The sequence below is a fragment of the Parasteatoda tepidariorum genome, chromosome 6, assembly GCF_043381705.1.
Source record: "Parasteatoda tepidariorum isolate YZ-2023 chromosome 6, CAS_Ptep_4.0, whole genome shotgun sequence".
Classification (NCBI taxonomy): domain Eukaryota; kingdom Metazoa; phylum Arthropoda; class Arachnida; order Araneae; family Theridiidae; genus Parasteatoda; species Parasteatoda tepidariorum.
Genome location: NC_092209.1, coordinates 3,958,911 through 4,015,029, shown reverse-complemented (window position 1 = coordinate 4,015,029; position 56,119 = coordinate 3,958,911). Strand labels below are relative to the sequence as shown.

Here is a 56,119-nt window from a genome sequence, read left to right as displayed (position 1 = left end):
AAAACTACTGATTCTATTGTGGTCACCCACCCGCACACTGACGGCAGCCAGTGATGCTTGACTTCGGTGATCTGATGGGAACCGTGTTTTAATGATCAGTCCACTGCGGGACGGTTGACCGATGACACCTGTTGAAGTTGAACACTTTGCAGTAGAACAGTCTTACGAGACCGATACCTTGCAATTTTGGTTCCTATGCAGGCAGTTCAAAAATGGTCACCCACCCGCTTACTATATCCGCTGCCAGTAATGCTTAACTTCGGTGCTCAACTGGAAACCGTGTCTCAACGCTCAGTCGATCGCGGATCAATACTACTTGCGACTATGAAATGGGGATTGTATTGTGAAATAATTTATTTTCATTTTGGTGTTTTAGAAACGTTTGTACGGCACTTGAAACTTCACGGTTTTCTCTATGCTCACCTGTAATCACTTTTACCTAAGATTAAAATTTTAAAATACCAATTGAGGAAAAACCTAATTTGCCATGAAAAGTTTCTTCGGTAGTAGAGCGTCCTCTTAAGTTTGATATAAAAACGCTATATAAACTCTTGTTACACTGAAGATTAGATTGAACAAAATTACGAAAAATCTAGCATGTTACGAATAAAGAGATAAAGAATACAAGTTACATCCAGATTAGAAAAATCGAACCCGCTACTTTTATAGGAATTGCATACATTTGCAGACTTGTGTGCTCTATGTAGGCTTATAAACCTTTGTCAAATAGAAGAACATATAGCGCAATACAAAGAACAATAGCACGAAGATACTTCCAGGGTAACAGTGGAATTTGAACCCGCTACCTCCAAGCTTTGCACAGTGTTTAGCGGGCGATAACGCTCGGCTCGTTTCAGGCTTTTTAAGGAAATGACAGTACATCTCAACTCAGGGTTTTAAACGTTTTGGAATATTGATATTTACAACTTCTATCGTGACGTGTAACCGTGATATTGTGTTGAATTTGAGCAAATCAAACGTGTTAGAAGTGTGTAACATGAAATTCAAACGCATTAAGTTTACTGAATTTTATATATAGTTGAAACTGTAGCAAAGCCTGATTTTAATGTTTTATAATTTGCGATAAGCATAACTCCTTTTAAAATCGAATCTCCTCTACGTTTCAATAGTACTGATTAGTTCTGCAACAAGACTCGAAAGGCATGTCCCGAGATTACATTAAAGTAGGACTATTTGCCTATGAATTAGTGAAGTCTGTCTCCCAGTCGATTCGCAACCGTCCATGGCATGCTCCACAACTGAATCACTATAAGAGTGTGATTGGTGATTCTGGTTTTCACAAAAACATTGGTGACGCCATATTTCAGATTATAAATCATAACTACGTACTTACAATAGAAATCTTTGAGGATCTGGATGAATCTAGCCATATACCTAAGTCAGATTTCACATCCATGGCTCTCGATGCTTTGCCTGACTATTTTCCCGAAGGTTACACCCCGAAGCATTTTTTGGGTTTTTGTTCTGTGCTGATAGGTGTAGTCTTGATTTTTCTGGAAGCTTATGGTTGCGACGGGGTTCTGAAAGCTGCTGCTGACGTGATACAGATTGTTCTCATTTATTTCATGCTGATCTCCGATTTTGATCTGGTTAGAGATTTGCCTGAGTTGATTAAAGTTTCGGAACATTGTTATCATAAATTAAGAGTCATCAAGAAAAAGTAGTGCCGTACCCTGCACAGAATTTTCGACGAGTAAAGACCTAAAGTGTCAATCTGAAAACAATGAATTGCATTACTGAACTAGATCAAAAGTGATTTTAGAACATAATGTTATTTAATGTACTATATCTTTAATATTTATACTGTTATAGCTCGTTTAATATGCAATATTGCTAGTGGTTTTTTAGCACAATTTTTATTTTCTTAGTTTGAAGTATTTTTAGTTTTATTTCGATTTGTTTATTTATTGAACAAATTAGCGTATGACTAAATTCGTATAAATTGAATATTGGCAGTAAAAGTTGGTTTGTATAATGCTCTTATATTTACAATGTTTCCTCTAGTTTGAAATTAAATAGTGCCTGTATTGTTATCAGCACAAACTTTATTGTTTTAGGGTGAAGCATGTTTGTTAATCTCTGAATTGTTTATTCTCTTAAACAATTCAGTGTATGATTTAACTTACACAAATTGGATATTGATGGTTAACGTTGCATATTTCGAGTAAAAGGCTTTTAATGTTTCTCATAGCTTAAAATTAAATATTACTTGTGGTTGCTAGCAAAAATTTTATTGTTTTAGTGTGAAACACGCATTTTTTTTATAGAAATTGTTAATGTAATAAACAAGTGACTTTGTCTAAATCTATATAAATAAGATATTGGCAGGTATTGTTACTTATTTTGAGTAAGGCTTTTAATGTTTACAATGTTTTTGATAGCTTAAAATTAAATACAACTTGCGGCTGTTAGTAAAAATGTTACTGTTTTAGTTTGAAACATGAATTGTTTTAAAGAAATTATTTATTTTATAAATAAGTGACTGTATTACTAAATTTATGTGAGTTACATATACGGAGTTAACGTTACTTATTTTGTATAATGCTCTTAATATTTACAACGATTTTGTGAGTTTAAAATTAAATACTGCTTGTTTTTAATGTTAAGACAACTTTTATTGCTGTAATGTGAAATATGCTAGTATCTTATTAAGTTTCAAATCAAATGATTGTATGACTAAATTCACACGAGTTGGACACTATGAGTTAAGAAATGTTTTTGCTTGTTTGAAACTAAATACTGCTTCCGGATATTCTTCGAATTGATTGTATTATTTTACTGTAAAAAATGCTTTTTAAAAATTAAATATTTAAATGTTTATTGAATTTTTTTGTGAAGTATCGTTTTTTAAAACTGTATTTATTGATACAAGTCTAGTATTTTACTGTGAATCTCAGCCAATAAATGTAAGGATCTATTAGAAGTTTTTAAATCGATACCTATTCAGAAATAGTTTGAGTATTTTCATTAAATACATAAAGCAATAATTCTTGATCTCTTGGAAGAATATAAAATTACAAATTAATTTTCTAAAAAATATAATTTTTTAGTTCGCATAGTTTCCGGAAATGAAACAGTTTTGCTGCTCTTCAAAAAAAAAAAACGCAAAAATAATATTTTTGGTTTCTTGAAATCGCAAATGTAGGTAACATGCACCCAAACCGTTTATTAAATTCTTTATTCAATATATAATTTAGACGTTAAGTTGGTATCGAGCATCAATGAATTATTATCGAAGTCGGAGTTTAAAGAGAATTTAAATAAATGGTAAAATGTAAGTTAGTTAAGATAATGAAGGCCGGGCTAGCTTGGTTGGTAGGGGGTTTGGGCACATATCCAAGAGACCGTGAGTTCAATCCACACCTTCCAAAGACCCCCAATGAAGTAAATGGTGATTGGTGTACACTAAATTTGTCGAGTCACAAACTCCTTCCCATAGTTCCCGTAATAAATCATACTCTGAAGGTACTGAATTAGAGATTGATCTTCCTCTGCTTCATGTCAAAAATTAGGATCTGTGAATGGATAAAATGTAGCCGTCCTATAAACGGGCTGTGACGTGTGTAGTTAGTCTTATTTCTTGGCCATAGATGTCGCCATTGAAAATCAAGAAACACACCCGCTGACTTAAATTCACTTGGTTTCTCTTAGCAGGCTTGCTAGTATTGGCAAGTGGCATTAAAAACAACAAATCCCAAAACGTTTCTTAAAAGTAATTTTAGGTCCCCTTATTAAAAAAAATAATTTTTTACATTGCAATTTTTTTATTACAAACTAATTTATATAAAAAGCTATGGGGAAGAATGGTTCTAAGTGAAAATTTTGAAGAAATGAAATTTCTCTAGTTAGTCTTATCACAGTTGATCTCTTTTTTTTCATAATAGCATAAATCATTAGTTTTTCCTTCGTTAAAACGGATTATAAAACCAAGCCAATTTGAAGAGAATGAGCCATGAGTTACAGATTTAATTTGATTGTTAGCTTTACACTTGTAGCTGACACATTTAGTTGTCTAAGCGTGGACAAGTTGTACCATCATTGTAAGCAGATTCTACCAGAGTGGACTACACAACAACGGTAATCAATGAAAAGCTTGATTTTGAAACAATTCTAGTTATTTTACTAGATTCAGTGGCATGATTTAGTATTAAACTCAGTGGCATGATTTAAGTATTAAAGGAGGTGTTCAGAATTCTTTATTTACATACTGAGTTTACATCTAAAGTTTATATCATTAGTTTACGTAAACGTCTAACGTTTATGTAAAATTACTTTGAGGTCAAAGTTCATTTGTACGTCATTGTTATATTTAAGAGGTACACATCACGTCAGCTGCTCAATCTGGGACCTCTAACTTAATTTATTGTAGAGAGTCACTACTAGTTGTATTTTGTATTGACACTCAAGGTTTAGTACACAGCAAAGTTTAATGTGTTAGAGGTAGGTATTTTATTTACATCACACTAGAGCTGCACAATGTAATGTCTTAAAGAAAAGGACTGTGTTCACTCGACATTAAATAAGGTTTCATCAGTAAGATTTTAAAAGATCTACCTTGAGGAGCAGTTACTAGCTGCTCCCTGTTTAACAAACACGTCATGATCTTGTCACTACTCTTAAAAGAATGCCAAGCATTAAATGTTTATCATTTGTTGATAATCTTCTCATCTGAATACTCTCATCAAAATATAATGAGACGAAACATTGTTTAAAATAGAAAAAAGAATTAAAGATATATCCACAGTTGCTGTAAAAATCAAATTTATACTCAAGGGAAAAGAATATTTTTGTTTCTCGGAGAAACTGACCACTCTGTATGATCGCAAAGAATCGCTACATTACGTAAAACAAAAATGGATAGCAGGTTGCATCAGTAATATACAAGATACCACTTCCATTTCCGTGTGGTATCTACCATCAAGCATTCTCTGTTGCATAGAGGTAGCGGGTTCGAAACCCACCCTAGAGCTACATGTATCTTCGTGCTGTCTTTCACTAAATTTTGTTAAAAACCATTTCCGTGAGGTATCTCCTATCAAGCGCTCTCTGTTGCATAGAGGTAGCAGGTTCGAATTCTACCGTAAAGCTGCATGTATCTTCGTGATATCTTTCTCTAAATTTTGTTTACTGTTTTGTTAACCACTATCATCGGTTTGATGAAGTATTAGAAGCCATACTATTGTAATTTAGTACACTAGCCTGCATATGCATGTGTAGCAATAAAAAATATATAAAACAACAGTGTAAGAGGCAGGGATAACCTGACCCCTAAAGCGTTGGAACCATGTTTGAGAGGTCATGAGTTTCCAACAGCCAGAGACTCCTTAAGTACAAAATAGGGACTGGTGTACGTTAATCTGTCTGGGTAACAAAATCCTCCAAATTCCCATAACTAATCAAAAGCTGGGGGTGCTGGATTGGAGATTGATCGTTCTCTGGTTCAGGTCAAAATTAAGATCTGGGGTGTAAATGTGTCCTATCTGTAAAACGGGTTGTCCCATATGTGATCGGAAAATTTAGTATTCTTGACTCTAGATTTTGCCACAGAATAGTCTTACCCTAAACCTCGTTTAGAAAAATACAGAGCTATAAGCTTGTGCAAAGAGCTCGTTACTTTATTCTATAACCTACACTCTATAATGTAAAATTCTTAGTCACTTATTTTGTTTCACATAAGAAAAATTTGAAGTAAGCGTTGTATTAGTTTTTCTGCTAAAATCCACTATAAAAACTCAATAGATATGGCGAGAGAAACATTTAAAATTGGTTTATTTGCTCACGAATTAGTACAACATATTGCAGAGTTCGAATGTCTCTATAATAATAAAACGCTGAACCATTACAAGAAAGTGACAAGTGATTCTGGTTTCGATAAGTGCATCGGTGAAGCTGTTTATCTTATTCTGGGTCAAAATGGCAATGTTATTTATAATTGCTATGAAGAAATGGACGAAACGATCCTGGAACTTGAGACAGAGTTTGCATTCAGAGCTCTTGACGCTGTACCTGCATATTTTCCCNAATCGATACATTGCTTAAAACAGAAATGGAGAGCAGGTTGTTGTTAATTTACGTCGCACTAGAGCTGCACAATGGGCTAGTGGCGACGGTCTGGGAAACATCCCGGAGGATGATCCGAGGACATGCCATCGCAATTTTGATCCTCTGCGGAGGGGATGGCACCCCCGCTTCGGTAGCCCGACGACCTGCGCGCGAAGTCGAGCACTTTACGGTAGCACAGTTTAACGAGGACCCATACCGCACACCCTCGGTCCCTACGCAGACTGATCCAAGTGGTCACCCACCCGCACACTGACCGCAGCCAGTGATGCTTGACTTCGGTGATCTGCTGGGAACCGTGTCTTAACGATCAGTCCACTGCGGGACGAAATGGATAGCAGGTTGCATCAGTAATATAAAAGATACCGCCTCCATTTCCGAGTGGTATCTCTCACCAACCGCTCTACTGCTGAGAGGTAGCGGGTTCGAATCCCACTGTAATACTGCATGTATCTTCGTGCTGTCTTTCTCTAAATTTTGTTCATCGGATTGACGAAGTCTTAGAAGCCATACTAATGTAATTTAGTACACTAGCCTGCATATGTATGTGTATCAATACAAAATATATTAAACAACAGTGTAAGAGGCAGGGATCACCTGGCCCCGAAAGCGTTGGACCCATGTCTGAGGTGTCATGAGATTCCAACGGTCTGAGACTCCTTAAGTACAAAATAGGTACTGGTGCACGTTAATCTGTCTGGGTAACAGTTCCCATAACTCATCAATAGCTGGGGGTGCTGGATTGGAGATTGATCATTCTCTGGTTCAGGTCAAAATTAAGATCTGTGGTGTAAATGCGTCCTTCCTGTAAAACGGGCTTTCTCGTATGTGATCGGAAAATTTAGTATTCCTGGCTCTAGATGGCTCCACAGAATGGCCTTAACCAATACCTCGTTCAGAAAATGCAGAGCTATAAGCTTGTGCAAAGAGCTCGTTACTTTATTCTATAACCTACACTCTATAATGTAAAATTCTTAGTCACTTATTTTGTTTCACATAAGAAAAATTTGAAGTAAGCGTTGTATTAGTTTTTCTGCTAAAATCCACTATAAAAACTCAATAGATATGGCGAGAGAAACATTTAAAATTGGTTTATTTGCTCACGAATTAGTACAACATATTGCAGAGTTCGAATGTCTCTATAATAATAAAACGTTGAACCATTACAAGAAAGTGACAAGTGATTCTGGTTTCGATAAGTGCATCGGTGAAGCTGTTTATCTTATTCTGGGTCAAAATGGCAATGTTATTTATAATTGCTATGAAGAAATGGACGACACGATCCTGGAACTAGAGACAGAGTTTGCATTCAGAGCTCTTGACGCTGTACCTGCATATTTTCCCGAAGGATATACACCTGGACATTGTTTGGGATATTGTGCTATGTTGATAGGAGTATCATTATTGTTTTTAGAAGTATATGAAACGGACACTGTGTTGGTCGTGGCTGCAGACATAATACAAAGTGTCCTTACTTATTTTACACTGATCTCTGATTTTGATATGCGTAAAGACTTGCCTGAATTGATAAGAGTCTCGAGACATTTTTGTCGAAAATTAAAACCCCGAAAAAAGAAATAAAGCAGTTTGAAAAACAATTTTTTTATTGACAAGTAAAAGCGCAAATGTTATATAATTGTAAGACAAAGGATAAATCCAATATATCTGATTGTTTTAATTTATTGTAAACTATACTATTTAAATTTTTTTCCAGTTTTTTTTTATTGAAATCTAAATATTGTTTTCTAGCATTCTTATCAGATATTTTACGCTTTGAATTTGAATTACATATTGTTTTTATTATTAAATATTCAAACTTACATCTTTTATTTCTTTTCTTATGTCTTGTTTTGTCTTAAGCCTAAAACTTAGATGTTCCATAGAGTTGGTAAAAATTCGATTGCAAGAAATCTATTATTTGTACTCAAAATTACGTGTACTCGTAATCACATCATAACATGCAATTTAGGCAAGTTTAAATCAAAATTATATGTAATTGTTGATGTTTATTTTTCATTATGGATTAATCTTAACTGTTTAATTGTTGTTCCGATTACAAGTAACTGATTACTTGTAATCGAAAATTACAAGTAACTGAAATTTTCGGAAATTACAATTGATTACAAGTAACTGATTACTTGTAATGTGTAACATTTTACCAAATTTCAAAACCAAAACCTCAGCTACAGAGTAGATTTGAGTAAATTTTGATAGCTAATAACCCATTATAGGTTACCATAATTATATCTTAAGATGAAATTGAGCTGAATTTTATTATTAGTCATATGTGTAATCTTTGATAATGTTTAATTCTTATCCTAATTTAACCTGATATGGCAGATAATTTAATTGTTATCATGATTGTAAGTACATGATTAATTGCAGTATGTAATATTTTTCCAAACTCTGCAGTATCTAAACATCGGCCATACAATAGAGTAGGGTAAAATTCATTTACAAACTATCAATTATATGTATTCATGATTACATAATAACATGTAGATAAGTTTTATTCAAAATTATACATAATCATTAAATAATGATTATTTCTAAGCTAGGTTTAGCCTGTAATCCTTGATTGTTTAATTGCATTCCTGATTACTTGTAATGCAATAAATATTGCAAAACTTTTCAATATCTAAACCTCAGCAAGAAAGTAGGCACGAGTAAACTTAAAAGACAAGTATTCAGAATTACATAAATCAATTATTAATCATAAAATGCAATTAAGATAATTTTTATTCAAAAATGTGTATAATCACAGATAATGATTATTTCTCATCATAGTGTATCCTGTAATGACGATTACAAGTGACTACAGGCAATAAATTACATTTTGTGAAACACTGCAATATTTGTGTGTAACCTTTACTTGAGCCATATATGCGAGAAATGAGTCAAGCGTTTTTTTTTAATAGATACTGTCAGAACTAGTTTGGAATAATTCTAACTTTTTAAGTCTAATTAAATATTGCAGGATAATGCTTTTTGTGAACTACAAGTCAGTTTACTCAAAATATTATCGAAAATAGTTTGCACACCGGGAATTTTTTTTAAAAATTGCGTGAAAACAATTACGGATCTGCTTTAATCTCGTATACTAAATTTAGCCCAACAAATGCATGAATATGAAAATCTGAAATACTTTAGTCCTTACTATTCCATTTATATACGAAACTAGATGCTAACAAGATGTTATAATACGATTATTATAAAATATATAATACAATTATTATGAATTATAAAATATTATAATACAATGATTGAAATTTACAAGTTAAAGTATAAATGCTGCAACATGTAAGAAAATAACTTGTTTCTGAGAAGGTAATTACGCTTTGAATTATTTTTTTCTTCCGTTTAGCTATAAGGGGTAAAACCAGGATTGAAAGTGCATACTGTTTGTCTAAGATAGGTACTCAGACAGTCTGCGGCAGTCTGGTGCTATGGAAACAAGAAGAGGGCATTTTAGGGAGGTAGCTTCGATGAAGAGGTTCCCTTTTCTCTCGCTGAAACCAGTCCCAGAGAGGGATCCCACACCGCTACTTAAAATAATCATACCTCGTTACCATAGTCACCGCCGCAGCTCCAGACGAATGTCTGGCAGAGTACATATTTTAGGCAAACAGTAGATGTTATCGTGAATAACCGAAATGCGTAATCACATAGTTGCTTTGGTAAGTGTCCGAAATATATACTAGGTCCAGTTAAGTGCCACTGCCTGTGATACTTTTGCCCGGTATGCCCTACATCAATGTTTTTTAAGGTCTAGCGCCACTGTCTAGTATGCATTAAACAGGGACTCCGAACACTGATGTTTCTCCTAATCTATCTTCAGCAGATATTAAAATATTTGATAAATATCACCGATTAAATTAATACCTCATCGGATCTAACAAATATTTCATACATTCACCAAAGCGACTATGTAATTGTTGACATTCACTGGTGAAAGTCGACATTCTCCTAATTTCGGTCATTCACTGTAACATATAATTGTCAAACCGAAAAGGAGAAAAAAATGGTAAGTAAACAATTTAATTTAATCTTGAATGTGGGAAAATAAGAGCATTTTATGAACTATATCGGTAGGACTGTTTTTTAACCCAAGAAAAATAAATAATGATAAATACATTATAGTTAAGAATAGTAAAAGCTTATAAACCCCTTCCTTCTCGCTTCCCGTGAAAATGACGTGGTGAGGTTTTGCCCTCTATTTCTCGCTCCCGTCATATTTCCGGGTTGAAGTGTTCAGTATAGTAACGTGCCAATAAGAATAAAACTAATTCATTTCTTTTGCCTGGAGAACATTTAATTTCTGATTTTACACAAAAGATGGCAGTACCAGGTAATTTTTAAGGTAATTGTAGATTGTCAGTTTATTTTGAACTTGATATCAGCACAAGATGTTTGGATGTCAGAAAAAAAATCGGCACTTTTATGACCGTTTTCTTCAGAATTAACCAATCGTTAAAGGGTTAAACTTTTCACATTAAGCATTTATAAAGCAAATAATTTAACTACCAGTCTATTCTTTTTTTCAGTCTTACTTTTCATCTTCTCATTGTTTCCGGAAAAATGAGTTACGTGGCTGTTTTTAGTTAAGGGCCGTTTTGTTGTGTACACTTATAGGTGAAGAGTGCGTCGCAACGAGTACTTGCGTCATGTCTTGGCATTCCTTGGCAACTGTGCTCATTTACTGCTGTGTATGTAATTTATGCTGTCAGTTCTGTGTCTTTATAATGTTCAAGTTTAACAAATCACCCGCCCCGTATGAGGTACGGTCAGTGATGTGTTTTTATTTGCCGAAAACCTCGTCTGCTGCCTACATTCACCGGCAGATTTCTGAAGTTTACGAACCTTCCTACTGTCATGTAGTCAGGAAATTTCGCTACTCCATGACAACGACTCTCTCCACAGCTCAGTCCCGAGCTTTATTGAACTCTTTTGGCTGGGAAGTTTTTGTCCAACCCTCAAAACTGCCCAGACCTATCAACACCTCCTAGAAGTAGAAAGGCCTCAGCACTAATCAATTTAGTAGTCCGATGTGACGAAGTTGACTGCGCAGTAGACGAAAAATAAAAAAGATGTCATTACTTTAGGGGTACTAAGCTGCGCAGTGGTTGAAAATACAAAATATGTCACTACGTTTGGACTACTAAGGGATATTTATAGTAACTCGTGCTGAGGCCTGCTCTTTCTAGAAGGTGTTGGACCTATCCCTAAGTGATTTCCATCCTTTCCTATGTTCCAAACATCATTTTGGCGGTTATCGGAGTTATTTGGCTGTTATTTTTGACAGTTTCTCTTGGTTATCGGATCAGGCTACAATTTACTTTGAAGAGGGTATTCTAAATCTAGTTGTAAAGTATGATAAGTGTTTAAGCAAACTTGGCAACTATTTTATTTTATTTTATAACCGTCGTTGAACAGACGACCCAATTTTATGGCTTTACGACTACTAATGTTCAACTTCGTAGCCTTGTAATTTTGAACCAAATCCAGAAGACAAGGGAAATCCTGGATCGAGTATTGGAAGAAATTTGCCTTCGTAGAGGACTTTTTGATGGAGCTAACCCGCATTTGCGTTACATGGAGAGGAAGACCACGAGACCTCCCACGGTTAGCCTGACGGCAAGGGGACTCTAACCCATGATTCATCTAAAACTGAGGATATTTCACGTCAGTACTGTGGTCGGTGAAAGCCGGATGCGGAATTCGTATAGACTGGGAATCGAGCCCGGTTCTGGAAGGCGAACTCTCTATCCCCTGAGCCATCGCGGCTCTTGGCAACTATTTTGTAAAAAAGAGAAAGGTCTGTAGAATCAAGAAATACATTTGCTTCAAGTAAATTTTCTTTAATTTGGTTATTATTTTCAAAAGGCTCTTACTTAAAAAACAGCCCTCGCATTACTTTAAAAATTAAATTTTCAAACAAGAAAGAGGCAATGTTCCGTTGTAATACTGCCTTTTATTTATGTTTCAACGATTCGTAGTTGTCCTGATGCGATAAGCGAATAGATTCTTGCAAAATTGGCATGTCGTCTTCTCTCAAAGCCCAGTCTTGTTTCTCTGTGGTGGCAAATAATATGAATATTGTGGTTGAGATGACTAATATGATAACTGTTATTCCAAAAACGATGTACCACTGTGCCAGAGTTTGCTGAAATGATATTGATAATGTTATTGGAAAACAATTAATCGCAAAAAGCACAAATTAAGATAGTGTTGAAAATTAATATACATTGAAACGGAAAAAAAGCAAGAACTGGGAAGAACATAAATTAAAGTTAGCTTATTTTGAGGAAAAGTAAAATATCTATGACAGTCAAGATTTTACAAAAGCTTTACATATACATAGATGCCAACTTGCTCAGGTCAGCGGATAAATATTTTCGTGTGGTAGTCTTTCAATATGTGATTCTTGTTTTAGTAAATTTGATTTATAGGACTTTTACTCACGACTACTTCTAAATAATTCAAAGGCTGATATAAAACACCACTTTGTGTCAGCTGAGACGTGTTGAGCATTTTAAAAAAGTTGGCAGAATTTACCGAAAATATGCACATTTTAGTTTCTAGTTTTCTGCCGTTTTTTAAAACATTTTGTCCAATCCGGAGCTGTAGGCATCTCTGCATATATATGTCACGGGCAATGTAAATAATTGGGCATTGTTTATAATTCCCCGTCAATTTAAAAAGTGCCCAAAAGGATATGACAAAATGATAAATTATGTTGCAATTATTACATTGCCCGGTTATTATGTATAATGCTAAAAGTCAAGTGGGCAATTTGTGTCACACACAGCCACAGGGTGTCTTGGGATATTCATCCACTTTTAGATGCACCTGGATAATTTTTTTTAAAATTTTTTCCCGCACACGCGCTGTATAAAGCAACTACTTCAATTACTCTTATCTGGCGCAGTTTTTATTATTTTTTTTTAAATTTTAAAGCAATAATTTCGGTATCAGTTTAAAATTGATTCAAACGCTTTGTTTAATTTTTTAAAATATTTAAGCTATAGCAAACGTGGCACTAGACCTAGTATATATTTCGGACATTTACCAAAGGTCTAGTCATACTAGGTCTGGTTAAGTGCCATTGCCCGGTATATCCTACACTGATGTTTTTTTAAGGTCAAGTGCCACTGCCCGGTATACATTTGCCCGGTATACCCTACACTGATGTTATTTTAAGGTAAGCTCTAAAACTNATTAAATTGATTTACTATATTGTTACCAACTCAGTAAGCTACCTTCTGCGGAGATTTAGAATATATTTCTCCAAGTGGTAGCAAATATAATGTATTAATATTTAAATAAATTACAATTAAAAAAATATGCATAATCCGACATATAAATAAATTGAATAGATATACAAAAGGGGAACTAGATAAGGTGGTCATAAGTTTAAATTCTGACAAAAGTTTTCGAAAAACACTTTTTGTTTTAAATTTTCTGTTTTAGTTCACTACCGCTGGAAAAAATATTTAATGAAAAGCCTTAAATGTTGGAGGGTATGTCCTAATCATAAAACGTCAAAAAATGAAACTAATCCGCATTTGCGTTACATGGAGAGGAAGACCCCTAAAACCTCCTATGTTTAGCCTAGCAGCAGTGTTCTAACCCATGTTCCGTCTACCACTGAGGATATTTTACATGAGCATTTTATTTTATTTTATAACCATCGTTGAACAGCCGACCCAATTTTTGGATTTACGTCTACTAATGTTCAACTACGTAGCCTTGTAATCTTGAACTCAATCCAGACGACAAGGGAACTCCTGGATCAAGTATTGGGAGAAATTTGCCTTCGTGGAGGACTTTTTGATGGAACTGACCCCCATTTGCGTTACATGAAGAGGAAGACTACGAAAACTTCCCACGGTTAGCCTGACAGCAAGGGGAGTCTAACCCATGATCCGTCTACCACTGAGGATATTTCACGTCAGCACTGTGGTCGGTGCAAGCCGGATGCGGAATTCGTATCGCCCAGCCATCTCCGGGCCTGAGTCACTACGGCTCCAATAAAGGAATTGATTTATTATAGGATATTGGAGGACTTTGTGACCCCATCAGATTTAAAGTGCACTAGTCGTCATTTAATACATAGGGATTCTTCCACTGGCGGAATTCAAACTCCTGCTCTCGCGAACACAGGCACAACTTCAAATTTAAACCGATTTCCGCTTTGATACATTTAAAATTTGTGTCACTCGTAAACTCTAGATATGCTAAGATATCATTTTTTGAACAGTCGGCGTCCTTGATCTATATTTCCTTTAATTCTACTTACCAGTCGAAACAGTTTACAAAATAAGTAGCCCTTTAATGACGCTGTTGTAATTCATATTTAAATTCTCAATTTTTTAGTTAATTTAATTTTAGCATTTTCTAGTTCATTAAGATTACAATTTGATATTTGAATTCTTCCTCTTATTATTTAAATCCTATTCATTAATACAACGTGACGCTAACTGACTTTTTTAATAGTTAATTGATTATAATAAGAGAATATATTATTATAAACTTCTAAAATTAAGATTAAGTATCAGAGAATTTTCAATAATTTCAGAATTTTCTTAAAATTCGCAGATCTTAATTATATTTGCAACATGCAAATGAAATCTTACTTTGTTTTCCGTTAAAGCTCCAACTACAATGGGTGTTATGAAGCCTGTAACACTGGATATCCCATTAGTCAGTCCCATCAAAGTACCTATAAAATTTAAACAAAAGAAGAAACAAATGATTATAAGTAGCAATTCCTAATGTGAAGAATTTCTTTTAATTGTTGTAACTATATTAAAATCATCACCATCTTATTTGAAGTAGTTAAAACAAATATAGTTACTGAAATGTGAAAAAAAGGAATTCATAAATAAAATATTTTGTTCTGTGTATTATTTTACTGTAATCAAACGAGATTAAAAACAAGTCGATAAAACTAGAAGAAGTAAGAGTAACAGTAAGTGTTAAGTGTTGCTGTAAGTATTAAAAGTATATATATTTTAAGTTAGATACATTTACACATATTACAATTACACTATTGAAACTATTAGTTCTATCTACGTCGCTTGTTGTTTTTTGACTCAGCGGGAAAAAAAAAGGAATTAATATCTCACTTGTCTAGAGAGAAATGCCGGATGAGCAAATTTGATATAAGTGCTACACTGTATTAAACTTTACTTAGTATTAACTCTATCAACCTTCTTTCAATTTATTTAATTCAGCGTAAAAATAATCTTTCACTTAATAACACAGTTTGACGAGTATATAAATATATGTCAAACAATTTAATTTTTATATAGTATATTCACTAAATAGCTTATAACTAATCCTGAAGTCTCAGTTTTGGCTTCATACGATAGAACTTAAATAATTTCCCTATACCTCACTTGTATAGGTATTCTCTTTGTAGTAAAATATAACGTTCCCATCTGACATTCACTCCCTCACTAAACAAATTAAAGATGGCGGCTAACGCTTACGTTGGAGGCAAACTTCGTAAATATATTAGTCGTTAACGGAACACTTTCTTTTAAAACATATTTTCCAAACTTTTTCCTATTTCCTTAGGAATTGGTTACTACTAAGCAAAATATTAAATTAAATGCTAAGGAATAGACTTATTTAGGTCCAATTATGTTTTCACTTCTAATTTTAAGAAATAAATATGAAAAATAAGCTTATTTTTACCTTTCTAGAGACTTTATTACAGAGTTCTGACGAATTTTTTTCAAAAAATATTTAGAAATTGATTGATGGTAAAGTACTGTACATAACGCATAACGGGCAAGACGCATAACGAACTAGAGCTGCATAACGGGCTATTAGCGATGGTTTGGGAGTCATCTCTGAGGATAATCCAGAGAAAATATACATACATCACATCCCGTTTTACAAAGAGGACTCATTCACACACCGTCCATCCTTCCGTTTCGTAATTTTTACCTGAAACACAGCACGATCAATCTCTGATTCAGTATCCTAGTTATTTGTCATGGGAGCGTAGTGGACTTAGTGACCCTAACAGATGTAGTATGCACTTGTTGCCATTTTATATACGGGGAGGGGTTTATCTCTCAGACATGTTCCCAATGCTCCTGTGAACCAGTCAGGCTATCCCAGCCGTATTGTTGACGGAAAATGGTATCAAATTAAGATACTTTATGTTTTTGCAATTACTATAATACCTTATTTTGTCAAAAACATAATGCACATATTTGTTGCAACTTCTTTCAATGCTTTAAGTTTTAAAGTGATAAGAAAATAACGTGAAATAGCATTTTGAAAATATTCGACCACCAATGAAAATTTTTAAGGACGAGAGTTCTCTTGGCTTATGGGTCAAAGAACTGCATTTCATATGCATAGTTACTTAACAAAAGATTGATTTATAATATGGACTTTATCTATCACCCACAGAAGAAAGGATTGAGATGATACGAACATTGTTAAACTTAAACATCTTTACCATACTGAACGGTTTATTAACCACGAAACCAATTGAGTGCTCATTTAATGAATCTTACCTGCGTATTCAGGAGACATGTCCAGGTGTGTAAGCATGTATCCACAACTGCAGAAACTTCCAAATATGACTGCCAGCATCAAGAAAGCAACGCACAGAGTGACGTTGCAGCCAGCTAAGCCAACTCCCACAAATAAAAGAGCAGGAACAAATCCGGCTGGAAAAAATAATCACTGTTAACGCATTCAAAGCAACTCTAACTACAGGGTGTCTCACAGCTTGGAGCATAGGTAGGGTATTTCCTAAGGATTGTCTATTGCCGGAAATCTCTTCGAAATCTTAATGAGTAAATTAGATTATAACAGCTACTTTCAGTCCTATTTAAATGCAGTTTTTCATAAGAAGTATTAGAAAGCATAAAATTAACATAAATATAAGATATTTAAATCAATAAATATATCTTTTCAAAGCGCAGAAATATACAGTCTATAAATGGCAGTGTTCCTAGAGGCATATGAGAACAGTTCCGGCCATGGCTTACTAGCATTTCACAATCCTTAAGATGTGTGCCCCTTCCCATTAATAGTATGTACGCGAAGTTTCTGCACGCTTTATATATCGCATAACTTTCTACAAATGGCATACGTTCAGTTATTGGATATGATTTCTAGCGCTTTTGACATAAAAAGTGTCTTAAAGGTGTTGCGTCAAAGCTTTGGGGAAAATATTCTATATCATAAAGATTGGGGGAATGCAAAGTAATCTGACCCGGTGATGGCGGCTCACCCTAATGGTTTTCTCAAATCGTTTCTTTTTCTTCTTCTTCTAGTGGCCTGCGCTGCTAACATCTCCTCTCCCTTACCGAGTGGTCGGTATACTGAGTTCAAAACAAACCTTGTGACCATCCCTCCAACTTTAATCATACAGTAAAACATTTTTTTGACAAAAACGTGATCTTGTTAATAATATTCACCAGAGGCAAGAGTGCGGTGGAGGGCATGGAATATGCCAAAGAGTGTTCCTCCATTTTTTGATCAATATTCATTTAATAATAAGTTTTTATATGTAGTAATTTTTTTTCCTTCTGTAATTTTAAAATACAAACTTTATTCAAACTACGAAAAAATATTTTGATTTGTACATTTTAATGTGAAAAGGGTTTTTTAATGTCTTGAAAATCGGTCTAAATTTTGATTAGACCGATGCTATTTTTTTCACGAATATTGGTTAAAAGGTTGAAGAAAAAAATATTTGATGCCTCTTTGTCACCTTAAGTCGGTTAAAAAGTGAAAATTCTCGGTGCAATACTTGCTGTTCTGCTGCAGACACGAAATACCAAATTTTAATTAAATANTTTTTTAGACAATTTGTTACAATAAGGTACAATTTATAACAATAATAATATTCTTTCCACTTACCCAGCCCAGCACAAAATTTTCGTGTGAAGTTAAGGGTCGCATATCCTTTTCTGACCACTAAATCACACACAAAACCGAGGACAAGGACAAAACCGGTCTCTAGAAAATATGGCATCGATGACAAGTAGCCATTCTGTGAAGTAAAAACATTTGAATGGTGAGTTATAGATTTTCATATAACTCACTGTATACACTATCTTAATTCTATAATACGCATTTTTACTACCATAATAATTTTCGCATTTAAGCATATTTTAAAATTTAATTAATCAATGTAATTAAAATTAATAAAAAGGTGACAGAGTCGTTATGACCCATTCGCAGTTGAGAGAACTTCGGTTCCCTCCCAGCATACTAAGGTGAAACGTAATTGAGCGCGTACATCAGAATCATTTTAGTCCTGTCCTCAGAAGAAAGAGGAATATTTTCTTCCTAGCATATCTCCTTGTTATTTTAATGGAAGAAAATGGATGCGAGTACCTTAAAGTCAAAAATCATAAAGATATTCCAGGCCATGACTTTAGATGCTCATACAGAATCTGACAGATCCAGTGATTTTTTTTCAGAGCTTTCAATTGCTCGAAATAAAATATTGCTCCATATTTCTTTATTCAAATGCAAAAAATTCACAAATTGAAAAAAATTTGAAAGAAAAATTTTGCACATTACTAATGTTTTGCATTATTAAATGCTTAAAATAAGTTTTTTTATCAATTTGTTTAATAGTTGTGTTATAATGATCAATTTGTTTAATAGTTGTGTTATAATGATGAATTATTTTGTGATTTGAGAGGAAGTTATTCAGTGATTTAAGAGGAAATATCGAAGTGTAATATTATGGCAAAAATATCGACAAAATAGTCGCGTTATGATAACCAATAACTTAGTTATGATAGATGCAACTTAGTTATTCAATATTGAAATGCGAAATTTTGGCAAAAAATGTCAGCAAAATAGTTGTGATAATTACACAGTGATGAGAAATGAAACTTACTTTTTCAGTATCAAAGTGCCATATTGGGATCAGAAAATATCGACAGAATAGTTGTGTTATAATAAACAATTACTCAGTGATTAGATATGAAAATAACTTTTTTATTATCGAAATGTGGCAGAAAATATCTGCAGAATAATTGGGTTATAGTAACCCATTGTTCAGTGATGTGAGATTAAACTTACTTTTTCAATATCGAAGTGTGACATTGTGGCAAAATAGTTGCGTCATGGTAACTCATTATTCAGTGATGAGAGAGGAAATTTGCTTTTTCAATGTCGTAATCTAATATTGTGGCAAAAAATGTCGTCGAAATATTTGTGTTACAGCAGAATACTCGATGAAGAGAGGTGAGACTTACCTTTTCAATATCAAAGTGCAATATTGTGGCAAAAAATGTCGGCAAGTCATTGAGAAGAGTATAGAAACTCCAATCCATCCCAATCTGGTTGATCGTAAGAGCCCAGAATGGAATTGAAGTCAGGACTTTACTCCATGGGAATGGAGGTAACTGCAGAACAATAAAAACGATTAATCCATTTTGCCGCAAAACAATTATTCCTTTTTAATGCCGCGAAGAATATCAATATTTTACTTTTAAATAAGATAATTCACAAAATTGATTTTCATAAGAAGAGTGAAAAATAAATTTTTTTTTCTATGAAAGTACAATTTAGAATAATATTTCTACAGCTTGACAAATTTTTAGAGCGTCAAATAATTTTCTGGTACGATTTGTTGGTTATGGTGGTTACTTACTTATCCTCTTCGTGCCAATCTGGCCAACGCCTCCTACAACTGAAAGCTTCCACACGGGTTTTTTATAGGTAGTCCGATCAGACCACTATGAAGGTAAACCGTTTTACGAAAAAGCTCTTTAATACAAAATCTAGCAAACATAAGAAAGTGGTAGCAAATATATGTCAAAAAATTTGTTTAATTTACGAATACGATAGATTTGTCTTATTTACTTGTATACCACTACAGATTCAGTTCTCAAATATGTATGATAGATTTCTCTCAAGTGCTTTTAAAATAAAATTTGGGCTCATGCGCACAACCGGTTCACTTTTTAAATAGTCTGCGCGAACTATTTATGAAAAACCGTGTGGAAGCTATCTTAGGAGGTGATGATCTGGCACATAAGAACTCGAGTCTTTTTCTCCACACACTCCTGTTTCTCGCCAGGCAACGCGTTTCTTCCCATCCAGTTAATCCTGCTCTTCTAGGATCTTCCTTGATGCTTCTTTGCCATGTAAGTCTCGGTTTCCCTCTTTTTCACGTTCCATCAGGAGCCCATGAGCTTGCAACATTTGCAGGATTATTTCTATCTGTTCTTAGTATATGGCAGATCCCACTCCACCTTAGTTTAAAAATTTCTTCATTAACAGATGGGACATTAGCTTTCGCTAAAAGGTGTTTATTTGGTATACTATTGGGCTAGAAGATTTTTAGTATTATTTTCAAGCATCTATTGTGAAAATTTTAAGTTTTTTTCTTTTTCTGATTACCGGGGACTCCAGCATTCGGCACCATACCGAAGGATGGAACGCACGGTAGCGTTATGGACACTCATTTTTGTTTTTTATTTTATATTTGAGGCTTGCCAAATGCCGCGAAGAATATCAATATCTTACTTTAAAATAAGTTAATTCAATAAATTGATTCTCTTAAAACAAATAAAAGAAAATTTTCCTCCTGAAACCACAATTTAGAATAATATTTCCATAGTTTGGCAACTTTTTAGAGCATTCTGGAAAAAGAAATTTCTTTGTTAAACATTATAGACACATGATAAAGTTCAAAAGAATATCATTAAAAGAGTAAAATAATATTTTCTTCTTTTAACAAATTTTCTTTTCAATTTACACAAATTTCCATTTTAATTAGTACAAATTATTTTCATGTACGATTTGTTGGTTATGGTGGTTAAGTTGTACTAAATTAAAGCCCACGAATTGAACAAAGAATTAACTATTTAAACATACATTTATTATTCCATCCTGGAAAATGACATTATCCGAGGATTGAGATACGATTCTGATTCGAATTCTGTGTTTTTCGACTGGGCTCTTAGATTTATCTTAACCGGCAGCATGTGAATCTTTAATCATAATTAACATTAACGTAATAAGACTTTATTGAAGAGTATTACTAAAAGTATTGAATACAGTACAGCAAACTGAGAATATTATGTTTCAAATTGCAAACAAATTAGACAACGAAAACCAAAGCATAATGGCTACGCGTATTTGATACCAATCTTGAACATATTATGTTAAATTTGAGATAATTTGATTAAATACATGGTTAACATAATTGATTTTATAAATCTTATGGAGTACCTTTACGTTTTGTGAAATTTTTTGATTTGATGCGATGTATTCTGACTCCTTACTTGTAATGCACGGATGTGTATGAGGAGTATCGGTGACTAAGGCCGACCACAGAATGAACCAAAGACAAGCAGCCAGACCTGAAAGAAGAATGTATTATTTTCAAATTTCGAACAGCAATTTATGAATTTCAAGTAAGTATTTCTCAATTCTGCAATATTATATGCTTTTATTTTTTAAAAGTATCATCGTGTAGAATGTTTTCGATTTTTTTAACCATCTTTCTTTAGACTATGAGTCCTGTAGCATTAGGGTTTGAAATTTCATAACGACAAGTATTCAAAGCATTGATTGCCAGACAAATGGCCCTGCGTCAGTCTTTATTTATTCTGTATAATAAATAATAGAAATGAGAGATGTATATAGAAAAAAATACAAACTCGCAAGTTTGAAAAACCTTTAAAATGCTTGGAAAAATCAGCAGCCTGAAGGTAAATTTAGCGTATAAATTATGCAGGGCGAAAAAAAAATTATTGATTATTTGAATTATCAAATGAAAGAAAAACGGAAGTAGACAGAAATATGCTGCTGTTGTGCTTTGCTTAGGAAACAAGTTACTTTTTCTCGGCAAGTTTCAAAATTTGTTACAAATTTCACCAACAGATGGCCCTTTAAACTTAGAAAACTAAATGATTTGTTGCGCAATATAAATTACTTCGCTTTTTTTTGTATGACACAAAACATTTGCGAATAAAATTATGGGAGGAAAGTATTGTAAAGAAAAATGAAAAAAAAAGTATTTAGGTGAATAAGAAATGAAATTTTTTTATTTTTTGCGTTATTTTTAACAAAACTAAAATATAATTCGGTAGAGAAAGAATTTCGTTACCAGTTACGTAAAATGATGATGGCCAGCCCCCGAGGAAGTCAGATTTGCATAAAACACCCGCAGTAGCCATTCCTGCAACGCTGCCCAGATTGATGCCACAGTAAATGGCGGATGACAGGAAGCTCTTTTCTGTGTCCGGCAACCAACGTCCAAGCATGGAATGAATGGAGGGGAACACCACTCCCTGAATATATTCAAAAATTATTAACAAATTAGATTTTTAATATAGTATTTGTAATAGAATTGCCATTCATTTAACCCCTTGGGGACGGATGATTCAGAAAAGCATTCGTACAAAATCAGAATCAGGATGTAATTAAATAAAAAACGGTAACTAAATGTAGTCGCTGCTAATTTGACAGACTTTCTTTGCTTTTACTTTAATTATTGTTTGTTTAATCATACATATAATCAACGTTAATTCAAAGTATAACTAAATAGTTTTATTTTGAACAAAGTAATGGTGAATTAAATAAATCAAACAATTATAACTCCGCCCACAAATAAACTGCTAAAGAAATACTTTGATTACCAGTTTTATCTTTTTACCCTGGTTGATACGGTTTTATGCTGGCACGTATTTGTGACAGTCGGCGAGAAAGGGTTAAAAGGTGTTCTTTGAAAATTATTTAAAAAAAATGGAGAAAACAAGAGTCACAGTTTGAATTACCTGACCCATTAATGATCGTCCATCCTTATTCTGATCTTTCCAACAGGTACCAGGGGCCTTATCCGGTCACAGAAATTTATTTTTATACATTCGCTGTTACTCATACAGGTTTGTGTGTTCATTTTAAGGCTCAACCAAAAAGTTCTTGCCAAATTGTAGAACAGATTAAGTAAGAGAATTAAATTCCAAATATATATCTAAGATTACGATCAGACTCAGATCCGCTACCTCCACGCTAAGGCGCCTCTAGCGGAGAGGCGACATCGCTTGGACAGGGAGTCCCACTCTCTAATTGTTTGATTGGTCACCTGGGGCTACTTGTGGGGAATGCTTTATCTTGATTAAAGGGCCGTTGTCTTGACTTGATACTAATTCCTGAGTTCCTTGGGCCGCTTGCGGCTCTCTTCCTCTCACTTAAATTTGTTTCCTTTGTCTGGTATGATGTATAAGAGAATGCAAATGTGATGAAAGACAATCCCCCATCAAGAAGTTTTAAGATCAAAGTATAAGACATATCTATGTACAGTTGAGATGATGAAGCGATGGAACTGTGAAATAAAAGCAAAATTGAAGTAAGTTGATTATATACATGTTTACAGAATTATTCACAGGGGCATCACATTTTGAAGGCTTGCGAAGGAAGCGTCATCAAAGTGAAATGAAGCAATTGACCTTATTGAGATATCTTCTCTCAGATTCCCAAATGTAAAAAAAGAATTAAAATTGGCATCATCACATTTTGACAAAAAAAGATCGTGCAATAAGTGGGCCAGAATGGCTTCATCAAGCTGAGCACCGTAAGGAAAAGGTTAGCTTCACAATGTGTTCGTCAAGTGGATCTATCTTGAGATCTCTAGGCAGGTCTCTATTTCTGATGAACCATTGAGCCAAGCTTATTATTTGTTTGGGCAGGTGCTGAGTTTGTCAACTAAAGATGGCGAAATTTTAACCCAAGCATGAGTTAATTTCGGTCTTATTTTGGGCAGGTACAATAATCTTTTTAGTTTAATCTCCATGTTGGAATGGTAGAGGATAGCTTGTTATTTTTTACTTGTCGCATGCATTATGACGTTTTGTACATGGTCTTTTCACATAAATTTTTTAATTCATGTAAGTCCAAGATATTTGGCCATGATGACGATGGGGATGGTCTCATCGAAGAATACAAGATGATTTTGAATAAGCAGCTGTTGGATTTCAGATACAAATATAAATACAAATATAATATGTATTTGTTCCATTGATGTATTATGGTAGACAGAACTATGATGTTTCCACAATCTAAATATTGTTAAATAATCACTTGTGTTATATTCTGTGGCTGGTTAAGAAAAAAACTATTATCCCTACATAGAGAGACTGTTTGCATCCAAGTAAGCGCCAAATGAATGCCAAGATCGCAGTATATCAGTTCTTGAAGGAACGACGTTGCACAGCCTTCTTTTTGCTTGCCTTTTTAAATCGTGTGAAATGAAAATGAATAAAAAGAAACTTATTGAATAAGAATGATTTTTTTGTTTCTTTTCCTTTAAATTAGAAAATTGCATTTTATTTAAATAATAGAAACTGATAAAAGAATAATAAATATTGTTTCTTGCAGACGATTTTCTAAATAAATTAAATAAAATTAAAAATTCTTTAACTCCTATTTGATGTGTTAAGGGCGTGTCAACATAAGACGCGCCATTTCTTACTGGTCCAATCAAATCCAATGCTCTTAGGCCGGGGTAGCCTGGTTGGTAAGGCACTGGGCCCATGTCGAAGTGATCGTGGGTTCGATCCCCCCGACCGAAGACTCCCCGTGTAGCAAATGGTGACAGATACACGTTAAATCTGTCTGGTCACGAAGTCCTCCGTGTTTACATAACAAATCTATACCTCTGGTGGTACTGGTAAAGGAGATCCCTTGTCTTCTGGATTGGGATCAACCTTACAAGGATACGGAGTTGAACATTGGGAGTCGTAAATCCAGAATTGGATCTGCAGTTCAACGACGGTATATATATATAATAAAATAATGTAATAAAAAGTAATAAAATAAAATCCAATGCTCTTGCAACTTCATGAAGTTGTTTCTTTTTCAAGAACGAATGTTCTCCTTATTTATCGAAATATGCCGTCAAGTCTTGGATTCCAGTTAAACTACAAAAATATAACTTTTTTTTTAATAATTCTGTGACATATAGTAAGAGATAGAAAGAATAAAACTTATGTCTGATGTGTTTAATTTTTAAAAGCTGTTATAGTGTTTTGAAAGCATATTTGCATAATTTGAAAACTAAATGAAAGGGAATTATATGCTGTCGCGGATTATTAACTAAATCTTATATTGCAATGGCCATTTTTTAATTTGTGACTGAGTATTACACCTTTTTCAGTTCTAATAAGAAAGACGATCGAATAGTCTTTTGAAAAAAAAAACCCTCAAATAATATAAACTTGAAGTAATCTTGCATTTAAAATTTTATCAGGGTTGTCTCGACCGGGAAAAAATAAATAAATGGTGATTTTTAGTGACAGTGTCATTTATCCAGAGCTCCTTAAAATATGTATGAAAAGATTCTCGACTTATGGTTCATCATTAGTACAGCTGATGTTACCATATTACTGTTGGCCTTATGAACCCAATACTATTAGATCCCGATTTAATTTCATTTAAATAATCTCAGGCCACCAAATCTAAAATTTAACAACGATCATTAAATTGATATGATATCTCATCGTCATTTTAAACCAAAAGATGATATTGTATCATTATTTTAAATAAATGAATAAAATATAAGTTTTAAACAAGTATTTCTTTAAACTTTATTATTTTATAACCGTCGTTGAACAGCCGATCTAATGTTCGAGTTCACGACTACTAATATTCAACTCCACAGCCTTGTAATTTTCAAGCCAATCCAGACGACAAGGGAACTCCTGGATAAAGTATTGTAAGAAATTTGCCTTCGTGAAGGAATTTTTGAGGGAGAACTAACCCATATTTGCTTTATACCAGGGATGGGGAAACTACGTCCCGCGGGCCAACTGTGGCCCACTGGAAGATTTTATCCGGCCCGCGGATAGAATTTTTATTTGCCGATCAGCGGCAAATATAAACAATATACATCCATTTTATTGTCGACTATGTTTAAAATTATTTCTGTTTTTCCTTTTTTAACAAAGTACTGATGACATTTTTACTTTCTCTATTTTTGTTCTACAAAACATAAATTGATGGAAATAGTTAGCACAGACAGCTTCAATTGGTAAAATNAGACGAAAAAGCATAGATTTTCTTACAAAATGACTGATAACTAAAAAACTAATCCAAATTTTTGAAAAAGAAAAAAAATACTTCTTCATTATGTCAAAACACAATTATGTGTCGAGTTTCGAGCCTGGGCGAGGCTTCTGGGGCGATATATTGTGATTACAGACACACACACACACACACACACACAGCCGCTTTTATTATTATGTATATAGATGTATATAGATGTATAGATAACCGTCGTTGAACAGCCGATCTAATGTTCGAGTTTACGACTACTAATATTCAACTCCACAGCCTTGTAATTTTCAAGCCAATCCAGACGACAAGGGAACTCCTGGATAAAGTATTGTAAGAAATTTGCCTTCGTGAAGGAATTTTTGACTAACCCATATTTGCTTTATACGGTGAGGAAAACTACTGAAACCTCCCATAGTTAGCTTTAATGGCAAAGGGAGTTTAACCCATAATCAGTCTACCACTGAGGATATTTTACGTCTGCCGGCGCGAGCCGGATTTTGAATTCAAATCCCAGCCATCGCTGGGATCGATTCCGGGTCACCTCGTTGGGAGGTGAACGCTCTACCCCCAGAGCCTTGACTCTTAGTTTAATTTTTATTCTGCTTCAGAATTTACTTGAATGATCCCTCACCAATTTGGCTATTATGATTTTCTGATATGGCCTTAGTTCCGTGGATGTAGGATTGTCAGGGCCGTTTACGGTAATAGCTCGGTATTTAAGTATATATATATAAGCAATACATTTTAAATTCATAAGTAATAAGAGAAAATTTAAAACTTTGGTTACCTGTGCCACTCCCTGCAGGGCTCTGATAGCGATAAGTGCAATTACATCAAAACGAGCGACTACTGGGGTCAAGAGGGACAACAGGGCTGATGCTATAGTTCCTAAGCCGAAAACCCATTTAGCACTGTAAATCTCTGACAGTCTTCCAGCTGGAACTTGCATGACACTGTAACCGTAATAGAAAGCACCTAACACATGTCCTTGTATTTGAGGCGTCCAAGCAAATTCTCCTTCCTGCAACAATTATTTTTTTCCATACATTTCAAAGAACAAAAAATGAATAATATTATAATATATTATATACAATAATTTGATTATATACCTACTCCATGCATAAGCGAATGTGAAATAAAATAATTTAACGGAAAATGGAAGGACATTATACTTAGGAAACAGAAAAAAATATTTATCAACATTAGCTGCGCATTTCATCAACAGATGGTGCTGATGACTAGAAAATCTATAGGACACTATTTTTTACCGCATGTCGGACTTTTCCAACTGAAATATTTGCATGGGCGATTCTCAGTTCCATGCAACGCTGTTGGTGCAAATTGTGATTATTTTGAAAAGATTGTAACTTTTCTCAGTCTTATCTTGAACAGGACTTAATGTTCATGTATTCGTTGAATGGAATAAATGGGCATTTTATAGAATGAGGTTGGCTTTCTGGCCAGTATGAAACATGATAGTTGTTATTATATGCTGTTCATTGTATATAGTGCTTTTCATAATTAATTCTATAGGATTCCTAACAAAGTGAGAAAAAAATAACATTTCGGTTGATTTTATGTATTCAGCACAATGACAATGAATCCAGAATACTTCATATATTGATGATTAACGTATATGTTCAGAGATGATGACTACGCCGCTATATGCAAAATATTTTTTTTCAAAAGTGGTAGACATGTAAAAATAAAAATTTACGTTATTTCAGTTAATTCGGCTATTGTTTTAGAAAGCTCATCACAACATAATTTGATCCAAGGGGAGTTTTGGATCAATTATTCTAATTGTATCCTTAGTGGTGGGCAAAATATTTTTAAAATAAATTATACTAAACTATGAATCGTACATCAAAGCATACATTTTGCTACCACTTGCATACCTGCCAACTTTTATGCATTTGGAGTAAAATTTTATTTTCATATTTAAAGTGGTAGTAAATACAATTTTTTTCTTTTTTAAACTTAATTGTTGAATGATTTTGATCACCACTATTCTTGAAAAAATTAAGCAAATATATTAATATGTGTTACTATCATAGCTGTTAGCTTAAGCTTACATATTTTACAACGTATTTTTTTTCTTAAAATGGAAATTTTAATTCCATTTTATTACCGCTGGGAAAAATCATAATGGAAGGGATTAAAAGTTGGCAGGTATGCACTTGGAACATTTTGCCCACAGAGTGGATCGAGTTGGTTTTCCGTTTATCTTTAACTTATTTGAATAATGTAATTTCTAAAATCAATTTAAATGAAATGTTTATCGTTAAAATTTACTGCCATTTGAAATATTGGAGAAAAATTCCAAAAAAGGAAGGAAAAAAAACGGAAAAGCTGTAATACATTTTTTTTCTCAATTAAAGATATATAAAGACCGCGGGAGAAAATTGGTTTATCTCTATAAACACTGATTAGGAGAAAAAAAGTAATGTGACGTGCAGGAAGAGTTTTTTCACAATACTACCGTCCATTTTCACTGTGTAATAACTCTCGAGGAGAACCGATTTTACACGTTTTTAATTTAGTAATTTAGTAAAATACAACGGATAGTATAGGATTTAGTAAAATTCAAAATTTAGTAATTAGTAAAATACAACGGATCGCGATATACTAGTCATTTCTTTGAAAAATAAACATAAACTTTTCTTCTTCTTTGGTGTTTAGATTTCATCTTTAATCGGTACTCGAAATACAAAAAATCTCTCCTGCAACTGGTAAAAAACACATAAATTTTAGTAATATTGCAATAAAACTATACAAACATTTTAAATTTTTGATTTACAAATTTTTGTGGATGCAAAAAGTACTAAAAATTTAAAAAGTATGAAAATGTACGTCTATATACCCTTGGCTGAATCTTTAAGAAACTGCTGTTACTAAAAAACTCAGGATGTTCACTGCATTCATGTGACGTAACGTTCTCGTGAGTGCTATAAACAGCAGAGTTGTTCACCATGGCAACTATGGCGACATTGATGTTTACTCTCAGGGATAAGTTGACAAAACAACCTAAGAATGCGACTAAGGAGAACACATAACGCATTCCTGGCATACCTGGAACAGGAAAAGCAAATTACAGTTACAAGAGATCATCACAGCCTGTACTCAAGATGTGGCTGTCAGCCACCATCGGCATCTATTAAATACATACCCAGTCTACGTGTTAAAATTTCATATCTTAATGTTTTTATAACCTTTGTTGAACAGCCGACTCAATTTAGAGTTCACGGCTACTAATGTTCAACTCCATAGCCTTGTCATTTTGAACCGAATCCAGAAGACAAGAGAACTCCTGGATCAAGTATTTTGAGAAATTTGCCTTCGTGGTAGACTTTTTGATGCAACTAGGCCGCATTTGCGTTACATGGAGAGGAAAACCTTCCACAGTTAGCCTGACGGCAAGGGGACTCTAACCCATGATCCGTCTACCCCTGAGGATATTTTACGTCAGCACTGATATTTATAAAATACCAACAATACTGAAAGCTTTAGTTTTAATATTTTTACCACTCCATAATATATTTTTAAAAATTCAATAGTTGTCCGCCGTACATTCCGTGACAGTTGCAGCAATACCAACTGTTCTGTTTTCAGCAAGAAAATATTGTTAAATCTTGCGGATTCATAACGGTTATACTTAAAAATGGGCACATAGAAGATAATTGCTACAAAAATTCATATAATATGATGCTTTGAATTTTTGATAAACAGTGGTTGAAAAGTTACGGAAGGTACGTACTTTATTCCGCAGTAAAAAATGGCATATATATAGAAAACATTTTGTGAAAAAAGTGGTAGTGGTAGTGCCTATTTGTTTATATCTGTTGTATATTTTTTTCGTGTTACATATTATTTTAGATCTAAATAGGCACTGTTCGTTAACTTCAGATTCAAATATAAAATTTATAATATTATAATATACAATGGTAACAGAAGTATGTAATTTCTGCAAACAAAATTTTAATAATGAGACACTTGTGCCACTACTTTTTCCTTTTTCCATAAAATAAACCGTCCTTTTAAAAGAACGCTAGACCAAAAAGGGGTTAGGTAAGTAATATTTTGAGCTATAATGCTTCTGGGGTTGAGATCAGTGGTCAGAAGTAGCTCACAATAAGTAGTGAAACTACTTTAGTAGCTACTTCTTTTCGTAGTGAAGCTAGATACTTTTAAAAAAAATGTGTAGTGAGTAGTGCTATACAAAAAACAGGAGTTTGGAGCGATTCCTGGCAAATATTTTTAGCGTCAGTTTTGTAAAGAAACAAGGCTCCAACGCAAATAATTTATCGAATTTGATGGGTACAAATCTTTGCAATAGATGCACTGAAAATAACCCTGTAACTGCAGCTGAACGTTAACTGGAATAACATATCTAGACTCATCTCTAACTAACATTTAAACTAGTCATTACTAAAAAATAGATATTTAATCATACACACAGTCACTCTTTCACATGTGAATGCACTCTCGTTAAAGCAATGCAAGTGTTTGTTAATTTCGAATTTCTTTAAATGGATATTCGCTATCGTAAAAGGCATAAAAAGTTGAAGGTTAAATGAGCAAATTCGAATTTTTTTTTTGGAATAATAAATTGTTTTATGTAAATATAAGTAAATATTTATAACAAAAATTCTTGAAGTTTAATATTAGCCAACTTCTTATTCAAAACCATTTTGAACATATGTGCAAAAATAATTACTTCAGCAAAGTTTTATACCTTAAAGTAGAAGTGGTCTTAACAAATCAAAAGTAGTTTGTGGTCACTACATTTAAAAAAAAGTAGTGGTAGCTAGCTACACTTGTAACAAAGTATTTTTAGTTATAGTAAACTACAAAAATAATGTAGTTTTTCCAACTATTGGCTAAGATAAGGAAAGGCAGTTTATTTTTCATTTTCATAACCATACTTCTAACAACAAACACAAATCTTAGGTATTAGGTAATGCTACTGTTCGTGGGAATTTGACCAACAATAAAAAATGACTTTACTTATTATTTATTCACAGAGCAATTTAAGATTGATATATTTATTCGAACATAAACTTAGCATTGTCTTCGAAATGGAATGCTACTCGATTTCAAAGTTAATTTATAAAGTAACTTTTAAAATTCGAATAACTTACCATACTTTTTAGCGTTCATTTTCATGAATAAAAGTCGATAAACATGGAGAGCATATTTCTTGGGCTAAAAAATAAGAAAATATTCAGAATAAGGTTTCAAAATTCTTTCAAAATTTTTTATTTCTTTCGGAAGGAATTTTTAAGAAACATTAAATTTCATGCCTACCAAATCTTCCTGCTTTTCCAAAAGATTTAAATTTTATACATTAACTCTTTTCATTTTATTAGATTTAATATAATTTAAAATGATTTTATGTACCACTACTTTTAAATAATTAAGAAATAAACTATAATTTGCCTGCAAGAATAGTTAAGAGTCAGCTAAGTTTTAGCGAAACACAATTTCCCTATCACAAGCACAAACTTTTTTGAAAAGTGCGAAAAATATCAGAATTAACAATACGTTTTATGTCAAACATTTATATACCACTATAAAAATTTTGAGGAATCACTAGACGCCCTATAGTATTATGAACAAAATTTGATTAGAATGGTGCAGTTGGTAGCCCTATAGCAATCGGGCAGTTGTAGGATCAGAGGTTAGAGTGGCTTTCCAAAATATTTATTGTGGTGGCAAATTATGTATCGTAAAATATGCTTCTTATTTTTAAATACTTATCATCAACCCTTTCTGATTATCATAAAAATTTGCTTGGGCCTTGAAAATTTTAAAAAGTGGTAAAGAAAATGAAACAAATGTCAATATTTCAACTTATGTGTAACCACCACTAAAAATTGCTTTCTAAAGAAAGTATATATTCATGCAACACCCAATTTATAATGTGATACCATACCTGCCAACTCTTCCGGATTTTCCGGAAGATTTTATTTTCATAATTAAAGTGGTAGTAAATATATACTATTTTTTCGTTTATGAATTTAATATTTAAATGATTTTGATCACCACTATTCTTACAAAAATTAAGCACATATATCAACAATACAACGTATTTGTTTGCTTATAATTGAAGTTTTAATTCCATTTTAATACCACTGGGAAAAATTATAATGGAAAGGATTAAAAGTTGGCAGGTATGTGATATATAAAGATAAGAAACATCGTCTATCATTATCTTAATTTTACTACCACTACTGAAACTTTTCAATAACCGCGGGAAACCTATGTGCAGTTAGACATCTGACACTACGATGCCAATCTTAGTTAAAAATATTTTCTAGTGGTAGCAAAATTTAATTTATTTTTAGTTCAGTATTTATCATTTTAAGTAATTTTTCCACCACGAAGTATCAAAACTATAATGTAACTATGCAAATGTAACTATATTGCAGTTATCTCGAAGTGATACTTTTAAAAAGTAGGCGTAATTATCCTTATTCTACAAGTTTTAATATTTAATTCACTTATAATTTTTTAAAGCTTTCACGGAAAGCGGAGCAGTTAGTATCCCTGCTGAAATAATCTTGGCAGTGATCGGAAAAAAATTAAAATTCCTTTTGCTTTGTTAACACTGGGGAAGGGGGACACGATTTATTTTTAGTTTTCCGTTGCACGAATTGTGCACGAATCTTAGATATTTTCTTGCCATAGATTACAAATTCAGAAATCTATTTCTCTGTACAAGTTTTTATAAAATTTTATTATATATACCTAACTACGATTTTATTAAATTCACTTGACTGAATACTAAGTGTCCTTACTTCTCTGCTACATAGGGAGTGGTACGAAGAAGACAATAATACATTTAATTTATGATGCTATAAAATAAGATCATATGTTTCTTTGTCTCAAGTGATATTTTTAAAGGAGCAGTTAAGTGCATTCTTCATAAGCTTGTACATTCAGACAGAAAATAAATTACACTAGAAAAAAAAATCCGTAGCTTTCGGAACAAAACTAATTTCAGATTTGAAATTTCTAGACTCGACTATTTTTGATTAAGTACTTGTATAAATACAGCAAAAATTTGTTTCCCAGAAGAATTTGTTTACGCGGTATCCGAGACATTTGAACCAATTTGAATTTAAATTGGGCTCTGAGATGCTGCAAGCGGCCCTTATCCGGACAAAAGTTGTATTCATACTAGTAAAGAGCAACTACCTTCGAGTAAACATTAAATATTCCAGTAAAATAAAACCTCTCAATCTAAGATTTGTTTCATAGAAAGCTTTTATAAATGATAACTGAAAATTTCACTACTTCCCCCTGTACGCTTGCCCCTTTTTTGAAAGAAATTAGAGCAATTGCAATTTATGCCAGCTGGTGTAACAATGGGGATGATTTCCGAACTACAGAACGATAATACAAAGCCACAAAGATTATCTTCAGCAACGAACAATTCAGCACATGGAGTGACCAGCTAGATCACTGGACTTGAATCCTATCGAGACGCGTATCTGCTGCCATTCCTCCTCTTCAGATACTTGCCACGCTTGCAACTGCTTTGCAAGAACAATGACTCGCACTTCCAACGAAACTAGCAGACTGCATAATTGAAAGCATTACACGTCACTGTATATGCTGCTAGATGTGGAACGATACAGCGCTGTCTCCATACTGCAAGTATTTCTTTTATTCCAAACTAACACATTTGGTTTATATTCATTTCTTTCATATGCTAATTCCTGTAACATCACAAATGTCTGGTTACTATTTACTTAATTTTTGTACTAATTATACTATCATTAATACATTCATTGAAATGTATGTATAATTTATGTACCATAATTAAAATTTCCATTTAATATTTAATTTGAAAGTCTACTGCAAAACTTAGTCGAAATAATACGTCAATGCAAGCAAACAAATTTTACGAAAAAAAATTCCAGTTGTTTTTAAATACATCCCATTTCTTCATTATTACAAACATCACATTTCTTGTAAACACATAATTTCTGTATAGAACGTAAATGTGTGAATCTCTACCTAAATTACTATTTTAACTTATAAAATATCAACTTTTTCATAATATTTTTCAAATAGGCAATGGTTGTTCACTCAATGCTTTCATTCTTGTAATTTAATTTTGAAAAATCGTAGACTCAAATTATTCAATAATATAATATTAAAATCCAAATTTTTTTAAAACTTAAGTGATTCCAGCTCTAATAAAAATTAAATTTTGTAACAATGAGTGTAACATTTATCTCAAACACAGAGTCACCAAATACATTACAAAACGTTACGTTTTCGTAACAGTAGTCAGATGGGAAAAAAATTCTTTCGCTATTAATCGAAATTTAGTACAGAATCAGCAGCTACTTGTCACTTAATAATGATGATGAATAGATAAACAAAGGAATAACGAAAATAACAAAATCAAACTACTATACCAGAGAAAAAGTGTAATATTTACCTAGAGCACGAAATCGTCGAACTAAGGAACGTTCTGACACTTACGTAAACAAAAACGAAAAACAAGACAAATATAAGGAAAAAAAAGCATAGGATTGTTTATGATTACTGAGATTACATAAGATTAATCTACGTTAAAAATAAATTCTTATCGGGAAAACCATCAAGTCCAGATTTCCGCAGAGTTCAACTCAAAATGAAGAACATAATGAGGGTTAAAAATTGAGATAACCATCTCAAATGTTACACAGTTGTAGATAGTGTCGTAATAACAATGAGAATGTTAATTAGAAATTCTTATCATATATCGATTTCACGCTTATCAATTTTTTTTTGTTGGTTACATCTTATTAAATATCAGATACAGTGAAAACTCACGGGAGCGACCACTCTCTATTATCCACTCCCCGTTGAAGGAGGTTGGTGGTTCCTTCATCGACTTCGAAATGTTATCGAAGGTTTATTTATTTTCACGAGCAAATTTAATTTTATTCAGTGAAGAATTAATTGTAATTCTTGGTTTAATAAATTCAATTTAGTAGATGTTTATCCATCACTATTTCTAAACAATTCTAATATAATTCTCCATATTTTTCAGGTAAGCGCAGCCCAAGTGCCCAATTTTTTTATAAATAAAGAAGAAAAGAAAGAAGAAGACCGATATATTATGCAAAACCCTTTAAAAAACTATCAAAATTTGTCTATTATTTGCAAATTTAGTTTGCAGTTAATTACAGTTTGGCCAGACGGGCAAAGCCATGCATAATTAGCGAGGCATTCAAGGTGTTAATTGAAAAATAACATATTTTAGGTCACTTTTGTTATGAAATTTTCGAATGTTTATGCTGTTAAAAAATTTCTAGCTCATTTTTATTATGGGAAATAAATTTTAGCTACTTTCCTTATATCGTTCTGGCGAAGAATCGAGAGATGAACAAGTATAATTCTCATATACTGGGATTGTTTGAGAAAAAAGTTAAGTTCTTGGATTTGATTGGAGAAATATATATTTTTCATCCTTTGGATTGAACAATTATTTATTTATTTTACTTTAAATTTTGCTTTACGCGTAGTACGTTTCTTTAAATTTTAAAGTAGCCTTTATACTCAATTTCTTACTTTACATTTACACATTGTACTTTATACTCTAATTTTCAATTTTTACTTCACATTATTTATTACTTTTTTTACTTTTATTTACATACTTTAGATTTCAGCAATACTTTACTTTATGTTCTACGCTTTACATATTTATTTTTTACTTTAACGTTTTACTTCGTAACTTACTTTACATTTTACTTCATGTTTTACTTTGCTGGATATTTTTATGCTCTACTTTATATTTCACACTTAACTTTATACTTTACGATTTTCTTTAAGCTTTACTTTATTTTGCTTTTTACTTGACATTTATTTACCTTATAATTTATGCATTACTGTATTTATAACTGATCAGGGCCTTACAATAAATAAAAATCTTAACTTAAATGATCATAGTAAGAAAATAATAGTTAAAACCATTAGAATATACACTAATTAAAAATGTCTACTAGCTCCCTTCTTCAAAATGTCACTTAAAAACAACGATACATATATGTCACATATAACAAACCTATAATTACTTATGCATCCCCTGCCTGGTGCAATTACAGCAATGTAAATGCTGACAAACTTAATGTTTTCCAAAATAAATTACTAAGAAAAATGTTTGGAGACCCATATTTTATTCAAAACAAATATAGACATAGAGATTTTAAATTAAAGACCTTAATTGAAACTTCAATGACACTTAATGCACAAATTGTATAAGAAATTCTCAGCCGCAAACTACAACACTATTTTTAAAGCAGATATGCTATTTGAAGATTCCAAAATTAGATTCCTAGTTCACTAGCGATACTTCTTTATCAGATAAATTAAATAAATTCTTTACTATTTTTAATCTTTTATTGATACTTACAATTTAATTTATAAATTTAAATTATAAGACTGATAGCGTTTGGCGCTGTAGTGATTCCTCTAACTGTTCATAACTCTGATTTCTTATGGGTGCTGCGATTCAGCCAATGGCGTTGCAATTGCAGCAAATATTTCAAAATTATTTTTACTTTGTCTATATCATGATTATTTTTCCTTTTATTTTCCTTTCTATTTTCAAAACACATGATGAAAATTACTTCACACATCAGGATAAAAAGGTGAGAGGCTCATTCGGGACCTTAAGGACTTGAGCAATAATATGATTAGGCAGTTTTTTCGTGATGACATTTAGAAAAAATAGATGTAATTATTCTACTTCTAGAAGTTCTACTATTTAATTCGCTACCAACCTATTACAACTTTTGCAGTAGGTAGAGCAGTTGGCATCTCTGTTTATGTTGTGATACGATGCGGATTCACAGTCCGAAACAAGCTGTTTTCACTTCCAAACTATTCATCACTGTTTAATTTTTTATTACCGTCGTTTAACAGCCTACCCGATTTTGGGTTTACGACTACTAAAGTTCAGCTGCGTAGCCTTGTAAGTTTGAACCCAATCCAGAAAACAGGAGAGTTACTGGATCAGAAAGAAGATTGAGTTATAGAAGATACTGGTGAGAAATTGGCCTTCCTGGAGGATTATTTTGATGAAACTAATCTGTATTTGCGTTACATTGAGAGGAAAAACCACGAAACCTTCCCATGGTTAGCCTGACGTCACAGGGACACTGTTTGATTTATCATTGGTAAAAAAAGCAGTCCTATATATATGTTATAACCTTAAAAAAACTTGGTAGTAAGTTTTATTTTTAATTTACCTTCTGCCCTGCGTTCTATGTGTCAACGATATTACTTGATTTTATAATCTCACCTAGTTGAAGTTTTCCGAAATTAATGTCCGCTCTCTACAGTGGTTAAGTCCAGAAAAGTCTACTTACAAAATATTTTAATTTAATATAACTTTGAAGACTTTGAGCAACTGAAGTAAAGGAGTAAATATCTACATAACGTGCTTTTAAGTGTACTTTTAATATCTATGTTTTACCTAAAAAACACATGTATATGTTACTGTGAATGACCGAAATTCGTGATTGTTGACAATCACATAGTCGGTAAATGTCCGAAATATATACCAGGTCTAGTTCCGCTGCCTGGCATACATTTGCCCGGTATGCCCTACATCAGTGTTATTTAAGATCAAGTACCATTGCCTAGCATGCATTTCACCGGCACTTCAAACAGTGATGTTTCTCCTAATCTATCCTCAGCAGATATTAAAATATTGAATAAATACAATAATATCAACGAATAATGTAATAATATCAACGAATATAAATTAACATCAGATCGGATATAACAAATGTTTCGGACATCCACAAAAGTGATTATGTGATTGTTGACATTCGCCGGTGAAAGTTGACATTCTCGTGATTTCGGTCAGTCACTTTAAGATAAACACGCCTAAATACAGCCTCCCATAAAATGTATTTGAGTACATCTGCGCGACGCTCGAACTACGCCGGTCATTTAAAATTTTGTGCGAATACCAATAACTCTGAAAAATGAAATAGAATAATTTACAGAACGTTTTCGCATGTAAAAACTGCACGAATCTTTCATTTAAATAAAATAACACATTGGAAGTTCATCTTACTTTACTGCACATCATTTTGTTTTAATCATCACTTTAACTAGTAAAAAAACGGTCAGTTGACAATCTTATTCAGTCAAGTTTAACTCTTTCGCCGTAAAGGTTCGAGATGATAAAATTGTTACTCTTGTTTAAACAGCGATTGAAATAAACAGCTGCGATAAAGTAAAGAAAGAAACCGCTGACTTTGTTCCTAACATATCTGAGAGTTATTAAAAATATGATGCAGCAACAAATTAAATTTTCGTGATGAACACGTTAGTATCTAACAGAGCTCTTCTTTTCGGAAAAAGATAAAATATTTGTATTTAAAAGTGACTCATTTCTCGTTTCTAAAAGTAAAGTAACAATGACAACAGCTACATATTTATTGCATATACAGGGCTGTAAACTTTCTAGGCGTTTTGGGATAATTTCTACTAGTGGTAGCTAAGTTTATGATTTAATGTGTTATTCTTTGTCTTGTAAATTTCTTCGGAATTTTCTTTTCGAATTTACGATCCAAAAAAATATTGCTGAGAATTAGTATATGTTCTATCCTAAATTCGAATATCCAAAATATTTTTGTCAGCAGACAGATTTTTGCTTGACCAATTGGTGGTTAAATTTGTGTTGTTCCGTCCACTAATCTCTTGTTCCCTGCAAAACACCCAAGTTTTGTCTTAAAAAATACACTGTGATAATATATTTATTAATTCTATTGCTTTAAGGTGTTTAAGATAAATTACTGCATAAAATAATTGTTGAAATTAGGTAAAAAATATTTTGAAAATTACCTACCAGTCTTGGGGATCAGAGCGTAAAAATCACATTTATCACAAAACTATTATAACTGTTTTGACAAGCAACGATAACACTAATGAAAGCGAAATTACAGAAAACATAAAACTTTACTTACTTTATTTGCAAAAATTGGGCACCTGGGGCAGCTCAGAGGCCCTTTCGCAAGTGATACGAGTCTATGTGCTAATTTAGCTGGTGTGGAAGTACTTTGGAGGTGTGAGTCTATCCTTTCGACACTCGATTATCCCCGAATTTCACGCATCTGGGAGGTGCATCGCATATTCGTTGAGCGTGGCAGTATTCCCGGCAATTAAAACACTGCAGCGGTCCCCGACCGCCACGAAAACGTTCTACTCTGACCGGAATCCGCTGAATGTCTGTGATTGTGAATATTTGCCGGTGATTCTTCGTTTCTCTAAGGATTGTGAGGAAAAGTGGGAGGAGCCTATAGGCCCCGTACACTCTTCATTAAACTGGATTACACTGAGGGTTTCAGTGTCCAATTTCCCTAATTCAAGGGAAATGTCCTCTGTTTCGAAGTCAGCGGGTAGTTCACGGATTAAAACTTTTGTAAACTTGATATGCAGCACTTCCTCTGGTGTTGTGGGAGGATTTGGAGCTTTGTTGGATTTCTCTTTGGATTCTGATGTTGCTAAGATAGTGGCGGTCTCTAGCTGTGAAGAAGAGCAGCTTTTTGTAGTCGTGGATGTGTTGATTATCTTCAGTGTTTTGACATCAGCTAGCTTTGACTTTTTTTTCCTTTTCTTTGCAAGAGGTTTTGTGTTGTTTTTATTGATATTTTCCGAGTCTGAGGTTGAAATTTCTATACTTTGTTCCAGATGCTGGTTTCCGTCACTGATTTCCATAATTGGGTCGTTAGCTGATGAAGTAGGCGTTTCAGGCGTGATTTGTTCAGGTACCGGTTTAGAATTGGCAGAATAATAAGGTCTTGTAGCTCCTTCGGGCTGCATTAAATCGCGGAGCTTGCAAAATCTTCCTTTTTTGGAATAACAATGGAAGTGTCCATATTCATCTTCAAAAATTTCACCTGGCTTAGTGTCTGGCTTTATGTAGTTGGGATATATCACAGGTATTTCAATTCTCTTGATGGGCATGTGTGAATAATCTTGCCGTCACGTCCGCAGCGTCGAGATAACATTTTTGCAGTAATCAAAATGAAATGGTCAAATCTAAACTTTACCTCCTTTGCCACGTTCAAGCATAATTGCAAGAGAATGAAATAGATACTACTCACTCAAAAGACACGAGTAAAATCCTGATTTTCAATTGGTCAAAATCCAATTCCGACGTCAAGTGGTTGAGTCCCGTTTTCTACATCATTGTTCTGTCACCTAGTCACACTTCGGCATGACATCGTGCTTCGGACCAAGTGGTCACAGTATTCAGAAAATATAAAAAAGATTTTGATTTCGAATCAAGGTGGGAAATCTCACTTCAAAAATTGTGACGAAAGTGTAGCTGATTAGCTTCGCCATCTCTTAGCAGTATTTATAATACTTATATAATCTCGGGATTTAAGGAGAAGTGTAAGTAGTCACGAATTCAATTTCAGTTATGCAATTTCTGCAAACCATACGGGCTGAAAAACGCCGAACGTATCAGATGTCTAAGTAATACAACAAATGTTAAACAAGCTCATGATGGATCGGACAGTGGTCAGTTTGAGGCCCAGGTGCCCAGTTCTAGAGCACTACTATGCTTACATCATGTCTGCCAAATTTTGAGATTTTTTATGAAAGACATTTTCTAGTGGTAGCGATGTTTATGCATTAATACATTACTCTGGGTTTGAAAAATTTAATATAAAATTATATTAACCAAAAGAGAGAATATAAAGAATTAAAAAGAACATATAATGACCTTGAAATCTGTACATAGTGTACATAGTGCATCTTATAAGAAACATAGTGCAGGGTTGCCACTGGCGACTAAAAATATAAAAAGTGGTGGCTAAAAAACTTCTAATTAAAAATATTAAGTAGTTACTTCTTACAGCATATTTTTTTCAGTTTAATATTGAAAGCGAATGCATAGAATGTTTTTGTTTTAAATATGAATAATTTAAAATATAAGTCATAGTAGTGTTACGATTGGATAATTGAAGCGATAATAATAAAAAAAAATAATAATAACTCGAGATTCTACCACTTTTTACATTTTTAGTCGCTTATGGCATCCTTGATAGTGCAAAAATTCAAAAACACGGTATATTTACGTCATCTGTTTTGGTGGGTGCATCACGCGATTTGAGTTTATTATTTATGTTTCCTGATTACTAAATAGCAACAATGTAAATATCATCCTACAATAAGTGTTTTTTCAGTGATTGGACAATAATTACAAACTATTACTGTGAATATTTTCAAACTGTGAAACATCTGGTCCATTTAATTCTGCGAAGCAACAGTGTAATGTGCTTGTTACTTCCGAACATAAAGCTCAATAGTGACAAAATCAGTTTCTTTGCCGATACACAATTGGGTTACATCTTAGTTATAGACCACATAGTGCAAGCTGCACTACAACTATTTTGAATTAATTATTATCAGATAGATACTAAAACTTATTATTTTATTTATTGCAAAAACATTAATTTTATGTCTTCGTGCAGTGGTTACTTCATTCTGCAAGATACGAATAAATTAACTATCTTAAATACTTGCAGTTTAATTTTGCAAAAACTTTATGTAAATATATACCATATGGCTAGAACTGCAAAAAAAACGATGAAAGTACTGTACCCCCCAGCTGGGTAACAGTTACAGTTGATCTTTTAAGACAACAATTAAAATAACAAATAGTTGTTAAAAAAACTTTTTCTCAGCAATTCGAAGATAGCAAAGCAATGTTCGAAGCAAAGATGGATAATCTGAAACAGACTGTCACCACATTACAAGCTGATAATGAAATGTTAAGAAATGAAAACAGACTGAATAAATAAACAAAGTACCGAACCGACGATCTCAGCTCATAATATTCCTATAGCTCCAATATAATTATCACCAAAGAAAAATAAAAGCCGTAATATTCGAATAGATATAACATCAGATGAACTTCACCAAAACTTAATAAATTACGGATTCACCCCTAGAAATGTAACTCAGATGTAAAAATGCACAGAGCAAAGCAGAATCAATCTTCCGCTGCACATAGTCACCCCGGATAAAACTGAAAACAACAAAGATATATTTTACTTACCCAGATTCGTGGACCTCAATGTCTGAGTGGTTTTACACAGTGCCACAGAGGACAATAATTCAACCATGTGCAAGCATCTTGTCGACACACTCCAAAATGCCTAAAATGCGGTCAAGAGCACCTGACCCATCTATGTCAAAAAACAAAGAATACACTTAACACCTGTGCAAATCATGGTGGACCACACCCAGCCAACTTCAAACAATGCACCAGATACCCAACTACCAAAATCTCTAACAACAATAGAACCAGCAACCTAAACAACAGAAAAGCTCCTGGCAGCACGAATACATATGCAGATATCTTAAAATCCACAAACAAACAAAACAGCAACAATAGTCTACAACTGGTTACAACTACAATTAAAGAAGCAAGATCTCTCCTCTCAGATTTAAAGCTCTTTGTAGACTTTATACAAGACATCGAGGGCGTCAACATGTTCAAAAAGATTCAACAGGCCATGTACTCAAACCAACAAACAGTCGAAGAAGATGATTAAAACGATACAAAGACCAATACTCAATATATATTTCTGGAATGTTAACGGAGTACTCGAAAACAACACGAATTAAGAAACTTCATCTTAGAACATAACCCAGATATTTTAATAATTACAGAATCTCACCTGAATCGAACCCAAAGTTTTAAAACAGCCAACTACAGAACATACAGACGTGATAGACGGTACAGAGGTGGCGGCGTTGCACTACTATCTAAAAACAGCTTAACTACTACAGAATACAACTCCAAAGATGACAGAGGTTATGCACAAATATCTATCCTGGTAAATCATCATAATCAGAATATCAAAATTACAGGCATATATGACTCAGCAAAAAACAAACTGACAGAAGAGGACATAAAATTAATATTCCCAGCCATCCTGACAACAATAGTAGCAGGCGATGCCAATGCTAATCATACAACATGGTGCTGCAACAACTCCAACAATACAGGAACACAGCTTAAAAACCTCATCTCAAAACATCAACTCATAGTCACAGCTCCAAATTCTCCTACCTATATACAGAACCTACAGAATCTTAGATCAGATATTCTAGACTTTGCCATAACAAATATGAAAGTCCCCATGGTCGCCTGCTCAGTAAACCATCTGTCATCTGATCACCCACCTGTTCAATTGCTGGTTGGGCTGACAACCGAACACTCTGAAAAATCAAAATTTGAAGCAGACTGGAACCTCTACAGAAATATACTCATTATTGGCAATAGAAACCTGCCAACCCTAGAAGATGAAACAACAATAGATAACCATATCCACTAGTTACAATCTACAAAAAGCCTCTATAGAAACATAACATACTGCACATCATTACCGACGACCTCCAGAGATTAAAAATATCATCAGACTAAGAAATTATTATAGAAAGTGGCATCAAAGAAGCTCCGATCCAGCTTAGCTTAATGAAATGAAACAACTCAATAAACCGGTAGGAAAATAAAGCAAAAAATACAAACAGCAAATTTGGAAAATCGCCTCTCTCTGCGTGATTAAAAAATAATACATTAAAACATAAACTTAGATATCACTAGAATGAGTTTTTACAGAAAGAGTAGAAAGTTGGCAGCCTTATCTTATCCCATGAGCCAGAACGTCGCTATGATTACAGAATTTTGCATCACGCGCATCACATTTTGCATTAGTGATGCAGAATGGTTTTTTTTCATGCATGTGAGCCCGAAAATCTATGGCACCTCACAAATTTGAAAGTAGTAGTGTAATAACAATAGAACGTACTCTAATTTGTTTAATTCTGCCAGCACTAAACAATTTCTTTGTACGACTATCAGATATTATATATTTATTTAAGGCCAACTGCTCCGGACAATATTATAGAGGATCAGATATTATAGAGGCCAACTGCTCCGGACAAATCATTAAAGGAAAAAAAAAGAAAAAATTACAGTAGAAAACTACAAATTAAAATTTGCAGAATTTTGGTTAATTTTACTTATTTTTCGCAAAGACAACCTTTTTCCATTGGAGAATTCTTTCCTTTTTCAAATCCTACCAGACAGCTTTGCTTTACGCCACCTCAGAAGTTTACTTTTCTTAAAAACAACATTTTTCCTTTAGAGAACTTTCCCTTTTCAATTCCTACAAGTGTAAGCAAAAAATGCTTTGCGTTACGCACCATCAAAGTTAAATGATACAACTCAGATTGAATGTTCAATCGTGTTTCGTGTGCTTATTTCCTGTTTCCTCTCATTACCTCTCATTCCATTCTAAACCCTGCCAGAGAGATAACACAAGCCTTGCATTACACATCAAAGTAATATTATATAACATAGATAGAAAAATGCAAGTGATATAAATAAATTTTCAATTTCCTAAAAAGAAATTTCGCTTCAATCTGAGAATACTCTTCTCTTCTTTTCCTTTGATGTTGGTTCTCTTATCCTACATTCTCTGTTATTTCGAGTTTCGTCTCATTACCCCTGATTCCATTCTACCTCTCATTCCATTCTAATCCCTGCCAGAGAGAAAATGCGTACTTTGCATTACGCAAAGTTAAATGATATGAAATAGATTGAAGAAAGTAATATAAATTTTATATTACATAAAAGAAAATTCTGCTGAAATCTGAGAGAACTCTTCTTTTCCCGTCCTTTGATGGTGGCTCTCCTGTCTTACATTCTACTTTATTTCGTGTTTTCTCTCATTACCTCTGATTCCATTCTTACTCTCATTCCGTTCTAAGCCCTCCTTGAGATAAAACACATGCCTTGAATTACACATCAAATTTAAATGATATAAAAATAGATTGAAGGAAGTTACATAAATTTTATATACCTAGAAAGAAATTTCACTGAAATCTGAGAATATTCTTCTTTTCTTTTCCTTTGATGTTGGTTCTCTTATCATACAGCCTCTCTTATTTCGTGTTTCCTCTCTTTACCTCTCATTGCATTCTACCTCTCATTCCATTCTAAACCCTGCCAGAGAGAAAACACATGCTTTGCATTACACATCAAAGTTAAATGATATAAAATAGATTGAAGGAAGTAATATAAATTTCATAAAAGAAGAGTAATCTGAGAATACTCTTCTTTTCCCGTCCTTTGCTGTTGGCTCACCTGTCTCGTATCCTCCTTTATTTCGTGTTTCCTCTCGTTACCTCTGATTCCATTCTACCTCTCATTCCATTCTAAGCCCTACCTGAGATAGAACACACGCCATGGTTTACATATCAAAGTAATATTATATAGTATAGATAGAAAAATGCTAGTGATATAAAAAAAAATTATATTACCTAAAAAGAAATTTCGCTTAAATCTGAGAATAGTCTTCTTTTCTTTTCATTTAATGGTCGTTCTCTAATAATAGTCTCTCTTATTTCCTGTTTCCTCTAATTACCTTCGATTCCATTTTACCTCTCCTTCCACTTTAATTCCTGCCAGACAGAAAACGCATGCCTTGCATTACACAAAATTAAAAATATATAAAATAAACTCATGTTTGTGAAAATTGCAACACCATGAAGAACCTACGCGAGTGAGCTGAAATTTTCAGGAAATGCAAAGTAGAGCATGATATGCAAATAATTAGAATTTCAGACCCGTAGCGCATGCGTATGCTGACTCAGCGCCCTCTGTACGGCGGATGGATCCGAATAAATAGACGGCTGTAGCCAAGCGAATATGGTAATCGGTGGTTATCTGCTAGTGGTAAACGTTAGCATAGTCATTACTTATGTCTATTCGACGAAAGCGAGCGAGATTTCAACAACGTACGGAGTTTAAACGGGGGAGAATCATCGGCCTTCGTGAAGCTGGATTATCTTATCTTGCAGTAGCCGCTCGTGTGTAGCGTAACAGCAGCACAGTGATGCGTGTTTGAAAGCAGTGGATGGACGAGTGTCGGACTACTCGGAAATCCAGGAGTGGACCCCGAAATGTCACGTCAGCTTACGATGATAGACACCTGTTCGGCGTTGCGCTAACTGACCGTACGGCTCCTTCTAGACAACTGGCAGCACAGTGGTCAATAGCTACAGGTGTTTCATTGTGTAGACGTTTGCTTCAGCGGGGACTGCGCGCAAGGACTCCTTTATACAGGATCCCCCTCACGCTGAACCTTCGCCGCCTGCGGCTGCAATGGGCCAACCAGTATAGGGACAGGCGTGCTGATTGGCAGCGTGTCGTGTTTTCTGACGAATCTCGTGACGACAGTATGGAATTCTCTTCCTCAGACACACATTCAAAGTTTGCTTGACTCCATGCCACGTCGCGTGGCAGCACTTATTGCGGATCGTGGTGGCTACACAAAATACTGATTTCGATCTCTTGTTATTGTTTCTTTGCTTTTAAAGTTTAATCATTTATTTGTACCGCTACCACTCAACTGTGTATTAAATTTCATTCAATTATGACGAATCCTTCATGGTGTTGCAATTTTCACAAACAGGAGTTTAGATTGAAGGAAGTAATAAAAATTTTATATTACCTAAAAGGAAATTCTGCTGAAATCTGAGAATACTCTTCTTTTCCCGTCCTTTAATGGTGACTCTCCAGTCTTACATCCTCTTTTATTTCGTGTTTCCTCTCATTACCTCTGTTTCCATTCTACTTCTCACTCCATTCTAAACCCTCCCTGAAATAAAATACATGCCTTGAATTACACATCAAAGTTAAATGATATAAAATAGATGGAGGGAAGTAAAATAAATTTTATATTACCTAAAAAGAAATTTCGCTGAAATCTGAAAATACTCCTCTTTTCTTTTCCTTTGATTATGGTTCTCTTATCATACAGTCTCTCTTATTTCCTCTTTCCTCTCACTACCTCTGATTCCATTCTTCCTCCCTTTCCATTCTAAACCCTGCCAGAGAGAAAGCACATGCCTTGCATTACACATCAAAGTAATATTATATAATATAGATAGAAAAATGCAAGTGATATAAATAAATTTTATATTACCTGAAAAGAAATTTCGCTTATATTTGAGAATACTCTTCTTCTCTTTTCCTTTGATGTTGGTTCTCTTATCATACAGCCTCTCTTATTTCCTGTTTCCTCTCATTACCTTGATTCCATTCTACCTCTCATTCCTTTCTAATCCCTGCCAGAGAGAAAACACATGCCTTGAATTACACATCAAAGTAATATTATATAACATAGATAGAAAAATGCAAGTGATATAAATAAATTTTATATTACCTAAAAAGAAATTTCGCTTAATTCTGAGAATACTCTTCTTTTCTTTTCCTTTGAGGTTGGTTCTCTTATTATACAGCCTCTCTTATTTCCTGTTTCCTCTCATTACCTTTGATTCCATTCTACCTTTCATTCCATCTAATCCCTGCCAGAGAGAAAACACATGCCTTGCATTACACATCAAAGTAATATTAGTATATAATATAGATAGAAAAATGCAAGAGATATAAATAAATTTTATTACATCTAAAAAGAAATTTCGCTTAATTCTGAGAATACTCTTCTTTTCTTTTCCTTTGATGTTGGTTCTCCTATCATACAGCCTCTCTTATTTCGTGATTCCTCTCATTAACTCTGATTCCATTCTACTTCTCATTCCATTCTAAACCCTCCCTGAAATAAAACACATGCCTTGCATTACACATCAAAGTTAAATGATATAAAATAGATTGAAGGAAGTAATATAAATGTTGTATTATCTAAAAAGAAATTTCTCTGAAATCTGAAAATACTCTTCTTTTCTTTTCCTTTGATTATGGTTCTCGTATCATACAGCCTCTCTTATTTCCTGTTTCCTCTCATTACCTTTGATCCCATTCGACCTCTCATTCCATTCTAATCCCTGCCAGAGAAAAAACACATGCCTTGCATTACACATCAAAGTAATATTATATAATATAGATAGAAAAATACAAGTGATATAAGTAAATTTTATATTACCTAAAAAGAAATTTCGCTTAAATTTGTGAGTACTCTTCTTTTCTTTTCCCTTGATGTTGGTTCTCTTATCATAGAGCCTCTCTTATTTCCTGTTTCCTCTAATTACCTTTGATTCCATTCTACCTCTCATTCCATTCTAATCCCTGCCTGAGAGAAAACACATGCCTTGCATTACATATCAAAGTAATATTATATATAGATAGAAAAATACAAGTGACATAAATAAATTTTATAGTACCTAAAAAGAAAGTTCTCAGAAATCTGAGAATACTCTTCTTTTCTTTTCCTTTGATTGTGGTTCTCCTATCATACAGTCTGTCTTATATCGTGTTTCCCCTCACTACCTCTGATTCCATTCTACCTCTCATTCCATTCTAAGCCCTCCCTGAGATAAAACGCATGTCTTGCATTACACAAAGTTAAATGATATAAAATAGATTGAAGGAAGAAGTACAAATTTTATATTACATAAAAGGAAATTCTGGTGAAATCTGAGAATACTCTTCTTTTCCCGTCCTTTGATGGTGGCTCTCATGTCTTGCATTCTACTTTATTTCGTGTTTTCTCTCATTACCTCTGTTTCCATTCTTACTCTCATTCCGTTCTAAGCCCTCCCTGAGATAAAACACATGCCTTGAATTACACATCAAATTTAAATGATATCAAATAGTATGTAATATAAATTTTATATTACCTAAAAAGAAATTTCGCAGAAATCTGAAAATACTCTTCGTTTCTTTTCCTTTGATTATGGTTCTCTTATCATACAGTGTCTCTTATTTCCTCTTTTCTCTCACTACCTTTGATTCCATTCTACCTCTTATTCCATTCTAAACCCCGCCAGAGAGAAAACACATGCCTTGCATTACATATCAAAGCAATATTATATAATATGGATAGAAAAATGCAAGTGATATAAATAAATTTTATATTACCTAAAAAGAAATTTCTCTGAAATCTAAGAATACTCATCTTTTCCTTTGATTGTGGTTCTCTTATCATACAGTCTGTCTTATTTCGTGTTTCGTTTCACTACCTCTGATTCCATTCTACCTCTCATTCCTTTCTAATAACTGCCGGAGAGAAAACACATGCCTTGCATTACATATCAAAGTAATATTATATAATATAGATAGAAAAATGCAAGTGATATAAATAAATTTTATATTACCTAAAAAGAAATTTCGCTTAAATTTGTGACTACTCTTCTTTTCTTCTCCTTTGATGTTGGTTCTCTTATCATACAGCCTCTCTTATTTCCTGTTTCCTCTAATTACCTTCGATTCCATTCTACCTCTCATTCCATTCTAATAACTGCCGGAGAAAAAACACAAGTCTTGCATTACACAAAGTTAAATGATATGAAATAGATTGAAGAAAGTAATACAATTTTTATATTACATAAAAGGAAATTCTGCTGAAATCTGAGAATACTCTTCTTTTCCCGTCCTTTGATGGTGGCTCTCCTGTCTTACATCCTCCTTTATATCGTGTTTTCTCTCATTACCTCTGATTCCATTCCTACTTTCATTCCGTTCTAAGTCCTCCCTGAGATAAAACACATGCCTTGAATTACACATCAAAGTTAAATGATATCAAATAGATTGAAGGAAGTAATATAAATTTTATATTGCCTAAAAAGAAATTTCGCTGAAATCTGAAAATACTCTTCTTTTCTTTTCCTCTGATTATGCTTCTCTTATCATACAGTCTCTCTTATTTCCTCTTTCCTCTCACTACCTCTGATTCCATTCTACCTGTCATTCCATTCTAAACCCTTCCAGAAAGAGAACACATGCCTTGCATTACACATCAAAGTAATATTATATAATAAAGATAGAAAAATGCAAGGTTTATGAATAAATTTTGTATTACCTAAAAAGAAATTTCGCTTAAATTTGGGAAAACTCTTCTTTTCTTTTCCTTTGATGTTGGTTCTCTTATCATACAGTCTCTCCTATTTCCTGTTTCCTCTAATTACCTTTGATTCCGTTCTACCTCTCATTCCATTCTAAACCCTGCCAGAGAGAAAACACATGCCTTGAATTACACTTCAAAGTAATATTATATAATATAGATAGAAAAATGCAAGTGATATAAATAAATTTGATATTACCTAAAAAGAAATTTCGCTTAAATCTGAGAATACTCTTCTTTTCTTTTCATTTTATGGTGGCTTTCTTATCATAGTCTTTCTGATTTCGTTTCTCCTTTCATTACCTCTAATTCCATTTTGAATCTCCTTCCATTCTAATCCCAGCCGGAGAGAAAACGCTTGCCTTGCATTACACAAAGTTAAATGATACAAAATAGATTGAGCACAAGTAACATAAATGTATTTTATATTACCTAAAAAGAAATCCTGCTGAAATTTGAGATTTCTTTTTTTTCTTCCCCTTTCTTAGTTGGAAGTCTTCTATTTAGCTTACCTGTTTCTTTATTTCGCTTTGAAATTCATTCCGTCCGAAGATAAAAATCCCAAAAGCAATTTGTTTTTATTTTGGAATTTACTTTTCTTTTTAATCCCTGCCAGAAAAAGAAAAATATGTGCTTTGCGTTTCAAACACTTAAAATTAAATCGTATAATTTAGATTTAATGCAGGTAATATAAATAAAATTTATATTATACTCCCTCCCCCCAAGAAAAATACTGCAATTGGAGAATTCTACCTTTATTGCTTGGAAGTTTTCTTTTTAGCTTGCTTCTTCTTATTTTCGCCTTTAAATTTATTTCCTCCGAAGATTAAATTCCTGAAAATCCATAGGTTTCCCATAGAGAATTTTCTTTACTCTCTAATCCCTCTTAGAGAGAAAAAAACGTGCATTGAGTTACGCATCATCAATGCAAAAAGGTTTAACTCAGATTTTATGCAACTGAAATAAATAAATTTTTTATTCCTAAATTAAATTTGCCGCAATCTGAGAAATCTTTCTTTTTCCCTATTTTTCCCATGGTAATTTTATATTCAGCTTGCTTCTTTTATTTTTCCTTTAAATTCTTTTCCCTCCGTTGATTAAAATCCTGAAAGTCAATCTATTTCCACTGAAGAATTTTTACATTCTAAACTATGCCAGATAGAAAACACACGCCTTGTACTACACATCTAAGTTAAATGATATAACATAGATTGAATGCAAGTAACAGAAATGAACTTTATATTAATTGAAATGAAATTTTGCTTCGATATGAGAGCACTTTTCACCCTCCTTCTTTCTATGATTGTTAATTTTTTTTTTATATTACCCCCTCTTTTATTTCGCTCTTCCTCTTATTTCCTTACGAAAATTAAAAACAGAAAGTCAATCTTTTTTCATTTGAGAAATATTTATCTTCTTAGAGTTCTGCTTGAAAGAAAAAAACCCATAGAGTTGAAATACTGGGTAGAGAGAGTAGAATAACCCCCGACTCGTGGACAAGATAAAGTCACGTGACTGTAGCCCAAACTTGCCGTTCACTGAGACCGCTTCGATTCCCGTCCATTCGTTTAGCATTGCGATCATCTGATGCAATTAACTGTCTGTCTTTTTAATTCAGAAATAAGAATGGTACAAAAGTCCTGAGCATTTTGCTGCACGGAGAAGTTTTCTAGGGAATGTCCGATAACTTTTTACAAGAAAGGGCGACATTTTTTTTCACTTTTTCTATTTTAAAATTGATTTTAAAATTTTTCCGATACTCAGTCATGCTCTGATAATCATGTTTTATTTGCTTTAATAATCAATTACGCTCGTTTTTGCTCACTTTTTTTGCATTTAACATAAGTTTTTATTGTTTCTTAAACTTTAAACTTATAATGTTTAAGTATATTTCAATATATATTCTATTTTTAGCTGAAATAGCTGCAAAGCTTTGTTGGCTTCCTTGGCGAGATACTTTAGCGCCAAGGAACAGTTGAGTAAACTTTCGGTTTTGTTTTAGTTCTCTTTAAATGTCGATATCATTTCTGTATATTCTGAAGATTTTGTATATCTTTACCTCTTGATTACTAAAACCCAATATTTATCTTGTTCTAAAATGTTTCCTTTAAATATATATATTTAAATAAAAAATATGGTACATAAGAAGTTGTGTTTTTTAAATTACATAGGAATGCTTAAAAACCAAATTATTTGTATATTCTTATATGTTTGATGAATAATTAAATTCTATGAAATATTTTTAGTATTTAAATATAAAATAGTGTATAGTAGTTTTAGTGTTAATTTTTAATAAAATTATATAATTCTGTTACTATACATAAAATGAATACAAATTATGTACTATTTAGAAAATAAATTAAGGTATATTTAATATAATCATTAAGTACTTGTTTATCTTCTTTTTATTTAAAAATAGTTGCTTTATTGGAAATACTTTATTTTACTAGTATATTAAAGCGTAGAATTAGTTTGATTTAGTGCAACAAATTTAGAAAACATAACATAGAAGTGGATAAGTTGTATAGGAGTAAATTAGTGCAGTAAATTAGCGCATGTTATGCATTGGTATGGAATAAACTGCTCAGACGGCCAAGGCTAACAGCTGGCTGTGGTGCAAAGATTTAGCATCGTGAACCTTTCTTGTAAAATTTCAACTGTTTTTACCTTTATCTAGATTGTATATATTTAATTTGCAGCTGGCTAAAAGATATAGTTTTAAATGCACTTACTATTTTTAAGAAAATTACATTTTTTATGGATGGGCATTGTAATTTTCTTAATGTCCATAAAATGATTATGGTTCTTTTATTTGTAAAGTAAAATATTTTTAACTGCTACTTTTTAAGATACTGGTTTTCTGCATAAAAATTATTAAATATACATTGACCTATAATAGTTGCATAAATTTACCTCATAAAAAGTTGCATAAATTGCAATTTCTATCACAAATAAAAGTAAGATATTTTAATTATAAGTTCGTCATTAGTTTCAATCTACATTTAGTACAAAGTAAAAATTCTAATTGCTTTCTCTTTTATTTAAGTATTTTTTGTTTAAATTTCGAAAGCTTTTCTACTAGTCTCTTTGTGTGTACAATTTAAACTTCCTAGTAATTTATGGAATTAGATTGTACATGAAATACAAAGTAAAATTTCTAATTAAACTCTTTTATTATTTTCTTTGATTAGTTTAATGCTTTTAATCTTATATTTTTCTCTATTCGGAGCTGAAAACTTTTATATTAGAATAAATATTTTATTTCATATTTAGACAAATTGTTGAGTATTAAGTTAAAATGCAACAGCAGTTTATTTTTGAAAATATCTATTTTAAGTGTCAGGAAAAAAAGAAGTCAAAATTCTAAATTAATAATGTAAATAATCTTTATTGTATAAATAATTTAATGTATTCAATATATAAATAAAATTCTAAACGTAATTAAATTTAATCAAAAATATGTTTTCTAACTAATCTGTTCTACTAAAAACGGGTTTTATTTTCCCCGAAGCTATTTTTCCCGAAATTTGATATTACCTCTCGAGCAGTCTCTTGGTGAGCATAAATAAAAATGATAAAAGTGTTGCAACATTAACGTTATTTCTAAGCATCGAACTTTTTTCAGACAATCTGTTTAATTTTACAATTTGTTTTATCTAACAGTGATAAAACTTTTAAAACGTAAAGATTAAATTTATTGTTTAAACGAACTTAAGTTTCATTAAAAAAGAAAGGCAACATTTTAAGCCCTGGTGGATTTAAAAAAAATCCTGATTTTTGTATCGAAGTTATTATTTTTTTTTAATAAAATAACAATAGTTAAATGTAATAATAGTTTTTCAATATATATTGTTAATTTTTTTTTAAAAATAGGTCTTTGCAATAAAAACATTAAAAAAAAAATTTTTCGGAATATAGTAATAAATATAAGTGATGCAGAATATCGTTTTTTATTTTTATATAATGAACAAATTTTAAGGAATAGTGTTAAGGGTACAGACGAGAACTACTGAATTTTTTTGAAATAAAGGCAGTACTTTAATTAAAAATTATTTGTTAAGAAAAAAAAAAACTCCTCATGTTTTAAAAACCCATTTAATAATATTAAAGAAATGTGATTAACGAAAATATTTTTTTTCTCTCTTTCAAATGCTCCGATTATTTGTGCATCGGTAATATCGAAATAAGGCTGTTTAAAAACTTAGTGCGCCAACATTTGTGATACTGCGCCAAGTATTGCACTCTTTCCATCACGTGATTGTAACTCTTTGCTTGCTATCTGTGCGTGTCTTTTCGGAAGGAATAAAGCGAACTTGGTTCCTCTAAAAAACCCACTTTGTGTTACACATCTTCAAAGTTAATGATATAATTTAGATTGAATGCAAGTTATGTAAATAAAATTTACGTTAAAATATAATATATATAAAATTGATATTATTTTGAAAAACTTGCTCCAATCTGAAGAGCATTTTGACTCAGTTTTTGCATCTTCTTATCCAGCAAACAGCTTCTTTAATTTCATCTTATTATATAACAAGCTTTACTCACCTTCAAAACACAACCTTCTGTCAAGAATTCAGAACACAAAACAAATTCCATAAAGATTTTTACTTATTGTTTAAATTATTCTGTAACAATGAGTTTTTTTATAGCTAATAATTGTTACTTTTGACTTAAATTGTTAAACTACATCTATTAGCTTTGTTAAAACAATTGTGTACACATAAAAGTGAATATTAAAATTTAACTCAATAGTCATTGTTAGAGCGTAAATTTCTTTAACTGTTAGAAAAACGAGAAACATAATGAAACATGATTTTCATATATTTGATATCTACCGCTACACAATTCGTACTTAATCAGAGTGTTCTACTATTTTTATTATTACCACGTTTATATAAACTTGCCTTCGTGTATGTCTGTCCGGGTGGAATTTTGTAATCGATTTTAAACTAACTTCCCGACTAGCTACAAACTTCAAATTTGGCACATAGTTCAGAATTGGATGACAATGCACGAAAATGAAGAGAAAAAAGACATGCAAAGCAAAATAAAATTAAAATTTAAAAAAAAAAATATTTTTGAGATTGTTTTTTGTTGTCGATTCCATTATTTCAAATTAGTATTACATGTCAGGCGAAAAATGTTTTATTGCCGGAGTATTTTTATTGGCTGAAAAATCACGTGGTAGGATCCAGTTTTTCCTCATTCATTTCCAGATTGCTTCGGTTTTCATCAGCATAAAACTAATGAAAGTCGTAAAGGTATTGTTTTTCTATTCGCGATCGCAACGCTCGAATACGCCGTCTAGCGGGAGCCTATAAATATCAGACATTAATTTATCACGTTTTCATTTAGTTCCATCGAAATCATTGACAGAATCAGACGCCATTTTTTAGCAGCAAATAAGAAACAAAATTTCCCTAAGGAAAAGGCCGAAGAACTTGAAAAAAATCTCCAGAATATTAGTAAAACAAAGGCAAAACAAAGGCATATACAAAGACATCGCAAAAATCATCCAGTGTCACGACGGGATTTGATTTAGTTAACTCCACGCTGAAACTGTTTAACCCTAACAGAGTAGCATAGAATCGAATTTAGTACGACAAAAATCTTGCATTTGAAGACTACCACTCGAACATATTCATCCGCTGTCCGGAGCAAGTTGGTATCTCTGTATTTAGTGTTGATCAAAATCATCAGAAAATTATTCTATTAAATCAAAAATAAAATACAAATTGATAAATAAGAAATTACGAAGATCATCAGTATGGTAATAGTAATTCCAAAAACGATTGAGGAAGATTTGGTTGCAACACAATTGATAAAAATAATTATTGAACAATTTATTTTTTGCAATAAAATAAAATTGGCTCAAGTCAAATAAGTAATAAATTAATAACAATTTAGGTAAGTATAAAGAACTTAAATTAGCCAGTATTAAAGCACATAATTTCTTGTTTTTAAATCTGCATGCTCTTTTACTTCGTAAATTGATTTACAAGAAAGAAAAAAAAATAATATTAAGTATGCAGATAAAAATATTTATTGAATTAATTTTTGTCAAACGGAAA

At 32.8% G+C, this 56,119-nt stretch overlaps 1 protein-coding gene across 3 annotated transcripts; it reads right to left on the bottom strand.

Annotated features, from left to right (window-relative positions):
- Positions 1-12,032: 12,032 nt before the first annotated feature.
- On the bottom strand, positions 12,033-39,388 carry LOC107440517 (sialin). Of its 3 annotated transcripts, none has more exons than XM_071181926.1 (11): positions 39,126-39,388; positions 31,284-31,347; positions 29,006-29,214; positions 26,930-27,163; positions 22,196-22,379; positions 21,316-21,446; positions 19,332-19,481; positions 17,977-18,109; positions 16,620-16,775; positions 14,718-14,803; positions 12,033-12,244 (listed from the first exon to the last, which is right to left on the bottom strand). In XM_071181926.1, exons 2-11 carry the CDS (start codon positions 31,306-31,308, stop codon positions 12,053-12,055), a joined length of 1,500 nt encoding a protein of 499 aa, XP_071038027.1. In that variant the 5' UTR covers positions 31,309-31,347; positions 39,126-39,388; the 3' UTR covers positions 12,033-12,052. The 3 variants fall into 3 exon arrangements, with proteins under 3 accessions (XP_071038027.1, XP_042904071.1, XP_042904072.1); XM_043048137.2 differs by lacking the exon at positions 39,126-39,388 and adding an exon at positions 38,231-38,357; XM_043048138.2 differs by lacking the exon at positions 39,126-39,388 and adding an exon at positions 34,598-34,798.
- Positions 39,389-56,119: the final 16,731 nt, after the last annotated feature.

Coding starts and splice junctions, on each gene's coding strand:
- LOC107440517 (XM_043048137.2), bottom strand. Junction 18,110..19,331: donor TGCACTTTGATATTGAAAAG/GTAAGTCTCACC, acceptor TTTACTTCACAG/AATGGCTACTTGTCATCGAT. Junction 12,245..14,717: donor GAGCTTTAACGGAAAACAAA/GTAAGATTTCAT, acceptor ATATCATTTCAG/CAAACTCTGGCACAGTGGTA.